General features: G+C 32.7%; 1 protein-coding gene across 1 annotated transcript; it reads right to left on the reverse strand.

Annotated features, from left to right (window-relative positions):
• Nucleotides 1-7,525: 7,525 nt before the first annotated feature.
• Nucleotides 7,526-59,940, reverse strand: LOC129229276 (nucleolar protein 56-like). Its single transcript, XM_054863548.1, has 14 exons — nucleotides 59,833-59,940; nucleotides 48,871-49,069; nucleotides 47,000-47,167; nucleotides 44,221-44,422; nucleotides 39,893-40,080; nucleotides 39,080-39,231; nucleotides 33,993-34,093; nucleotides 23,447-23,595; nucleotides 18,623-18,744; nucleotides 17,972-18,133; nucleotides 15,018-15,158; nucleotides 14,626-14,790; nucleotides 13,105-13,188; nucleotides 7,526-7,678 (listed from the first exon to the last, which is right to left on the reverse strand). The coding sequence occupies exons 1-14, from the start codon at nucleotides 59,833-59,835 to the stop codon at nucleotides 7,670-7,672; spliced, it is 1,845 nt and encodes a 614-aa protein (XP_054719523.1). The 5' UTR covers nucleotides 59,836-59,940; the 3' UTR covers nucleotides 7,526-7,669.
• Nucleotides 59,941-62,306: the final 2,366 nt, after the last annotated feature.

The raw sequence follows: 62,306 nt of genomic DNA on the forward strand, positions 1-62,306 counted from the left end.
GTATTTTCGGACATAAAAATACCGGAAATATGTCCGAAAATACCGGAAATTCGGTAAAATACCGGAACACAATCACCCCTGAATTTGGAAGCAATTTCTATAATTGCTTTTCCTGTTTCTTCGGTGTCTCGTACTCTTTTTGTCTCCTGGCTTCTGATTGGTTGTCTATCCCCCTGCTTTGAGCCCGGAGTGTACATGCTGTTCGCTGATTGGTTGTTTTGATGTCTTGTTCCTGTATTCTTATTGGTTGGCCCTCTTTGGTATAAATACCGGTGTCCACTTGGTTGTTGTCAGTTCTCTCGCAACTTCTGGTTGTGTTGGTGAGCATTTTGCACTGATGAAGAGGCTCCATTGTAGCCTTGAAATAGCTATATGCTGTATTTTCTTCAATATTTGTGCTTTATTTACGTTGTTTTTTCACCTTAATCAAACTGTATTGTGTATTAAACAATATATAGGAACGTTTTGATTACACAACATAAATCATCATCATCTTCAAATTTTTAAGTTATAAATATCATTACTGGCTCTATTGTACATTACAACTATAATGTATTTGTTTTTCTTACTACATACTATACGTACCATACTGATTTATTTTACGTCTTTCTACCCCACGAATAATTGATTTTGGGCATTGTAGCAGTATTTTCTGTGGAATAAGACTTTTTTTTTAAATACAAATAAAAAAATCAGTTTTTTATGTAAGAAACAGTAATATATAGTTAAGAAATGGTTTTTAACAGTTTGAGGTGGTATTTACAAGTGTCTAAAATAATTGGGTATGATTTCTTACATACCCTTTTTCACAACACGAAATTTCAACTTACGCCGAGGGATCTTGGAACACATCCCTCTCGTAAGTCGGGACTTGACTGTATGTCGATTCCGAGGAAGCGAAGGATCATCATTTTGTTAAGGTTTTCTTTTAAAGACAATTCCAAAAGTATTCAAAACTGTCACGCCTACCATTTTATATACAAATCAAAACCCTCATTCATATATTTTTTTCGGATCACCAACATTGAGATGAGCGCGCCACAGCGCTACTCACCTGCAACAGACTTGATCAGTAAGTTCGAGCACTGGGACATAAAATGAGATTTTAAATAGTCAACTCTCAATAAATCGAAGTCCCAAGGGATCAGCTAAAACTTTCGAGTAATCGGTAGTTTCAGTTATCGGATGTTCATTTTCCAGCCTTCTCAGTTTTTATTATTTTTCCAGGAATAATGCATAATGTGTAGACTATAAATATAGTTCTTGGATAAAACTAATTATTAGTACTATGAAGAGATATTCAGATATTCTTACATTTTATAAACGTATTTTTGTCCTTAAAGCAGATTGCTTGAGTCATTCAGAAAATGTAGCCTACTTTCAATTTTACATCTCTCAAAGATTACCCCGCAATAAAATTTTAGGTCGTCATTCATGACAAAAAAGTTGCCCAATTGGCTACTTCTCACATAATCTTGCAGCACTATGTACATAAAGGAGCACTAATGTAAATTAGTAATCCCCTTCACTCAAGCTGATAAGTAAACAGGGTTCATACCCTTTAGGCAGAAAAAAATTCAAGCACTTTTCAAGTACTTTTCAAGGTAAAAATTTTTGTTTTCAAGGCAATATCATAAATTTGTACTAAAAATATTGTATGCAGATTTCATTTACTACAAACACATAGAAATAAGGCAATAATACAAAAAAGTATAGAAAAACAAAATTGCTTTTCCTACTACGAGAGACGCTTTGATGAAAGATCTACTGCGTTGAAAGTTTTTCTGAAAATGTTTGAAAAGTTTGGTCATAAAGAGAAGCAGATACCAAAAGGTTTAATTTTGAGGTTTTTCAAAGGTTGCAGCAGTCAGAGGTTTGTATATGTTCTAGAATCAGCAAATTAATACTTAAAAAAAAAACCTTTCATAAGTGCTTTTAACTTTTAAGGGAAGAAACTAAAATACCCAAGTTCAATGGCATTGCCAGAGAGGAGTTTTTGAAGTCACTCCCCCCCCCTCCCCCCGGGTTTCAACATTTATTTCCAATATCTATACAGTGGTTTATTACAATATAAGGGCGGTTAGAACAAAAACACTACCCAGAAAGTTATTTCAGTTTTCACTATTAAGTTCTAAAAATATTAGGTTTGCAAATCATTTATAAGTATGCAAATCAATTATTCGTATGTATTTATTAGCTGTTCAGACAATAAGGCATTTCAACTGTCCTCGAGTAAATTTAAAAATTAGGAAGTAAGAAAAGTTTATGAAAGTCCACAGTCCAGTCTCTACACCTCAAAATATACATACAAAAGCAGCTTAAGCAGTGATAAATACTGTGAATGCAAACTTGAGCCTATTCAGCTTTCATTGATTAACTTGCAATAGACAATAAATGTGCAAGTTCAGATTTATAGAGCCATATTTCGAAATTGAAAAGATTCACAAGAAGTTGACATATATTATGACAAAAGTAGTTTTATTTTGGGAAAAAAATGGGTTATTGTTGAAATTAGAATTTAAATTTAGAAAGGCAATAATATTCAGGTGTAATTGTAATTTGTGAGTTCATAAAAAATTACCTGAAAGTTTCAAAGAGCAAAATGGGGCGAGGGGGGGGGGAATAATTTTTAAAACTAAGACCCCTATTACTTGAATATACATATGTACAACAACAACTTTTGCTATGCATACAATTCATAAAATAGTTTATTAAGGCAAAATATTTTGCAATGCATAGAAATACCATGCCCAGTGCCTGTTGATAACCAGCAACAGGCACTGGGCCTAGCTAGGCTTGTACTGGTCAATTTATTAGATCCAAATGAAGATGAATGACCCTCCTTAAGCTTTCTACCCCTTTGCTGATTAAAGCCTCTTTCGGTAAGCTCCAAGTACCCACAAGCTTAATAAAGTAGTAATTTTGAACATTTGAGGAAAAGGGGAAAATTGGAGATATAGGGAGGTAAAAGCATAAAAACGAACACGACTGGATTTCAAGTGAATAATCATAACACAACCACCCCTGTTATACACCTTATTTATTTTAGCAGACATAAAAAAATGATGTACTTATAAATAAAATTATATAAATCAACTTTATATTTAAAATACAAACTTTAAGGTAATTTGTTAGGTGCTCAACTGCTGAAATTTAAATTAAAAAAAAAAAATCTGCTATGACCAAAAATTAGGTAAAGATAATCATTCAAAATTGCAAAAATAAATTAGCAAATAATTAAACAAGACCAAGGTAATAAATTCTTTAACTCCTTAGTTATTAAAATAAAAAATAAATAAGCTAATCTGATGTAGCAGTGTCAAAATAACTACTAATTGCCAAAAATATAAAAATATTTACAAAATGCAAAAGGATTGAAATCTCAAACAAGGGAAGCAAATTTTCGCGAATTAAGTTTAATGTTGTCATGTTTCCCATAAAATAAACTTATATTTTACTGAAATTAAACATAAAATATGCTAATCTACGGTAGCAAATATGAAAATAACATCCAATTAGTGAATATATTTAAATATTTGCAAGATGCAAAAAGATTGAAATTTCAAACACGAGAAGCAATTTTTCGCAAAGTCTGAGTTCGTTCGACGTGGCATGTTTCCCATGAAATAAATTTATTTGTTTTTTTATTAAAATTAAACAAAAAATATACTAATCTAAGGTAGCATATGCGAAACTAACATTTGATTAGTCAAAATATTTAAATGTTTGCAGGATGCAAAAAGATTGAAATTTCAAACACAAGAGCAATTTTCCGCGAAACCCGAGTAAGGTCAATGTTGTCATGGTTTCCAAATTAATTTCTTTGTTAATTAATGAAATTAAACAAAAAATAAACTAATCTAAGGTACCATATGTCAAAATATCTTTCGGTTGTAAAAAACATCAAAATATTTACAAGATGCAAAAGGATTGAAATCCCAAACACGGAAGCAATTTTTCACGATGTTGCATACTGAATACATGTTCAGAAAATTGCATTGGTGAAATACTTTTTTAAAACTTCTAAGCACAATTTGTTGATTTTTGGGAGAATTTAAGCACTAAGAAACTTTTTCAAGGTTTTAAAACTTTTTCAAGGTTTTCAAGCACTTGAAAATGAACTTTTTTTTTTCAAGCACTTTTCAAGGTTTTTCAAGGGCGTACGAACCCTGCAAAGTGTAAAAAGAAAAATTAAAACTTTTTTTTCTTATCTGGCTGTATTTTCATGAATGGAAATAAAACTCTCGTAAAAACTTCATCTTAAAGTACATTCGAGATATAGTCAATTTTGTATTGAAAACACCAAATTATTTTGGGACTGAATGAAAACTTCCGAGGTAAATGAACATTCAAGTTAAGGGGATATTCAAAGGAATAAGGCTTTGAGTTATCGAGAATCTATTGTATTTGGCCTAGAAATCTTTGATTTTCAATGGAACGAAATACATTTCAGGGGATAAACAGAACAGCAATTGTGTAAGTAAGATAGTTAAATTCCAAATTTAGATCCTAATACCCAAAGAGACCTTTTGGGGTACAATAAATACATAGTTACCAGCTTTTGCAGTTGTTGAACTATAAATTTCTACTAGGCTTTCATATTTAATCTTGTAATTCATTAAAATTGCTGCTGATTTTTAAAGTCAATATTATGGTGGAAGTCACTTCACCTTACTTCCTGAGTGAGGGGATCCAATTACTTCTTTATGAAAAATTTATAAGGAGCATAAAAATTAAAGAAAACTAATTTGGAAACACTTCTCTGCAAAAATGTTGCTTAAACTCCTTAAAACAAAAAATTTTAGAAAATTTTTTGGACACAATTTTTTGTGACCAAAAAGAAAACTAAGTTCCAAAAAGCGTACAGTGATAGACATCGGTAAACGATATTTAACCGCGTTCTCATTCCTAATGTAATGTAATATAAAATCGAATTTATTCAAATTAGATTAACTTCTCAACTTTTTTGGGCACGTGTAAAGTTTCAGTTTTAGGTTGGCATCCTTTGATGCCCAATCATATGCATATGAGGCAAGTATAAATGGTGAACGATTCCAATCGTTCAATCTCTTTTGTGTTTGTCAGCCTCTTATGTGTTAGATCCGGCTGGTGTCGGGGAGTTGTGAACTCCACCTCCGCTTATGGCCAGAGTTTATTTTTACGAACTTATTTTGTTAGTTTTCTTTATTTTAGTTTCTACGGACCAATAAATTTTTGGTAAGATTTTAAACACGTTTCCAATGTTCATTTCTTCACATTAACGTTGATTCTGCATCTTCCACTGTGTGGTATTATCTCTGCTTGTATAAGCAAGTAATATTGTTGACTGACTTACGGAATTTAGCCTTTCGGCTTTTTGTTTAAGCATCGTAAGTTATCATACAAACCATGTTTTAGTGTTACATAACCTTTGAAGCATATTCTTAAATTTTTCAGGTTTATTAAACAAAATTTATTTCTTGAAACAAATGCACTGCACTTTCCCGATTTTGTAGAACCACCCAAATGCACTGCACAGACAAAAAGAAAAAAAAAACCCTATAATGTTCTGCACTATTTCTGCAGATTCTTAAGTAAAATGCCCCCCCCCCCCCCCCGAGTCCAAATATGACCATTGTTTAAAGATAACTCTCCATATTTATATAATTTTGGACAGTTTCATAGCAATTGGATTTTGATTTGGAGTGAAGCATTCTTTTGAAGGACTAGAGAAATGAAAAGTTAAAACATGAATATTTGTAGCAAAAAGGGAGACTTAGTGGTTATTCCCCTAAAACTATTTACAAAATCAAGAACTCTCTTTGTATCGATTCCCCCCCCCCCTTTTTTTTGGTGTAAATTCAGCCACACTCCTATGAGCTACATATTAGAAATTTTTTCTAACTGTACAAATATTTTTTTGCAAAATTTTGAAAGCCGTTGCAGACGAGTCGCATTGGACAACAGATCTTCAGTAAAGTAACTTCTTACATTATATATGGGAACTACTTTGATATCCCCCCCCCCCAAATCGGAAATTTGGCGACTTTTTTTTCTCGTCAAGCAAAATACTTATTTTATGTCTCAAAATTTCCTGAAACTTTTCAACAACACTACATACAGTAGGCATACTGAAAGCTAAAAGATAAAAATAAATAGAAAAAAATATATAATTGGAAAGTACAACCAGATTTGCAGCAAAATACAGTAAATCAGAAATCTGCTTGATCACTTCACAAAGAAATGGCGCTAAAACAAAAATTGTTGCCACAAAACTTTAAAAAAAAAAAAAAAACTCAAAAAATGGTACAAAATACAAGAAAATATTAAATTTGGAAACAACAAAAACCTAAAAGCTGAAAAAACCTAAATTGGCAACACCAAAATAAGAAACAGCAACCCTAAATGGTCCGTAGGGAGTGCCAGATTTGGCGCGTAATTTTTTTTTTTTTGGGGGGGGGGGTATATCAAAGTTACACCTTATATATGTTAGTTCAATTTATATTCAATAATATAATTAAGAATCAAGTTAAAATAAAGCATGCTTATTATGTAACATCAACGTTAATTCATATTTCACAGGATGCACTATTGTTTATCACTTTTTAATAATATAAAGAAATCATAAACTGGGGGCAGGGCATCTATACAGATACAAACATACATTAATGCTAATCATATAAGCATACATAATTTCATTTTAAAAGAATTCAGGAAAGGAAAGAAGGATGTCATCCAGCGCAAATGCCTCCTCCCTATCCTGTAGTGATATTACTGTGTTTCATGGAATAAAAATAATTTCAAGTAATGGGGTAAAAATTTCAGAATTAAAGTATCTATATTTTAAAAAGATGCTTGCATCCATTTCAATATCACCAGATGCAAATGCACCCCAACCCCTATTGATGCGACTGCATTTGAAAGATGAAATATAATTTTGAATATTGGCGAAAATTTGCAGGCAGTGAGATGAAGCAAAGTGATGTACGTCGACTGTTTAAAGTTTTGAGTAAAACACCTTTAAAGACGAGATCCTAGGTAAGCTTCCATTGAAATTTTTTTCTAAATCTTGCTGATAGCAGCACCTACCAGAGTTACTAGTACTTGCCCATAACAGAGAAGATCTCCTAATATTTGCACCAGATATCTCGAAATTTCTAGTTTTGGCACTTGCATCTCTTTGCTTCTCACTGCCTCAATTGATGTATTTTTATTTTCCACAAAACCAAACTCATTTTGGGTGTCACCTGGAGCAGACCCACCATAAGGAGGCTACTGATGTATTTATACTTAAAAAGAAAGAAGATGTAAAATTCCTGAGAGTAAATTTCATCGGCCAAGTTGTCGCTATCAGTCAACTGAGAAGCATCAAGGCACAGCAAAGTAAAATCAATCTCGATCGCTTACAAACGAGAAAATGTTTAGTTTGAGAAAAAAACCTGAATGAATTTTAGAAACTTGTCAATTTAATCTTGAACATATTAACTATATTTACAGAAAATATGCCACTTTCAGATTTAATAACATAAAAAGTCTTCACACAGGACAATTAATAAAAACTAGTTTATTATCTTTATGCCGCCATAGCTTTTCAGCCACCATACATGAGTTACTTCTCATGAGTTATCTCTTTAGTCCGTGTACCATATGTACCAGTACACCATGTACCAGGAGGTGCATGGTAACTTCATCAGCTCTCCTAGAAATAAAAGTTTATTAATACACGTCCATCAATATTCAATGAAATGTTAACTCTCCACAGACAAGAAAATATATTTTTATTCCTATGTACTTTTAACATTCACATAGCTGCCCACTCTCCCGATTCGATGGGGAGACTTCAGAGTTTTGATACCTTCTCCCAAACTCCCTAATGAAATAAATATCTCCCGGGTTTGAAGCAGTGATGTTCCCATCAAGTTTTCTGAGTGTATACTCCCAGTAATCCATTACGCACAATATGTGTATGCGATCATATACATAATGTCATATTATGAAAATTTTATAAACTTGAGGGTATACGCTATTCGTCTAAAAAATGTTTGAGAGTATACGCCGTATATGGTGTTATACCCTATAAGAATACCACTAGTTTAAAGTATAATTTTTGCAGAACCTTTGAATGATAAGATTTTTCGTGGAACACAATTTAAGAAACACTCATTACATTAGCAAAGCAATGTTTTTAGGTTAGTACAGTGTGGCAACTTCCAGTAAGTGATGCCAAAAGGATGAGAAAAGTACATTCAGGACAACAATATTTAGTAGTCAATAACAAAGCTGATAGTTAGCACCGTGATTACCTTAGGAATACTTTCACGTTGAGGGCAAGGATTTTGAGTTAGTTTTAAAATCTGTAACTTGTGAAAAACTCTGGTTTTAGCCATTTCGTGTAAGTCAAATCGTATTGTAGCGCAAATCCGATGAACTTACATTTGTTTCTTATGTGTGGCATTGGTATACTTCACAATAACCTTCAAAAGTGGCTCCTAACAAAAATCAAATTTAAATCCACATGTGACTAGACAAAAAATGTCGGGACAACTACTTGTATCCTAGGTAGAAGAAGGAAGAATTGGAGGGGGGGGGGGAGAGAAAATGGAGACTGCTTCTTCTTTGTTCATTTTACACAGCTTTAACAGGGTTGCCATCACAGGGGGGAAAATATCAAATAAAGATATAAAATAAGAGGAATTAAAGAATTCCTTAACTGAAATGACATGATGATAGTATATATATTTAACTTTTTATACAAGAAAAAAAAAAGCCTTTTCATAACCAAAGATAAAAGTGCAAAAGTCATACAGAACAATGAATATTGATGACTAATTTCATGCTCTCTAAATTAAATTAGCATAAAATGCATGTCAAATTATACAATAAATAATTCTTGCTTTATGATCGATATTTTAAAATTTACTAAAACAAAACCAAGAAAAAAAAATTAAAGAGAAAGTACTTTTTTATCAGTTTAAATTTTTTGCACTTCATTAATATTAACAAAAAAATTATTTTCCTGTATTTATTTTGTTAGTTTATATAATTGAGCACTGATTTTGCAGTTTTAATTAAAAAATTCCCTGCATTTTTCAGGTTTGAAAAAAAATTTCGAAGTTCCCTGGTTTTTTGTTAATTTTTCGATTTCCTGTATTTTTCCTGTTTCTTCAGGTTTCCCTGCGGCATGGCAACCCTGTTTAAATTAAATATAAGGAAAATTCAAGCTGCAGAAAATAAACAACCCTAAATGAACAGATGCAGTATTATAATTTATTATTTACTTAAAAAAAAAATTCTACTGTAAATTGATAATTTAACGTTGATGCTTTAATAGTTTTAACGTTGAGAGAGAAAAAGCAGATGATCAGCACAACACTCATAGTGCACTTTTATAACAGATAATACATGCATACAGTGACCTCTCACTTATACGCGACCAAAGGGGACAACAAAATTTTCGTGCACAAGTGAAATTCGTGCATAAGTGAAAAACCCAAAATTAAGCTTAAATGCAATAAGTTAACATTAGTTATAGTAATACTGATAACTAATAAGCTCATAATTTCCGTTTATGAACTGTAATTTAATAAAAATAAAATTTGAAGTTGTACGTTTTGTCATTTTTTACACACACTGTACAGTACGTAAGCAAATTACCCAAAATCTAAAAAATGTCACGTGATCAGTACTATAACCTACGTGGATGCAAAAGATCCTCGATAGTCTACGTCAATGCTTACCGCTTGATCACTAGAACCCCTATAGGGACCTTATTGACTACGACTTTATTAGTGACGTCAACCTTTTCATATGTAACCCGTTCTCCCCTCTCGATGTCAATTACAAGAATAATTCGACCCACAATTGCACACTTGTGCGAAAAAGAACGCGTTCTTGGAAGAATCCGAACAATGAAATAAAGGCGTGTGAATGTATTCCAAGAGAAAGAATAAGAATGGTACAAATCTTCCAAATAAGCAAAGCGTAGATAGGCGATTTCACTAAAACGTGAAAAAATTTTATGACACATAAGTGAAAGGTGCATTTTAGGTTTCGCGTATAAATGAACAAGAGATAATCGCCGGCCGGGCCCGTGAGAAAAATGCGCATAAACGAAAAACGCGTATAACAGAGGCTGCGTATAAGCGAGAGATCACTGTACTTGCCAACCTTTAAAGACAAACAGGAGATTCCACTAGAGGTATATAGGTGATTCACCAGCTACATATCTTCGCAACAGAATTATTAAATTATGCTTTTAAATAACATGAACACTAAATTTTAAATGAAATGGGGATTTTTCACAGATGTAAGCTGATTGGTAGCAGCAAGAAAAATATACCTGCAAAGGAAAAATAAAAAAACAAGGAGTGAATTTGCTTAAAGTTTCGTACATTCCCCAGTCTTTACCAAAAAAGTAGCTACAAAAATTTAATTACTAAAATCCGAAAAAAAAAAAATCAATATAGGATTAAAATAAAATAAAAATTAAGTAGGTATAGGGTAGCTCATGTTAAAATAACTTCAAACTTCCAAAATAATTGAAATATTTCCAAGATGCAAAAGGATTGAAATCTGCTGCAATTTTCGGCAAAGCACATGTTTAGTTGAACATGCAAATTAATTAGCATCTAAAAAATTAATTTTAACAAAATGAGTAATTAATTGGAAAAATTCTTATTCCCTGACATTGGTAGACAAGAAAAGTTCAACATCTATTGACAAGAAAGTGAATTTTGTAATGATTGACTGAAAAAAGTGCAAAAACGGGAGAAAATCGTAAAAAACAGGAGATGGAAGCAAAAAACGGGAGTCTTCCGTTAAAAACAGTAGAGTTGGCAAGTATGTACATGGATAATCCGCAGGAAATTACGGTACTCAAGAGCTGATGTGTGCATCACGACTTCTTTTCACACCACTTTAATGATGATAGTTCCTCGGAGTAAGCAAGGAAACACTTAAAATGTTTTCACCCCTAATTCATCATAAACCAACGCAAAAAACATTTTTCGGAGGTAAATTTTCCTACTATTGACAATTTTAACAGAATTCAATGTATAACTCCTAAATATTGCCAAACTGAAAGCAAACTTACAATTTCACAAATCCTCCTCCCTTTTAAAGAGTGAGATCGTATTAGACAACCCCTTAGCGATGTAACAAATATATGGCCCTTTAGCTGAATACTCATTACTCGATAACAGGGATCAAAACGACCAATTGACAAAGTAAAGGACATTTTTTGAAAAACATATAGGACATATTTTGAAAAAATATATGATTTATAGGACACACACACACAAAAGAAAAAAAAAGATTAAATTTTGCAAATACACATCATAAAAAACTAGTGCCACTGATAAAAATTGTTAGGCATACCTTATTTGATTCTTTACTGTCAGAACATAAAAATTTAAATTTCTCACACACACACACACACAAAAATAAATAAATAAATAAAAATAAAATAAAAATGATGACAGTATTATGAGAAATAACAATTTGTTTCAATTAAAGATCAAAATGGTTTAGAAACAAATTACATAGAACTGCTTGACTCTTTCTGAGCAGCTTTTAAATTTTTTCTTAACTGCACCTCTTACGGCTTGCCCCGCCTCAACGTCAATCATGCATTTACATTTGAGTCCTAATTTTTAATTTCAAATTCCACTCATCTATCATTCCCTGCACTTTTCTTAAATCCTTTCAGTTTATCTCAAGAAGATTTTTTCGTTACATCATTCGATTTAGGTCTTATTTCTTCCAGATTTTTTTTTCTTTCTTTCTGGTCCTTATATTTCAAGTGTGCTGCTTTGCAGCACACTTGAAGTTTTTTATTTACATCAACAGTTTCCACAGGGTGTTTTACCGAGTCTTTTATCACTCTGAGAGCGACAATTGTGTCTAAACTCATGTTTGGTTTGTCAGTCACAATTCTTTTGTTAAGCCTCTCTCCTCAGAAGTTTGGCCATGAGAGAAAGTCAGGACAGCTTTAACAAGTTTGGTTAAATTGGGATAGTGCAGCTTTTTATCCTTCAAGTTAAAGATAAAATTCCAATACTTATTGACGGGGTTATCTGCTACATTCTAAGGAATATCTCTGTCACTGATGTACATTAGGGTGTATCCAAAAATGAAAATCGTTTTTTTATTTTTTATTTTTTTTCAAGTCTCACACCCTCTTATATTTTTCCTTTTATGTAAAAACAACTGTAAAAATTTTCATATAATTTTAACAACGCCAACTTGTGCCGACTTGCGTCTGAAATTGTGAACCAGCACTTATGTACTAGGCTGAATCGAGAAAAGTTTTTTGGGAAATTCTAAATTTCATGTTGATAAAATGTTGCACTTATAGCCCCATGTGTACCACAAAACATTTATATTACATTTATATACAAGCATTATATACATTTCCAAACTAAAAAATATTATGGTATACAGGAGGCTTTTTTTTTTTTTCAAAAAAATTGATTTTTTCTATTTATTTTTTAAAAAATTATACATAAATTTATATTTAAAATCAATCTTAAAAATTATTAGCGAACACATATTTAAATCAACAATTGCAAATGTATAATAATAAAAAAAAGTATTTAAAATGGAAAATTTAACCGAAACATGAAAAAAACCCATATTTTTGAGTACTATGGGGGAGACTTAAATATTGCCTGAGGGCAAAATCTCTTACTTAATGCTAATTATCTTCCTTATTGTTTATATTTTTCAGCTTTATAATTTCTAAAAATCTTATGCTTTTTAAAAAATACATAGAAAAATATTAGTTTTTTGGATCTAACTCCTGTAAATTTTCACCAGTTTTTCCTTTAAGAGCTTCTTTTTTGATGAAGCAGAGCATAACTATGAATGAAAGGTCACATAACTCATTATGCATAAGATGTAAAATTCCTCTGGGGTAGCAAAAATATAGGATTTTTTTTTTTTGGAAATATAGGATTTATAGGAAATATAGGACGACTTTGACCCCTGTGATAATCAACATTAAGTACTTGGTAACTAAAAAGTTGTGAAAGGAAAATTCCATTTTCAGCTCTAAATTCCTAAAAATGTCAAAATACTAACTGTCAACTTAATCAAAGTTTAGGTATACTCATTAATAAAAATTACCATCATTAGTGCTGCCCTTTTCTTTGCTTTTTTCTTTTCTTTTTTTATTCTCTTGATTTCGGCTTCATCTAAGTCCTCATTATCCTGAGGAAAAAAATTAATTAAAATTTTCTTCTAAAATAAAAAGACAAATAAAGCAGAATTCAGTCATACAAAACTTATTTCAAGGACTCGTAATACTTACAAAATTTGTAGGTCTTTTAAAAAATAAAAACCGACAAAAACATTTTCTCGCGATTGTAGCTGACAAATATTTTTTTTATTCCCACCAAGTTAGGAAGGGCAGGGGGAGTCAATGATTAGAATAACTTGGGCAGGGGGAGTCAATGATTAGAATAACTTCTGACGACAATTTAAATAGGTTTTCAACATAGTTAGAGCCCCCTAGACATGAAACAGCACCCTTATCCAACATTACATTTGTATTACTTAATATATTGCAGAAAATATGAGAAAACGAGATATATTAGAAGGAATCGATATCATATTAATTATATTGGGAAATAGATGTAGAACACACACATGTAGTTCTTACACACTACTACTAAATTATGAAAATAGCTCAACTTCAACTTGTTCAATGATGAATTAATTTCCAGTTAGTGACCGTATGTTCCCCTCTTTCTTCCTCTATCATCATCAAAGGTATTACGCATACAGCATAAAAAGCTAGTAGTACGTTGTTGAACACCATTAGAGATGTATTTATCCCCTAGTAATAATACAGTGATATATACTTTGCAGTTAGCGTTTAAGGTTAAATTTAGATAAACTTTCTTCGGTGATTTTAAACCTCCACTCCCTCAACTAGTACAACTACAGCCCCTAAGAAGAGCTTACCTTACTTAAAAGGCATAATTTGTAATTCTCTTGTAAGAAAAAGTTTACACAAGAACATAAGAAAGGCTCATTGCTTTAATTGAAAAAAAGAAAAAATGCGATGTAGTGAAACCACGAAAGTCGAAGAGCAAAGTAGCGAGGGACGACTGTATTAACAATTTTGATACAGTCGTCCCTCGCTACGATGGTCACTTTGTTTATGTATTTTAGTGCAGATTGTTTGCGTTTGAAAATGGATTTATCTCATAATAAATTGTACTTATTAACCCTTAGCTAATTACAACGTAATTTTGATATCTAGCATTTCAGAGAGTGTAATATTTAACAATAGTTAGATAGGTGGTGTCAAAAGCAGAGTACATACTTTACCTTTTCACTTTGACCCGCTATTTTACTTTGCCCCATGTTACCCTATATTTTATTTAAAAGCTCTCCCATGTATTTTTGTATCTATATAGCAGACTATTTTAATTGGATGCATGAAATTTCAACTGGAACAAGTTGAATTTAACTTCCAATGCCGTTCTTTTCGTCTGTATACAGTGTTTTGCTCTCTCAAAAAATAATGAATTTAGTAAAAATACTGAAAAATCAGATGTCTGAATAGTGTATCTGAGAAATACAAGCAACCTTTCATGTTGGCACACAGATCGCATCTGCTGGAAGGTCAATGCAACTTACTTTTACAGACACGTGAGATGAGTCATGATTTGAAATCGCACTGGAATCTACATTGTTTGAAGCATCAGAATGCAGGGAATTTTCCATTTGCTGCAGTTTTAGTTTTTTAGCCCTTTTCTTTTCTTTTTTCAATCTTTTTCTTGTCTCTTCATCCATTTCTTCTTCCTAGAAAAAGAAATTTTCGGAATTAGAGTGAAATTAAATGCAGATTGAATACATTTTACTCATTAATTTTATTTTAGAGAACAGATTCAAGAAAATATTTAGAAGTAACCGTGAACAGTTACAATAAACTTGTTATTTTAAGCAAATGCTACTTCAGAAGAACTTGCTTCTCATTAGATTTTAAACTTACTTTAAAAAATAGTTAGTTTAAAAGCAACGCATTTTACCTCTATTGATTCATCATGGTTGTTTAAATGTCCACTTAAATCAGCAGAAGAATTGTCCATAGAGTTTTGTTCCATTTCCTCTAGTTTTCTCTTTTTTGCCTTTTTAGCTTTCTTTTTTTCTTTTGATGACAACTCATCATCCTGATAATTATAAAAAATATATATATATTCTTTTTTTCACAAAAATAATGAAAACAAACAATGAGGACAAAATAAATCAAATAAACAAATAAGAACATTTCTAAAGTGTATTATTTGCATGAGTGTGAAAATAAATTTTCAAAATTCTGATTTTAATAGGAACAAGTACATGAAAATTTAAGCTGTATCTTAAATAAATGTGTCAAGAAAAAACAAATTTTTTTTGAGACATCCTCTCACAATTTAACTCCTCAGATAATATTTAAAATGTAGTCTTATTTAAGATGTACATCTTTAAACGCATTTTCAAACTATTAAACTATGATTTTTTCATGAGTTGATAAATGCTGCAGTCTAACAAGTTACTAATTTTTAATATTTTACATGCATGGTCTATGAAAATTTAACTTTTTTGGCAGCCCATATCCTTTTTTCTTTCAAATGCAGTAGTATACTCATATACAGAGTATACTCTCGAAATCTCAAAAATCTTGATATGAGGAAAAATTATTTTCCCCCTTGATTTTGCGTATTTATCTGTTATCTTTCATTATTATGTTGAAGAGTTTTTAATCAAAACCTTGTTATGTCGAATATTTTTTGAAGTCAAGTATAATTTTGCAGAAAAAAAAAGTTTGTCTTGAAGCAACTTGAGAAATGTTACCAAAAAAATTTTTCACACTCTGCATTATTTCTCTCAGGAGTTAGGAATGATTCGGAGAAGCTTACCTGTCACTTTCATTCTAAAGCCCAGGGGGGGGGGGAATTAAAATATCAAGAAGCCCAAAAAATCTCTAAAACCTTTAGTCCCCTTCTCACGCCATTTCGTTGGACCTTTTGACCCTATTTCCACCTCCGTAGGGGAGATAAACGGAAAACCCCTTTAGAGATACAGGGAATGGTGTAATCCTTTGTCCAACTTCCTTTGTTCTGGGGAGCTCGAAACTCGTTTGAAACCGTTCTGCAACTTTGGTAACATAAATCTTTGATAAGTTTAGTTGCGGTAAATCACTACATACTGCTACTTCACTAGAGTGTTCTTTTTTCGCTATTATTTTTGGCTAACTTCAAAAATTAAAATTTTTGTCAATGTATTTAGACTTTATTTTTAGCTTTCATTACATGTTTCCACTTATTTTTAACTATCTTGACTAATTTCCAGCATGTTATTTTATAATGATCATAACCTTGTTATCTTGAAAACACGATTTTTTTTAACCGTCCCTTCGACTTTGTGATGGAGTAGACTGTAATTTTCTTTCAAATTTTAGCATGTAATAAAAAACTGATTCCAGAAAGTTACACATTTTTAATTTAGGTTCCATGTAAAAAATCTAGAATTCTCAGCACATATGAAAACTGAATTCTTCAAAGAAATGTTAATATCTGCATATACGAGTGATATTTGGGAAATTAGTATTCTATGACGCAGGGTGACAGTAGTAGTTTCCACAGGGTACCCTTATTTTCCTGCAGGATGACATTTAACAATGCAAGTAAGGAGTATTTTAAAAAACAAGCAAGAGTTTTTGTGCTTTTTAAAAAAAAAATTCAAAGTCTAAAAAAACATTTAGTTTTAAAGCTATGCATGCCCTGTACAAAAATATATTAATGACTGATTTTAGGGAGGCTCAAAGGGTATGATGTGCACTCTTTAAAAGACGTCTTCTCTTATCCAATAATAAATTTTTAAAACTTATTCTCTCAGTTGAGCAACTAAATACTTCAAAACTATTCTGTAAATAAACAGAACATTTGGTTAGCTATCATAGCCACCAAGCTGTGGAGTGTCATATTAACAGTATTGGAGTAAGTCTTTTACGGAAGCATACATTTAGTTCACTAAACTTCCCAATTTTTTTTTTTTTTTTTTAGAATTCAAGGGTACATAATGTTGGAATTTGCTACTGCTTGAGTGGATTTGTAGCAATTAATGCACAAAAAGATGTCTATGTGCATACCAAGGAAGCAAATTAAGAAAATTTTGGCTTTTCCATCACTTTATTAGAAAAGGAAATAAACACTACGAAACTTTTTCAAAGCAAAACCACAAAATATAATGACAACCATATAAACCAATTTAATTATGGCTTAATGAACAAAATAGTTCAAATTAAAGTTTGCGTCGGATTTCGATCAAATTTAGCAGGAAGGTACTTGGGCACCCGAGAAGGAACGTGGGGTGTTTTTTTGAAAGCCGAAAAAGAACCCAACTGTTTGAATTTTAATTTTATTACCCGAAAATAGTGTTTTTCTATAATATGGGGGCGTAAAAATTCTTGCAAAAATTAGAATAAAATATCCACAGAACCCCCTGATTTTTCTTCTGCATCAGATAAGTTTTTTACTAATGTTCCAAAGTAATTAGAACATGAATTATAACTTTTTAACCAATATCATGCTAAAATGTAGGTGAGCCTTCAATTAGAAATTCATTGTTGACCACAGTCATTCTTGAGGCTATGTTTTTATTAAATACCTGTAGTGTGAAGAAAATGATTGAGAAGAAAGACCTGTTGCCTTTTTTTTTTTTTTTTGAATATGAACAAAGTCTGGTTTTTGTTATGAGACTTTTCCTGCAATTTGGAGACATAATTTTTTTTTCTTTTTGGTTATTTTTCAGCAATATGTCAGGATATTTCACAATTTTTTTTTTTTGTTCAAGCCTGATTGCATTGATGCGAAACAGCGAGTAGAATAATGAAATGTAAATTATAAACCTGTTTCTTTAAAAAAGAAACTTTTTTAAGCTATAAAAAGACTTAAAAGTTATTTTTTAAGCAAAATGCTAAAGCAAAAACTTGATCACTTACATTCAGAGTGTCTTGCTCATCATTTGCACTTTCATTTGAAATTAAACTAAATTCAGTGGTTGAGTTTAAAACAGAATTTTCCATTTCAAGCATTTTTTTCTTCTTTTCTTTCTTTTTTGCTTTCTTGATTTTTTTCAGTTCTTCTTCTTGCACAACTTCAGCCTACAAAATTAAAATATGAAACCAAGAACTAGAATAATTTAACCATTTTTTGCATAGAGGTAGTTCGCAAAAATTCAAGAAAAAACACATATATACAGTTAAACTCTAAATCTCTTAGCGAGAAACATTGTATTCTTTATACAAAACACTACTTTTGTCTCCTGAGGGAACAACCACTTAATCATTTATCGGAAAAGATGAATTTTTTTTGCGATCATGAAATAGTTTTCATACTCCCATGAATGGTCCGTAACTAATGAATTTTGATAGCCTAGTTAAACTAATTTTATGGTCATTTTGATTAAATTCTTATTTCTAATACTGTAGATACATATTTTTCTTTAGAAATAAAAATAAAGAAAACTGAAAACAGTTTTACTGATGATTATAATGATTTTAGTGAAATCCAAATCCAAAGATTTCTTGTAAAATTATTTAGCTAAAGTGAGAATAATGAGTGAGCAAGTTTTCCTTCTGTCAAACTTTTACCTCTTCTAAAGCATCTTTCATAACATCACAATTTTTTGCAGGTATTTCTCCAGTATCATAAAATTTTAAGCGATCTTCAACTTGTTGGCGCAGTTTTTCTCCAAACTTTTCAGTGGGTACATCTGAAAAATACAATTACAAGTAAGAAACAATGATTTTAGGTAACAAGAGGCACTGAATGATAAGATCCCAAATCAACTTTATTTGTTTTAAATGAAAATTCTACATAAACTCCAAACATAAAAGCTAACTTTTTTTTTTTGAAACTTATGTATTATTTGCAGCCAGATTAGGGGAGTAACGACAAATTAGTGTCTTGAAAGCATTAAAAAAAAAGAGTATTTAGCTCAGTAAAAACCTTGAACAGCATGCTGTCAACAAGAATTAACCATTGGAACTGATTGCAATATTAAAAATTCCAGGTAAATTGACCAGGACATTTGATATATTGACAACGAATGTGATAAATAACATTATATACGTATATAAACACATGAACATTACATACAGTGGGTGTTTATAAATTACTCAGAGACGCAATGTCAGAAATTAAAACACACAAATGTGAAAAATCCTTATAAATATACCATAAATTCAATTTTTTAACACACACACGCACAAAAAACTTATGACTTTTATCTCAATCCTTATTTGAATTCAAACCTTTAAAATTCAAATGAATGCCAGAGGCTGAATGCTGAATACTGTTTTCGTATAAAAGAGATTGTCTTAAGCCAAGAATGTCGTTCATAAATAATTCCATTCCAAGCACATTGACGCCTGCATTATAAGCATAGAAAAATAAAATTGAACGATGGGTCAGGTAAAAAGAATAAACAATTGGTGATGGCATGAATTACAAAATATATATATATATATATATATATATATATATATATATATATATATATATATATATATATATATATATATATATATTCATATATATATATATATATTATATTCAGATTGTGTAAAATAATTTATGATATTTAAATGAAAAGGGATAGTTAAAAATTAACCAATATAGTACAATAGAAATATTAAGGGAAAAATGCCTAATATTATTATGAAGCCCCATTCATGCACATTAATAACATTATTGCTTACGTTTAAATGACAGTAATAACAAAATACGTAGCAGTTTTAAAAAGTAAGGTAACAAAAGCTCTGACAGGTGTAGATTCTCAGTACGATTAAAAATCATGCTGAAGATAGCAAAGACGAAGCTTTTTAACTGTACCAGCGGATTTTGCTGGGTGTCCATTAACGGGACATAATGTCAATTTGAAGATGGCTGCGTTGAGACAAACATGTCCCGCCAATGAAACAAGAACTGTGATAATGTTGCATTGGGAGGTATTTTACCACCCTCCTTACAGTCCCGACTTATTAGCTAGTGACTTCCATCACTCAAGGCCTTTAAAGAAACACTTAGAGGTCTGGCATGGAAGAAATCATCAAGAATTTGAATCAAGATGACTTGCTGAACCGCAGAATCGGTTCTGAACTGCTGACCTCCCAAGTGGTTCTTTTAGGCTCCAAAAGAAGACATGTTTCCGTCGATGCAGCCACCTTCCTGACATTTTGTTTTGTTAGTGGACAATCAGCTCCATCTACTGGTACTCTTTGAAACTCTAATCGTCTTTGTTCATTGTGACCTTTAATCATACAGAGAATCGGAACACCTGCCAGAGATAGTTATTTTAATTTTTGAAACACTCTTGTATTAACTAGCTTGGCCATTCCCCCATCATGTGTGGGACTTTCTAACTCGATAATTTCACCAACATTTTGCTATAACCTTAATATTTTTATTAAACAGGAGTATGCACATTTTTAATCTTTGTTTGATGAAAAGAAACTCTTGAAACAGTATTATTTTTATTAAATAGCTTTTTCATTTAAAATTAAATTTATTTGTATATGTCATGTGCGTGACATTCAAAGTCAACCTCGTGCAGTTTGCTTCTGCATTACTTAATTTTTTTGCTCTATTAATATAGCAATCACAAAACAAATTGTACGTTTTGAAAGCTAAGGTTCCAACGTAAAGGAAATATATCTCATTTGTGGAGAAATAATAATTTAAACAGTCCCGCATTTGATGGTTCCCATATTTCATAAAAAAGGAATAATATTAAAAGATAATGGCAAAAATTTTTCTTAAGAAATCACATATACCGTGTGATTTTTGAAGAAATTACATTTTGTTCATTACCCTTTTAAATTATTACTTTTAATGAAATGTATGAAGTATCACCTGCGGACAATATCTTAAATCTTGATAATTTAAGAAAATATAGATAGATTATTAAGATCAAGGGGCGGCAAAACTACTAGAGCCGGCCTTCCCAACAGGAACTCAATTTCAAAGTAGAAAGATTTTGATTCCTTCAGCTTCTAAACATCTATCTCTTAGCTCAGGTTAAACGAAACTAAATGGCAACTGATAGTGAGGTATTTCTCATTTAGTACATTTTGATTTAACAGGGTGGCGACAGAAACTGTGAAAAAAAGTTCCCTGACTTTTCCCTGACTTCCCTGATTAGATTCGTCAAATTTCCCTGATTTACGTTACCAATGATAATGGTTTCCTTTCTTTGCTCTGCTTAAAATCCATTGTATGTTTATATAAAATGCAGTATTTTAAACGTTTTAAGTTATGTAAAGTTGTTGAACTAAAGATATAATTTTAAAAAGATGCTGTTTTTTAATTAAATGTTAAAAAAAAAATCAAGTCAATTTTTTTGGAAAAAACCCCCTACAAAACAGTATACAGTAACAGCATTAAAAATAGTTATGTCTAATACACAAGTAAATTGGCATTCGTTCTTTTTGACATTAGTTTCTAATGGTTTCGATGTGGGTACTATCACACCTAATGAAATTTAAACAAGATTGAAATTTAAGTAAATTTTCACCGTCAGAAAGTTAAAATCATCAAAGGCGAATGAAGACGATCTTTCTGAGCTACCGCGAGATAAGAATGAGCATTCCAATACCCTCTTATTCCGAGTACAAAGGATGTGAAAAGTAAAAGAAACCAGATTGTTTCCAGGAAACTATTTCGCCCCGTCCAGATCATTATTCCCTTCTTTGATGCAAATCCTGGTTTGTGCAACCAAGTACAAATCTTTTCTGTACTAAAAGAAGGGCGTATGTTCTCTTCTACACGGGCTACTATGACGCTTGATGTCTCTCACTCCTTGTAAAGGCAATGTATCAATACAAAAGAAGATGTCAAGTAGTTTACAGACCATCTTAAACTGAAATATACTGTGCGGGTATGTACATTTGGATGACAGGAATTGCTGCTGCTTTTCCAGCGAATTCAGAAGAATTGCTTCCTTTTGTTCATTCATAAAATAGAGAAGAAAGAGACCTTCTCTGTGTAATACCATATGTCAGAAATGGTTTCAAACTTAAAGCGAAGTTTTTTTCTTATTTTAGGCTTTAATATTTCGGGAGACAGAAGAAAAGAGCGATATATCCGAATGAGCGATATAACGAGGGACTACTGTATTAATTTTTTCTATTTGGAAAGTTATATAGAATTAAAAAAAATACTTTACTTCCAGTAACCAATTAGCATAAGAATTTTAAGAAACTATTAAAATCACTCTTAAAAACATACGTGTATTTAAGATTGAACTAAAAAGTAATTGAAATTATTTGGAACTAAATTTTCAAACAGTATAATAATTGTTTCAAGAAAAACAATAGTGAAATAATAGAAATAATGTAGTTATTCTAATATAACTATTTGACATATTTATGCAAAACAGATGAAACCTTTTGATATCTATTCATAGGGAGCTTTTCTCTAATCAAGAACATAGGTTTTAATGAATGATTACAGCATTTTAACAATAAAAAGATAAAGATATTTACTTAAGTGCACAAGTTAACTCTATTTCAAATGATTTCAGTATGTATCGAAAAAAATCTTAGGTTGCTTTTGTAACAAACATAAAATACAAGAGGGAAAAAAAACAATTGTTTAATTTCAAAATATATAAAAGAATACAACTTGGTTTTAAAATAAAAGAATCATTTAAGCCTGAAAAAAAGAAAACCTTTCTAATCTGTTGTGACAGCAAATAGTATAACGGCAAAAAACAATGTTTTTTTTATTCAAAGTTCAATTTTAGCAATTGCATAAAAAATGCGAAGCAGTAATAACTTTTAAGCTTTTATCAGTATTAATTCAAAAAGCAAAAATTTCTTCTTGAAATCTTGATTACAATACGCTTATTACTTCGAGACAATGGAATAAAGGTAAAGGAGCTAAGGCATTAATGATGGTTTCCTCTTTGCCAGTAGGGTTGTTTGTTTTACGTAGTATTGAAAGGCGTGAAAGCAAACTTCAAGCTAGGTAAAATAAACAACTTTACAGACACAGAAGCAATTTTAGGAAGTTCAACCTGTGGTTAATAAGTAAAATGCAATACTTTGACGTTGAGGAAAAAAGATGCACAAATATGCGGCAGTGTATAATCGCATCTCATTAACTTTAATTTTTTTTTTTTTGAACAGACAACTGGCCGAAAATTCATAGAGAATTAGGGCACTTAATTTTGCAAAGCAAAAAAAAAAAATTTTTTTTTCTTCATCAATTCAATTTTCCCTGATTTTTTGTTATTTTTTCGAAATTCCCTGATATTTCCCTGATTAATAAAGTTCCCTGACTTTTCCCTGATCTCCCTGATTTCCCTGATCTGTCGCCACCCTGATTTAAGCCATTCAACATTTTATTTTTACATGAATAAAATTCTCCCTAAAATCACACAATAATAAATAAGTATGAAAGAAATTAATCACCTCGGAAGCAATCAATTCGTGAAGCAATTGAACATTTACTTGCTAAGTACCGAGATATTCTTCCTTTATTTGTTTTACCAGCCCTTCCTATGAAGGTTGAGTGATAAATCAAGCCATATTTAGGTGTGTTGCCTCTAGTCTTTAGGGCTCTAAAAGGAAAGAAAATGAAAATTGTGACACAATTTACTTCAGGGCTAGAAAAATCTTTGAAATTTTACATGTCGTCCCGGGCATGTTTGTTTAACAAATACATGCCCAAATAAAATTTTACATGCCCAGTTTTTTTTTATTTTGTTTCAATTTGTCACATAGCATTAATCAGACAAAAATTAATTTAACAGCTTGATATCTGAATCAAGAATTATTTCAATATAAAACATTAGTTTACAATAAGTCATTAAATTACCAATACCTAATTAAAAAATTACATGCCCAGCCGGGCAGATAAAAGATTCATGCTCCATCAGAATTTTTACATGCGTTGGACATGTCGGACAAGATAATTTTGGAGCCATGATTTACTTGCAATTTTATCTTTCAGTCTAATTCAACAGAAAAAGCTACTCAGTACTACTAAGTTGTCACCCAACAAGAACATTGATCTTGGTCAGAGGTAAGTTTTAGCAAAATGCTGAAATGTGTGTGTGTTACACATTCTCATATCTTCCTAAAGACCATAGTGTGCTTCTTCTCCAGGTAAATATTAAATTCAAATTTCTTTTATGATACCTTTAAATAAATGAAACCTTTAAATACAGTAGCTTTTTTTAAAATGAAAATAAACAATTGTGGACAATGTTTACCATCAAGAAAACACATGTTTGGTTTTTAAAACTTTGTAATTCCCCCTTTTTTTAAAGTAATGCATTTATTTGAGAGACATAACGCCCATTAAGACTGGCAAAAAAACCCCTCTTACCTTAAATTTTAAAATGGAGTTTCTTTTTTTACTTTCTTCTATATCTAATATATAGAAGAAAGTATTGGATTCGTGCAAATTTTCGAATTTCGACGGATTCGAACGTTTTGAGGTGTGCTGAGTCCATTTCGACCATTTTTGGAAAATGTCTATCTGTCTGTGTGTGTGTATGTGTGTGTGTGTGTGTATGTATGTATGTATGTGTGAGTGTGTGTATGTATGTGTGTCACGTCTGTGTGTGACCAGTTTTTTGTGGCTGCTCTACAACAAAAACTACCGCATGAAATCGAACGAAATTTAGTACACATATGTGCCCCTATGTGAACTTGTGCCCATTAGTTTTTGGCGCGAATTCCTCCAAGGGGGGTGGAGCAATGGGATGTTTTTCGAGTTACGCGTGCTTGCTATTCCTCAGGAAGTAACTGGCGGAATCAAACAAAATTTGGTCCATATGTTGGTATTAACAGGAACAGGTGCTGATTCAATTTTGGTGTCAATAACTCAAACGGGGGTTGAGCTATAGAACGTTTTTTGTCGTCAATTGTGACAGCTGTATCTCAAGAAATAATGAACGGAATGAAAGAAAAATTTATCGGCAAGTAACCCTTAATGGGTATAAGAACTGATTTTATTTTTGTGTCAACAGCTAAAAAGGGGGGTAGCGCAATCACCCGTTCTTTTTTTCCATTTTGAGTACCCTATCTCAAGAAGTAATGCTACGTTCTGGTTGAAATTTGGAATATATGTGAATCCATATGTAAACAGGCTTTGGTTCGATTTTGACGCCGATCGCTCCAAGACGTGTTGATTTTTTTTTTTTTTTTTTGCGAATAAAAATATTTTTATTAATGCAACAATAAGAAAGACAAATCGTAATAGATTGTCGTCTGCGTATTTCTCGTGATTTTAATTGTATGGAAATGATAGGAAATATTATCTCAATGATTTAAAATTTTTAACTGTTGCCATCTTATGTTTGTTAATAAATAAAATATTTGTAATTAATTCAAGTTAAGCTTTTAAAGTAACTTTCAATTTTCGCTCTTTGTTTTGTTTTTACAATAATTCAGACATTGGGATGGTCGTCAAGTTTTTGCATGTGTAATTTTGTTTTTGTTAGGAATATTGCTTCCTCGTCAAGCATGGGGAGGGATCAGAAAAAGGAAAAATATAGAAGAAAGTTTCGTGATGGCCACAACATACTAGTTATTATTTAAATTATTTATTTTTTATTTTAACAAGAGCGAAAAATGATTTGCTTTATTTTCGTAGAGATACCCTGGTTTAAAATGATATTTTCATTTTTATGTATTATTATTTTTTCATTTTTATGTCATTTCTGATCAAAACCAATCGTTACAAAATGCTCAAAAAGTATATGTAAGTAAAGAAATGTATGAAACAATCAAAAAATAGCATTTTTATAGGTAAAAGAAAAACATTTTTACATAATAAAATCCTAAAATTTAAACCCCTAAAAAATCCCCCCTAAATTTAGGGGGGAATCCCCTCAGTTGGCAACCCTGGTTTGTGTTTAAGATTTATTTTTCTATTGAAAGAGCAATCCCCCTCCTCACATCGCCAAAGACGTTTTAAGACTTCTATTTCAAAAATGTTTCGAGAAAGACCCCTGAATCCCCTAACTCTTAACTCACTCAAAAATAGTCAAAATAGCATTTCAATACTTCAGCATGGAGAAATTTTCGGGGGAGAGAGTCGCCACCCCCCCTCCCCTCCCTGCCCCTAGTGCGCTAAATTTGACTTAAATTTACTGTTCTGCCTTTTCATCACCGAAGTTTTCAGAATTTAAGTTCTAAAATTTATTGAGAGAAAGCCTTCGAATTCCCTCTTCTTAAGTCCTCCAAACATTACCTAAAGCTGAGTTCTGAATACTTCAGCTTTGAATTTTTTTGAGAAAGGGGGACCCGGAACCGCTAGGTGGTTAAGTTGCGCTTTTAAGACTCCAGTTTCGGAATTTGGCCTAAAGAGAGCACCCTCTTGACATTGCTAAAGACAGCCTAAAAGTTTTAAGACTTCAATTACAAACACTTTTCGGGAGAGGGTCCCAAATTTCTTAATTTGGCCCCCCCAGTTAATTTCCCCAAAGTCATTTAAGTATAGCCTCAAATAGAATACAACATCTACAAAATATTTTCATGTCAGAACACCAAAACCATCTCTCACAAATTCACCAAAGATTGCTTAAATTAGTGTTTTTAAGACTCCAGTTTTCGATTTTTTTTAAAAAAACCTCCCTCTCCCCATTTTTTCAGCCTAAACATTTGACTTTTTAAATTTTTAAGAGTTTGCAGAGGAGAAATCCTGAACCACTCCTAGCTTCAAAAATGGCTTTCAATTCAGTTCTTCCACATTTTATACTGGAGCCCTTGAGTAGCCCCCCCCCCTTCTTTTTGATTGTTCAAGATATTAATGTTTTAAGACTTCAGTGTTGTGGTTTAATTTGCAGACTTACCCTCTTTGCAAGAGCAGCTTTTTTTCGCCAACTTGTGCTGCAGTTATTTTTCTCCTTTCTCTCCATCTCTCCCCTTCCATATTTCCATTCTAGCAAGTGTGACATTCGAATTTAGTGATTCCATAAGTCTTTGTCAAAAATGCAGAAACAGTTGCCCATCAGTGTTTCAAACCAGCTCGAAATCCCTCCACCCATTCTTTTCAAAATTCCCATTTTCATTAAAATCTTCAAAATCCCAGATAGTTCCCGTTTTACATGGTATGTGGACACCCTTTGCTGTGGCGTAAACATTTCATCTCGTCAGCAATTACCCTCAAACGGGGATTCAGATTCAACTCTAAGACATTTTAAGAGCGCACATAATTTTCATTTATGCGTGTAAAATTTGCAAAAAAAAAGGAAGGATGATCAATAATAGCAAGAGAAAAGGCTAAATTTTCAATTAGAGACGATTATTTCCAAAAAAATCAGGTAGAATAGTGAGCAACTCCGCATTCTGCAATGAAGTGAGTTGAAAATAACAGAGCTGTATCTAAAAAAATTCAAAGGGCACAAGTCTAAAAGCCACTCCTCCAAAAGCACGCTGTAAATAAAACAAACCCAAGGCGGAAAATTGAGAGAATGTCGATGTAAATTCGTGGTTATGGAACGGTCCTGTAATAATAAAGCATATTTTTCAAACACTGAATTTTTCATTTTTAAGTAAAAACTGAAAGAAAGTCATGCAATTTCTTTTTGTCTCGAGCTCCGTCTCGGAAATTTTGTTCAAGACGGAAATCCGTCCTGAGATGGAAGATCTTGCACCCATGGCGTGCTAATAACATGCATAATTGTATACTATTAGTGGTCAACTGAAACACCTGTTCAGTATTAACCGTTTACCCGCCAATGTTCCAAAAATGGAACATCATATTTAAGTGAAAATTTTCCCAAGAAATATCGTTAAAATAAACAAGTTTTTTTTAATACAGTTTAGTCTTATTTCAAAGTATTTTTTGATTTCCTGCTTAATTGTTTATATGTTTTCAATTATTTATTGCGATTTTTCAAAGATGAGTGTTTTTTTTAGCTTTTTGCAACTTTTTCTTATAAAATTTACCAAAAATTGGCTTTTTCAGAAAAATGTGATGATATTTATTATAGTTGTGAAAAATACTTCAATGTATGATTTTAAAATGCTTGTAGAAATGTACAATGATATTTCTGAAAGGTGTACCCCTTCAAAATAGCATGTTCCAATTTTGGAACATTGTCGCTTTTAGGGAGTCAAATTTCCAAGAAGTAAATCGTTCGACTTCCAAGGGGAAATTTCATTTTTCGTAATATATGTTTCTTTTTTTTCTCATTTTGAATGTACTCTGATGTAGATGTTGGCAAAACCAAGTAAGTTTATATTTTGAAAGGATATGACGTTTCGTTAGCAAAGAAAATAATAACAGTCTTCTGTTTGACGGACTATATGGCTCCGAATCCACACCTGCTCGGACAGCTACATTGTCACGTGATAATAAAAAATAATATTAGTGAGCGCTTTATTCTTCATATTTTAAATGCAGTTCAATAATTCGCTAGCTTTGTTTTCGAGCGAAACGAAATTCTGTTTGACGTATACCAACTGTTCATAAATGTTAAAAAATGTCTACAAGATTTCTTACTGTGGAACAAGCTGTGGCTTATTTAGAGACATTGTCAGATTCGGATTTGTCAGATGTAGATATATGCCAATTACCCCCTTATGAACTAGGCAATATCACTGAGGAAGAATAGATGTTGACAGAGATGAAATCCTACAATTTTTTGGTTTGTTGCTATTGAGTGGGTACCATTCTGTTCCTTCTGAAGATATGTATTGGAGCAGTGCAGAAGATACATCTGTGCCAATTGTACCAACAGTTATGCCTCAAAATCGTTTTCGAAAAATAAAAAACAACTTTCATTGGATGGACAACCATGAATTAAAACAAAATGACAAACTAAGAAACGTTTTCCCTATTTACGAAGAATTGTGTAAAAACCCTCAACAATTTGGTGTATTTCATGAAAAATTGAGCATAGATGAATCTATGGTTCCCTACTACGGTCGGCATTCATGTAAAATGTTTGTTAGATGAAAACCAATAAGATTCGGCTTCAAAATTTGGATGCTGTGCTCTTCAAGTGGATATCCATATTCCATGGAGATTTATTCAAGCAAAAAAGTAGGATCCCCTGATATGCAATTAGGATCCAGAGTTGTAAATGATCTATTATCAGTTTTGACTGACACGTCTAAGCATGAAGTATACTTTGATAACTTTTTTACATCATATGGCTTAATTTCTCAGCTATCATAAAAAAAAACTGTACGAGCAACAGGAACAATTCGTGAAAACCGAACTGGCCATTGTCCACTGAAATCCAAAAAAGCCCTTTCTAAAGAAGATCGAGGAAATTTTGACTATCGATCTGATGGATCAGTGTACATGTGCAGCTGGAATAATAATGCAGTGGTTACAGTAGCATCTAATTGTTATACACATGAGCCACTTTATCTGTAAAATGTTACTCAAATGCGCAGAAATGCAAGATAGATGTGCCACAACCTCATCTTATCAAGAGATACAATGAAGGGGGGGGGGGGGGGTGGACGTCTTGGATAAACTTTTTGGGAGCTACAGACCTCATTTGAGGAGTAAAAAATGGTGGTGGAATCTTTTTAGTAATGCTCTGAATACTTCAGTTGTAGCCAGTTGGTTACTTCATTGTGAGTTACACGAAGTCTCAAGATGAAGCATTTAGAGTTCTGAAGAGAAATAACAACTGTCCTCCTAAGAAGAAAAGTACGAGTAGAAAGTCATCCAGGGCCTCGTTGTCCTTTACATAAACGATCAAGAATGTCTGACGGACATTATATTGTATCTGCATCCCAAGGACGTTGCGCGGCGTGCAAAAAAATACGACTAAGAAATGTTTCCATTGCGAGAAACGACTTCACCAGCAATGCTTCCTTTCATATCATGGGCATTAGATATTTCTGTATTGGATTTTCTGATTCTGATATGTACATAAATGCAATTTAAAATATTACTTTTTCCGCAATAAAGTATGCTAAGATAAAAACCGCATTCAAAACCTCTTAGTTTAAAAAAATTCTCTTAAAAAAAAAAAACTTCATGCAAAGCGCCAATGTTCCAAAAATGGAACACACTGAAAAACATAGTAAAAATTTTTTTTTCTGGAAATTTTATTTTATTTCTGTATTTACTAGACATAAATAGACATAATTTCAAAAAATTACTCAAATTTGATCATTTGTCAATAGTTCGGCGGTTAAACGGTTAAGCAGTTAGTTACTGCTTCTAAGTCAAGGCAGAACTACAAATGAAGTTTCAACCGTCATTAACTAGTATGTTGTGGCCATCACGAAACTTTCTCTTATATCTTTCTTATGAATTCTGATCCCTCCTCATGTTTGACGAGGAAATAATATTCCCTGCAAAAATAAAATTTTGCACACAAAAACCTGACTACCGTACGAATTTCCGAATTATCGCAAAAGGAAAGAGCGAAAATTGAAAGTTAAAAGCCTTGCTTAAATCCGGGTTCATGCTCAATTTGGATAAAAAAAAATCCATGACTTTTCCAAGACTTTTTCAGAACTTCATAAAATTTTCCATGACCTTGTTATACAAAGGGAATAGTACTATTTAATGTAAAACTTGACAATTTCCGGAAATGGGCATTAGAAAAATTGTTACGTGAGTGCCACTATCTCATTGGAGCACTTACTTGTGACTGAAAAAATATCAGTGCACACTGCACAAACTAATAAATTCTTATTTTCTTTATCATACAAAGTCAAGCAAAATAAAAATATAGTGAATGCAATACACTGATGTTTAAATGTCTAACAAATATTTAATAACTTGGGCCAAATAAAAATTCATGGGACAAAAATTGAATGAATCATTACTAATTTTCCAATAATAAATTTAATTCATAAAAACATTGTCCTTTGGTGTCAATAGTGCATCTAATCATCCATGTAACTTGACAGTATATGCGTTCATTAAAATAAAGCCACGTTTTTTAGTAAATTCCTTTTTCTAAACCAGATATTTCAGTTGGCCATGAGGATCAGTTTTGCGAGCTGTATGTAGGGTATTACTGTTTTAGAGTATTAGAATTCCCCTATTTCTATGTTCTACTGCCTGACTAAAGTCTTCATTTTTTAAAGCCTTCAACGTAATAAGATAAACTCGGGTAAATTTAATAATGAATTTTTTACAAGTAGTTGACAAACTTGGATGCAATTGAATTACTTTTTGAGGGGGCGTGGTAAAATCAAGAATGTGCAAGTTCACTACTACAAAATACAAAATATAAGAAGTGCTGAAAATAATGGTGAATTCAAAATTAGTGACGCTCCAGTAGTAAATCACATTACAAAAAAAGGCGAGCGGCTGTTACAGAAGCAGATGAAATTGGATTCCAAAGCTCAGATTTGTTTTTGAGATCGTTCAATATATATGCAATATTACTAAATCACTCAATATTTCTAGCGCTCTTTTAGCTATTGTTACTTTTTTACTACCCAAGACATTGCTCCACCCTCCTTGGAGGAATTCGCGCCAAAAACCAATGGCACAAGTTCACATAGGGGCACAAATTTTGTTCGATTTCATGCCGTTGTTTTTGCTGTAGAGTGGCCACAAAAAAACTGGTCACACACAGACATTTTCCAAAAATGGTCGAAATGGACTCAGCACACCTCAAAACGTTCCAAAACGTCAAAATTCGAAAATTTGCACAAAACCAAGACTTTTTGTAATGCGCTGCAATTAATTCATATTACTAAATAACTTTATTTACAAAAGTTCAACTCTTAATGTTTATAGAAAATGAATCGCGAGAGTAATCTGGCTTTTCAAACAAAATATAAGTACATGGAATACACCACCAGCTCAGTCATTTCCAGCCGAGGACTGCAATTTCGTGCTTATTAGCACTCATCAGCCCGGCATAGGAAAGTGACTGAGCTGGAGATGGAAAACCTCTGAAGGAAGCCAAGAGTGCGAAACAAACTGGTAGCTAATACAGGATTAGCAGACCAGACGAGTGACCGAAGCAATGGTTCGGTTCAACTCGAAGATTGAACGCGAGGCAAGGTATATTCAGTAAATTACCGCCCATTAGCTAGGGCTAAAGCTGAAATACATGGAATACACCACCAGCTCAGTCATTTCCAGCCGAGGACTGCAATTTCGTGCTTATTAGCACTCATCAGCCCGGCATAGGAAAGTGACTGAGCTGGAGATGGAAAACCTCTGAAGGAAGCCAAGAGTGCGAAACAAACTGGAAGCTAATACAGGATTAGCAGACCAGACGAGTGACCGAAGCAATGGTTCGGTTCAACTCGAAGATTGAACGCGAGGCAAGGTATATTCAGTAAATTACCGCCCATTAGCTAGGGCTAAAGCTGAAATACATGGAATACACCACCAGCTCAGTCATTTCCAGCCGAGGACTGCAGTTTCGTGCTTATTAGCACTCATCAGCCCGGCATAGGAAAGTGACTGAGCTGGAGATGGAAAACCTCTGAAGGAAGCCAAGAGTGCGAAACAAACTGGTAGCTAATACAGGATTAGCAGACCAGACGAGTGACCGAAGCAATGGTTCGGTTCAACTCGAAGATTGAACGCGAGGCAAGGTATATTCAGTAAATTACCGCCCATCCAGCTCAGTCACTTTCCTATGCCGGGCTGATGAGTGCTAATAAGCACGAAACTGCAGTCCTCGGCTGGAAATGACTGAGCTGGTGGTGTATTCCATGTATTTCAGCTTTAGCCCTAGCTAATGGGCGGTAATTTACTGAATATACCTTGCCTCGCGTTCAATCTTCGAGTTGAACCGAACCATTGCTTCGGTCACTCGTCTGGTCTGCTAATCCTGTATTAGCTACCAGTTTGTTTCGCACTCTTGGCTTCCTTCAGAGGTTTTCCATCTCCAGCTCAGTCACTTTCCTATGCCGGGCTGATGAGTGCTAATAAGCACGAAACTGCAGTCCTCGGCTGGAAATGACTGAGCTGGTGGTGTATTCCATGTATTTCAGCTTTAGCCCTAGCTAATGGGCGGTAATTTACTGAATATACCTTGCCTCGCGTTCAATCTTCGAGTTGAACCGAACCATTGCTTCGGTCACTCGTCTGGTCTGCTAATCCTGTATTAGCTACCAGTTTGTTTCGCACTCTTGGCTTCCTTCAGAGGTTTTCCATCTCCAGCTCAGTCACTTTCCTATGCCGGGCTGATGAGTGCTAATAAGCACGAAACTGCAGTCCTCGGCTGGAAATGACTGAGCTGGTGGTGTATTCCATGTATTTCAGCTTTAGCCCTAGCTAATGGGCGGTAATTTACTGAATATACCTTGCCTCGCGTTCAATCTTCGAGTTGAACCGAACCATTGCTTCGGTCACTCGTCTGGTCTGCTAATCCTGTATTAGCTACCAGTTTGTTTCGCACTCTTGGCTTCCTTCAGAGGTTTTCCATCTCCAGCTCAGTCACTTTCCTATGCCGGGCTGATGAGTGCTAATAAGCACGAAACTGCAGTCCTCGGCTGGAAATGACTGAGCTGGTGGTGTATTCCATGTATTTCAGCTTTAGCCCTAGCTAATGGGCGGTAATTTACTGAAAATATAAGTAACTTAAAGTTGAATAATTTAGCTACTCTGACTTTTTGTGGTACACCCGTTACGACAGGTGCTTATTTTTTTTCTAAATTCATCTAAATCTCATAAAATCATATGTTGTTTACACTCTGTTTGTTTGAAATAAACTGCAATTAAATTTCTTGCTGTACATTTTCAGGAATTTTGGCAGTTTTCCTGAAGGCCAAAATACAATTCTCGTCTGTGAGATATGTATAATCAAAAAAAAAAAAAAAAAATGCATTGCCCGAAAATATAGTTTTTCATGCCATTGGAACAAGGATTTAGGGTATTTGGAGGGTTGTTAATGCACCAAGTGGTATATCTGTTTCGGGGGAATTGCACTTTCTTTATTACTGGGCGATATGTGATAAGAGGAGGGGGTAAGGTGAAAGGTGAATGTGTGACATTCATGGATAGTCCTTAACTCAATTTTTATTTACAAGTATGACAGTTAAAAATTCAACATACCTGAATAATGCTTTTTCTGCACCAAGAATTTGAACAGTTGATGCTGGAAATTTTGCCAAATTTATCAAACTACCAGCTTGAGCAATGAGTCTTGCTCCAACCTAAAATTTTTCATTAAAAATTAAAAATCTGTTAGCTAGAAAGACATTTTATTTGCATACCTGAAGCACATAGAAATAGCATAGCAGACAACAATGATTAGTATTTGATATTACAATTTACTTAAATGACCATTCAGTAAAAAAAACAAACGAAGAATGTTTATGATATTAGGTATTTTCTTTGTAGAAATTTTATAAAGTTTACTCCAGATTAATAGCAATCCAATTAATTTTGATTAATAGGTCCTGGGATGCATTTTAGCGCATAAATTTTAGTTTTATATCAATTGTATTCTTATTAATTCAAAAGACTAAACAAGTGACACTTTAAGAAAATATTTCATCTATACATATAGTAAAATAAGATGTTTGTGTGCGTGTGTGGTGCACATCCCGGGAAAACGGTAAGGCCTAGAAAGATGGAATTTGGTATACAGGTACAGTTTCTGCCGAAGATGTGCACCTCGGGCTTCGATTTTTGATATTTTAATTTGAAAAAAGTTACTTAATGTTTTATGTGTTTTTTTGCACTTTTTACCTCACAGACCCCGAACCAATCGCACCACACAAATATGTTTTGTACTATAGTGTTCGAAATTTAACTTTAAATATGATAAATGAAAAAATTTTGAAGATAGAGCAATTTTTGTATTGTTTATGAATTTTTGAAAAAACCTTCAATTTGCATTTTTTCCTGGGTTTTATATTTTTCCAATATCATCCTGCGAGAGTAGTATCAAAGCCTCATTTCTAAAATTTGAGTTGGTAATAGTAAAAACATTTTGCCCTCTTCAAAAGAAAAAAGTTCTTAAAAATATGCAATAGTATTTTTAAAAAACTTTTTTTTTAATGCTGAACACATCATGTCTTTCTACACATTGGTCGAAAAAGCGTTCTTTAATCTTTTATGCCCCTGACGTCACTACTTGGATTTCGATTCAATATTTACGATGGAATCTTAACCACAAACAATGCTAACTTTTTTTTAACACTTTTACATTTTATGATGTGATGACTACGCGGTTTTCCGGCAGCGCTTGCTCTTTCCATTCCCTCCCCACCCAAACTGGACGTTTTGCTGTATCTATATTACATTACGTTTCATATTTGTGTGCATTTAATTCAATAAAAACAGCAATTTTTTTTCTTTGTCACTTACGTTATTTTGTTATTTATTGCATACCACAGGGAATTTTGGAGATAACTTTTTTTTTTGCTCTACTTAAATAAAAAAAACTTGAAGTAAAAAGGTAAATGACAAATTAGCCGAACAGCCGCCATAGGTGGCTGCTTGCATAGAAAGGTGAATGCCATAAGAAGGCGAACCAGCTGGTCGCCGCAGGCGGCTAGTTCATTATAAAATTGGTTCCCAAAAACACAATGCCAAAGCACAGATTTTTTTTTTTTTAAATGCTGTTAAGTGGAATGAAAGACTGCAAACAGAAGAAAGTTTTCATAATGCGAAAGAAGATTCATAAAATGCTCGATTGGAATTGATGAGAATATTATCGTGACTGTTGGAGAACATGCAACATGAGATTGCATGCTTTCGAAAATTTAGTTATAACCTCACCCGTAATCCTTTCCCCACTGGAGAGTTGGATACCATGAAAGTATTTTTTACTTACATAAATTTCTCTCATTTTCCCGAACTCAATACATTTTCCTGTGAAACCCTCGCAGATTCTTATCAAGCAAGCTCTGTGCTTCAACAGCTCACAAATGTTTTTTGTGTAAGCTATCTCCCATACTACTTTAAGTTTTTACTTTATATGCCAAGCTGCAGCAGTGAAAACAAAAAAGGAACTTTGTATTACATTATTTAAAATTGATGTTGCATTAAATAGAGAATAAAAAATCTAATAAAAAAAAATCAAGCATGGTAAAAATAAAGAAAGAGCATCTGAAACTGATTTATCATAATTTGTTTCATATAGTAATTTGTAAAACACTTTTATCCTTCTATTTGGCAGCACTAGCATGTTCTCTTCATTATGGCATAATAAAGTACATTCATGTTGTCTAGTACTCGTGTATCCTTTCCTAAAGTATTATTCAAAGAATAAAGCACGTTTATTGCACTTATATTTTGTCAATAAGATATTATAGCTACCTTTAAACTAGAGACGTAACGAGTAGCACTTTGGCCGAGTAGCCGAATACCGAGTACTCGGCCGAGTTACCAAGTACCAATTATGTTTTAAGAAGAACCACGGACACACATGTGACGAATTTTGAACTTATTGGAATAGTAGTATAGACCTCCTTGTCCATATAATAGTTTTTAAAACTAAATTCCTGCTGAAATTTAATTACGCATTGAATAAAAAATTTTGTTTGTGTCAAAAGTTTTACAAAAAAATTATTTTTAAAATTAAAAATAAATAAATAAAAGCTATGCTTTAATCAAGTTGGAATTAAAACAAATTAATACCAATCAATTATAGTTCTAGTCCGCCAAACATAAATAATTTTTAAAAGTGGATAAAAAAAATGTGCAGGAACGCTGCAGACACGTGTTTCTGCACCCCCCCTCCCCTGTTACAAGGAACGTCTTTTTCAGTGCATAACATGTGAGCTACAGAATGTAAAGACATTCAACAGAAAAATCCGACTTTTGTCGGATGCCTTTAAATCCACAAGCTCCCATTTTGTGCATTGAAAAAGGAATTCCTTGTAACGCCAAAACACGTGTCTGCAGTGTTCCTGCACTGTGCTTTTAACGTTGGTTTATTTCCTTTTATTTTTTAAGCAAAGGTATTTTTATATTTTTTATGACTAATTTTTGTTTGTAGCAAAGATCCATTTTTAATATAAAAATTCCATGTTTTCTATACTTACCTTTTTTGCATAATTTTTAATAAATAAGTTTTATTAATTTTATGGACATTAAAATAAAGATTTATTCCATTGAAGCATTACAAACTTCATTATTTTCAAAATTTAACTTTGACTTATAAATTTTAATTGTAAACAATTGTAGAATATAATGTTTGCTCTTTTTTTATAAATTTGTATATCTGTCTTGGACAATATTCAATTTTTTGCAACTACTTGGTATTGGCCGAGTATCTGATCAGAATTTGGCCGAGTACCGAGTAGTTACCGAGTACTCGGTACGTCTCTACTTTAAACTGTTCAGTTTTTGAACAAATTCGCGTCAAAATATATTTAAATTCCATACTTGAAATTTTCATGATTTTGCAGTTTGATTCTGTAACGTTTTTATAAAACAGCTTTTTTTTTTTTAAATTTATTTATTGGTTTTACGTCATAATGACAAACATTATTAACATTCTATTTAAGGCATAATCAAGCAACACAAAAGTCTGCCATTTAGTTACCATTATTTATGTATTTTTAACAAAAACTTACTGTTAAAATTATAAGTACAGTCAAACCTCTTTATTGCCAAAACTTGCAGGCCCACAAAAACTTTCGTGTTAATCGGATTTCATTCTATTCGATAAATTATGAAGTTACTGTGAACTGATAGGACCAAACAAGTATTTTATGTAACATTATACTGCAGGTTAAGCAATTTCATGGTTAACTGTACCAACAAGGTTAACTGTACTACTTTTGATGCACACTATAAATTATGGTATAACGTATGCTTTTTGCATGATAAATCTCAAAACAAGGCTCAAGAGAAATTCCTACTTAGCATTCAGTGAAGAAAATTTCAGTTTTTACAAATTGTTTTTCCTAGTTATTTTTTAAGCAACAAATAATAGTGTGTAAAGCTCTTTTTTGATTGAATAAGAAGTATGTGGTCTTCAAAATGATGAATGGTCTATCTCCAAAATCTCAGAAAATGCATCACTGACATATAAACAATGAAATAATGGGATGAGGCATTATATATAGTCAACAAATTCAAGTACATGGAAATCACGGTCGGAGTGAAAGTTGCAAAAACTCCTTTGACAGAAATTTTTAAAATAAAAAGCGATGTGTCACAAATTCAATTTTCAAACAAACAAAAGGATTGAATACAGAGCTGCATACTTAAAAATTAAACATTACATTCAATGCAAAGTGTTCTAAAACAGAAAATATAGATACACTGACAAACTATGACGATTGCATAAGAAATAAAATTATAAACTAACTACAGTAGACTCCCGTTTATCCGTGGAATAGGGTGGCACTGTAACCGCGGATAATGCAAAAACTAGGTAAAAACGATGTGTATGTAATAGCTTTAAGATATCAATGACACTCACATACACACATTTACTCTATAGCTTTTTTTTTTAAATGTGTGTAAAAAATTCATGTAAAAGTTTTAAAAAGATTGCTCATTATTGAAAACAGATAACACATGCACGAGAACAAAACATACCAGATGAAACTAGGTTACATCAAAAGTGCACAGGTTTGGTGTGGAGAATTTTTTTTAAGATTGGTCCAGTCACTTGCTTATGTAAGTAGTGTAGAGCTATAATTCAGTAAGTGGGGTAGATCTAAAAATCAGAAAGTAGTGCAGATATACAAAGCAGATTTCAACTAGTCGGTGATCTTGGAAGGTTTGATGGTCATTGGGAGGGAGGGGGAAGAATGAATCAGGAATGTCTAAGTATAAATTTTGCACTAGTTAAGTTAAAATGTCTGCATTTATTTACATTCAGTTAATACTCGCCGATATTTTTTTTTGGAAAACGTGAAAGGCCACAGATAATGGGGAGTTCACTGCATAAATAATTGTCTTACTTTAAGTCAAGAATTATGTATGTTTTGTCATTAGGTAATGAATAATGGTTCTTTATTATAATCGTACAAATCAAATAAAACAACTCATGTCTGAAAATTTTCCATATTTAACTCATTTCAACTTATTAATTTTTAACTTATATCTTGTTCTGTCTCATATCAGTGCAAACTTCAAAAAGGCAGAAATCAGTCAAAAGGCTGAAAACTTTCACCCCTGATCGCAGTTAAAAAGGTAAAGTGCTAAATAGGAATAAATATAAGATTCCTTACCATGTCACCGATTAAAGTTGCAAGATTAGGTGCAACGCTATGCATTTTTGATTTTAAATATTCTACCAACTGCTTCCTTTTTTCCATGAGAGAACTGATTCTTTCAGCAAAAACTGTAACATTTTCCATATCTAATGGAGATATTTCCATGCCTGAAAATGAAGAAGTATTTATAATTTTTAGCATTGAGCAATATTAAGAATGTGAGTATTAAGAATTATAATGTATTAAGAATTATAATGTATTAAGAATTATAATGTATTAAGAATTTTAATGTGAAATTCTATCTATAAATGCAAACATTAATTTAATAAAAAAGGTTCACAAACAGTTGCAAAAATTATATCTAGAAGTAAGAAAATTCTATTTTAAAATGATTAATTTTACTACACTCAAAGGTAAGTGAATAATCGATTTTTCTGAAAAATAATGTTTTAAGCTTAAAAACAAAAATTGTTAAAAATCTTAAAAGTTGCTTTTTTTTTCTTCTTTAGATTAACAATGATAATAACAATAACAAATATTGGTTACAGTGACATTTTACTTGTGACAATTTTTGCGAAAATTTGAAATAACGTGGTTTGATTGTATACTGAATTCTCTGTTGACGTGGCTCCTTAAGTCACCAGTGATCTACTGACTAAGCAGACCATGACTTACAAGCTGTTAAGTCTTAAAATTAAATATAAGAAAGTTAGAAATAAAAATCTCATTATTATTATCATTATTATTATTATTTTGAAAATATCAGCAAAATATATTTGTGGTGATGAATAAAGCTTCAAAAAATACATAAATTTTTACAAGACCTACCCATAGAGCTACGAGCAAGCTCCATAATGTCATGTACTTTTGCAGAATCCATTAGTATTTTTTCTAATTCTTCCTCAACATTTTCAGACATGTTTTTCCGATCATTTATAACTCTGACACATTTTACATACAGATGATTCTCAGGAACTACTCTAATCAGCTCTGGGAAATGATGTGAATACCATTCTCTGTCAAGAAAAAAAAACATGATTAAATTAGCAATAATAAATAAACAGCAATAGATGCAAAATGATAACTTTTTTAGAGATTACAAAATCTTGCCCACCTAGATTTAAAGTCATCACGAAATATTTTTCATTTTAATACTTTACATGATTATTTTATTTATATTTAGCATCATTTTTGAATGTACAATATTTTATGTTTACAATAAACTCTTAAATGATTTCAACGGGCATGATGGTGGCTTCCTCTCAAAAACGGGGGGGGGGGGGGGGGGGTATTTACATTACAGTAGTTATTATTTGGTTTCAGTTTCCACGCCTTTATCATCAATAAATAACTGAATAAATCCAAGCCAATTCAATCCAATATCACTCACAAAAGTTATTATAAAGTTTCACCAGTGTTCATCTTAAATTTAAAGTTTTAGAAAATAAAATTGGTCTAATAAGTTAAGTATGGATGTTAAGAATGGCAATAAAATATGAAAATCATAGATTTTTCATTTTTCTCTATATTATTAATTTATTTATTTACTTTTTTAAGTCAAGAAATGTTGTGAATCACACAGATTTTGGATATTTTCATTCTTTGTATGTAGTCTTCTTTCCTAAAATTTTGGCGCCCATATTATGTAAGCTATTCACTAATTTTAAAGGCAACTTTTTCAAATGACTGTGTTTGAGATTTACAAATTTGAAGATTCCTTTACTCTGGGAATCCATATTAGAGTATATACTTTTATTATATTTTAGTGATTGGAACAATATTATTGCACATCATATCACATTTTTCCTGAGAAAAAAAAAACACTATACATTTAAATTTTTTAAAACTTATATCTATTTAAATTTTTACCTAATATAGCTTTTTTCTAAGAAAAAAGAGAAATTTAGGACAATATATTTTTCACAAAATTAGGACTAAAAAAATAAATCCTGGCCTTAGATTGTGCAGAACAGTCATAAGTAATTTGTTTTTATAAAGCATTGTTTTTCGTCCAATAGAGACATACCGAGTACTCAATAACTACTTGGTACTCGGCCAATTTGCCGAGTACTCAGTACTTGGCCAATGTTGTTGGGACAGATTTCACAATTAATAAAGATTTGCAACCATATAATATACTGCAATCATTTTCAATTCAAATTAACAAGTGAAATTTACATTTTGAGATTAATGGAAGTTTGTTAAGCTTCAATGGAGTCAATCTTTATTTTAATGCCCCCAAAGTTAATAAAACTTATCTTTTAAAAATAGGGCAATGCAAAAAATATGAAATTTTTATATTACAGTAGAGTCTTGAAAATCTGAGTCTCAAAAGTCCGAGGTTTCGCTTAATTTGAGGTGCTTGGTTGATAATTTTAGGGTATACTTTTTATGGACAAAAAATACTTTAATCTGAAAATTGAAATATTTCGCTATGTAGAACTTTCCTATTAACATACAATAAGGCAATAACATGATATTGAAAGGTTTATTTCAATAACAGTCGCCAAGAAATACTCATTGACTCGTGTGTTAAAGATGTTTTAAGAGATGCCTTGGAGAAAGTAAGAAGTTGGTTGATACTAAAAAATAACCTGAAATTAAAGCATTGTTTTGCTTTAAAGAATGAAAAAACATCTTTTAGAGTATCCGATTGCAATGGAAAAAGGAAGTGCAAAACTTGATGCTGTACGATTCGTATATACGAAATTTTCTCCTTCTATGACTAACATTTTTGTATTATGTGAGATACATACACACGCTCACAAGTAGACACAAATGTCATGACAAAGCTCATCAAAATTTATTCAAGGACAATCATGGGACATTTTTTGGTTGCCTGCAAATTTACACACAAGCAAGTGCAGACATCAAGAAAAAAAAAACAATCAAAACTCATTTAGGATCAATTAAAACATAAATTTATCTTGAAATTTGATTAATAAATTTTTTGAGGAGACAATATTTCCTTTTCATAGTGTAAGAAGTAAACACTTCATGTCCTTATGTAGTCCAAAGATTTTTTCGGATAGTTCGAGTTTTGAGCAATCTGAGGTGGCGGGAGCCCCAATTGCCTCGGATTTTCGAGACTCTACTGTATTATGTTCGGCGGACTAGAACTATAATAGCTTGATATAATTTGTTTTAATTCCAATGTGATTAATCATACCTTTGACTTATTTTTTTACTTTTAATTTTAAAAATAACTTTTTTATAAAATTTTTGACACAAACAAGATTTTTTAAATAATAATGCGTTGTTAAATTTCAGCTGGAATTTTGTTTTAAAAACTATTATATGCACATTTAGGTCTATACTACTATTTCAATGAGTTTGAATTTATCACAAGTGTGTTTGTAGTTCTTCTTAAAACATAATTGGTACTAAATAACTCGGTACTCAACCGAGTAGGGAAAGGTCAAGTACTCGGCCAAAGTGCTTTCTTGGTACGTCTACAAATCAACACTAAGATAATTATTCAGGGATTTGTTTTGTTCATTCCCTATACTACCCGGTTTATCCAGATTTTTGTTTACTCAGATTGCTTTTGGTTCTAGTTAGTTTTGAAAAACATGATTCTACTGTATTTGCCATCTTTGGTCTGGAGGAAGTGCAATACAGTGTTCGCGCTCAACTATCCGTAACCTGGGTCCCAGGGACCCATTAATGAAATAGATTTGGGTCCTTTGGTGGAAAAAATGAGTCCCTTAAATTTTAAACAGAAAATCTTAGTGTGTAAATGAATAATATAAAAATATTTATACTTGGGGGGGAGGCATGAAATAAAATAAATTGTTTATTTTTGCCCTAAGTTTTTGTGATTTTATCATTGTAAAATTATTTTCAAATAATACACTTGCAAGACTTAGTTATGTGAGAAACTATTTGGTCAGTTACAATGAGATTAACTCAAAATTTACTTTAAAAATGGGTTTTACCATAAAATATAAAACAAGTGCCTCTGATTGATCAAGCAAAAAACACTCCCTTAACCTTTGTTTTCCTGGAAATTTTTCTTAGCGAAAAAGGCAAACAGACCCCCCCCCCCTTCCCAATTATCATTGACAATTAGATAATAATAATAATAAATCGCAAGCGAATGAACCTAACGCAAAAATCGCGATCGCAAAAACGAAACATTTTCTCATATGAGTGTGAAAATTGCTCATTTGCAATCTTAAATCAGTATATTTGACTTTATTTTGACTCGTTCAAAATATCTGTTTTGGTTTTTGTTCTATTTTTTAAATCGCGCCATTTTGAAAATGGTGCGATCGATTGATACCCGACTTTTGCAAGTCCAAATAAAAATAACCCATCAAAAAGAGATCAATTATTAGAAAAAGAACAAGGTTAAAGTGCTTTTGTATAAAATTCAAGTATTCATAAGCAATTTAACAAGAAAAATGTAAAGTTCCGAACTCTGTGTTTAGCGCGATCTGGAAAATGTTCGCCATTTTTTTTCTCCCCTCTTTTTATTGGGGATGCGAAGTGATGATTTTCAAAAGTAATTCTGGTTACATGAATGCCAAATTGCAATATTTTTACTGTACAATTGTCTTGTATTAATCCTGAAGATTGCATTGAAAACCTCTCTTACTTTTAGTCTTCATTCTTTTTTTTAGGAATTTCCTCAAGATAAAAGTTGAGGGAAAGCTTATTCTTAGAATGCAGTACAATGGGCTACTTGTGAACCCCTGAGGTCTGCCCAGGAGGTCACTGTAAGCTCAAGTCTTATCACTAAAATTCCATTGACTGGTCCACAATTGGGGTGTGTTTGAATAGCTGATAAACAGATAGGGTCATTTTAGTCCTTTTCTGTTGATTCTTCTGGTCATTTTGAAGCTTAAAAGCATTTACTAAATAGATCTTTAGCATTTTCTCCCTTTTTTTTCTGGTTCTTATCTTTTGGGTTTTCTGGGTCCCTGGGACCCGATTTTTCGCGGAAGTTGCGTCCCTTTCCCGCGAATTTGCGTAAAAAACCCGCTATAGCGCGTAAACGCGAACCCTGGCAATAAAAATAATTCTGGCTATTCCAGACTGATGATCGCAAATAAGCATGAAAATGCAGCGCCTGGATACTACACGCAAGCTGTTTGATATTTTTTTGTTATAGTTCAATTTTTTAATTAAAAAGTGTAATCAACAAAACTTACCTAACTCTCATAGCAAACGTATTTATATCTTTATCTAATTGATCCACAATATTAATAGTCTGAATAATCATGTTATCGATTCTATTTACATTGAACTTCACTCGTGCTCTTGAATAATGATGTCCCAAGCCTAACTGTGTCTTGTTTGCAGCATGCAAATCCTTAAAACCTTTTACAAGCTTGTGAAAATGAAAACGGATACCTGAAACCAAGAAAAGTTATACGATGAGAAACATAAAATACAACAAATCTATTGAAAGGGACTAAATAATTGTTCATAGGTTCATCCATTTTCAAATACATAACTTTTGGCTTATCTTAATCCAGCACAAAATCTAAAAATAGTATTGTAACACACTAACAAGAAAATAAAATTGCACAAATGTTTTGAGGTTACATCAACAAAAAATAGCAGCTTTTCGGGTAAAATGCCTCATTCAGATGACCTGACATTTCTGATTGTATTGAAGCATAAAAGGAACATTTCTGTACTTGCATTTTTTGGAAGATGTACACACAAAATAAATTACACAAAATTGTAATTCTACAGCTTTTACATTTAAATATTTAACTAAGTTACATTTTTCTTTGATGCCATATTTTGTTTGCAAATGCTGGTTCAATTTTAATGACATACTAGTGCACATGTTATGATGCAGAAGTGATTTTCATTATAACATAAGCAAGCTGACAAATTCAACTGAAGAGTTTCATCAAAAGGAGAATTTACTCGGATACCCAGTACCAGAAACTTTCTAGCCAGTTTGCGACACTATTTCAGGCAGTTGAAAACAATCTGCAGCAAGTTTTATTTTATGTTTTCATAAAATACTCGAGTCCCTGGTAAAGGTCAAGACTCAGAAATTTTCCACTGGCCAGTGGCTACTAGACCCAAAAAACTTAGTGGCCACCACTGTCGCTGAGCTTTAAAGTATAAAAAAGGGGAGTGGGCAATTTTAATTCCTTTAATAAAAAATAAATAGAGAACTCTCTGCACTATAAAAAACAAATATACAATACATAAAAAAAAAAAATTATTGTGCATTTTATGTTATCATCAATAGTTTGTATTGAGGGAAACATCCAATTCTGTTTTTGGAAACTTAGGCAAATAAGTCTCATCTATTGCCATCTTGTGAATGACCAAACATGGCGTCTATGCAAAAAATTCATGATTATAAATAGATTTTTGAATTTGTTACATAAAAGTAGTAATAAATTCAAAATCCTTAAAAAACTACAATTTAGATGCAATAGTCAGTTTTTAGCACATTAGCCTCTAAAGCAATGAAGATAAAATAATATTCTGAAGATAAAATTTTGCATCTTTCAAGACCATAATTAAGAATTAACTGAAAAAAATGGCACATTTTGCTTAATTTTCAACAGTTTGCATTGCAAAAAATCAATTCCGTTTATGAAAACGTAGGCAATTTTAAAGAGCCTTGCGTACCAACATCTAAGGATTTACCAAACATGGCAACTGTGCCAAAAATTAAGATAAAAATTTCTGAATTTGTTGCAAAAAAATAATTCAAAAATAAAAACCTCATGAGACTACACTTTTGTAGAAAAGTTTTTAGCGCTTTTGCAAAAATAGCAATGAAGATTTTAAATATAAAACTTTTCATTTCTCAAGAAAATTCCAAAAAAAAAAAAAAAAATTGCAGCACATTTTAAGTGATTTTCATTACTTTGCAGTTAAATAAAACATCCAGTTCTGCTTTGTTTTTGACAACTTAGGCACTTAAGCATCTTATCTACTTCGATCATATGAATGACCAAATATGGCGACTATGTGTCTGGCAGAAATGCTGAAGTATCCATCCCCGGTCAAAAAAAAAAAAAAAAAAAAACGACCTCCAAACGATCTTTGCCAAGTTGTATTTCTTTTTTTTCTTCTTTTTGTTATTTTTGTAAAATTATCTGCAGGTCCCTGAAAAATCTGCGATGCACGTCTCACAGGTTCTCCTACCAGGCTTGGAAACATAAAGTAAGTTATAACAGACTTAAATTATTTTTGAAGTATAAACCATTTTTGAGAAAATTTCAGCTTTACAATGAAAACTTTTGATAAGGAGCTACTTTAAACCCCTTCCTGATTGTTCCTGTCATAATGAACGGCTGAAATATGTCTCCCACTTCTCATTCTTGTGATCTTCTCAGGATAGTGTGCAAACAGTGTGATTAACATAATTTTCTTGAATTAATAAAAAGGGCATTTTCATAACTGTCATCTTAAAAATAAAAAGATTGTTAAGGGGTTAAAATACAAAATGTTGCGCAGGGGCTACTTTTATCATACGGAATTAAGTGAGGAAGGTCGTAAATTGAGCCCAGCGTGCGCCTGGAATTTAATTTCTCGACAGAAAAACTCACAACATCTGCTTGTCTGTTGGACAAAATAAATCTCTCTTTTACATTTAAAATTTCCTATGAATGAATGGAATTTCTTTACAACATAAAAAATTTTCAACTTGGCTAAATTCTGAAGGAAAAAAAATCCATTTATACAGGTGCTATATGCTCTGAAATTATCATAATCTTTACTCTCTTAACAAACATTCAAAGATTTGAGAAGATATCTACTCAAAAAAATATATAAAAAATAAAAAATATTTAATTTGATCAAAAATGAAAGAGCCTTGAGAATTCTCATATAAAAATTGAACATGAAAAGGAACTGAGCAAAAAATTGTAAAAAAAAAAAAAGTATGTTATTTAAAAAATTAATACACAAAAATCACAATGATCAGAGATTGCTAACAAACTTGATTACCTCTTAATATTTCTGGAACAACACCTGAAATTAAGCAACTGAATCCCAGACTTTCGGTTACAGCAGCAGCAATTTTAGAATCCGCAACACCTAGAGTGACAGGGTGTTTCTTTTTGGATTTTGGAACATTACTCTCTAAAAACACTTGCAGCTGAGGATGCAAAATCCCTAAAAAAGATAATTGATCAATTAATGAAAAACAGACATAAATTATCTAGACAATCTATTTTGAGTTTGATGACAGTTAAATGAATTCTGGAATTGAACAGCAACACATAAAAGAATATTAATTAAATAAGCAATAAAATATTTGACTAGCTTTAAATATTAATATTTGATAGACTAAAGATGGAAAATTATATTTAGAACAAAAGTTGATGTCCAGACTTTATCAGTCTCAGACTCATAATTATTTATTAAGATCACTTAAAAGAAAGTTAAAAAATATTTTTACAGTCGAGTCCCGACTTACGCGAGGGATGCGTCCCAGAGCCCTTGTGCAAGTCCAAATTTTGCGCTGTGAATAAGGGTATGTATACGACTTTTTGATAAAAATAAACAAACATTTTAACACCCTTCAGACTGCTGTAAGCCATCTCTTAAGTATATGACAACGTTTTCCATGTAAGGGACTGAATTTATACTGCATTAAAAAAATATAAAAAAACTATATAAAAAAATCTCAAAACTGAAGATGATGATGATGGTTGGTACCGTGAAGCTTCTCCATTAATATCAACGTTCTCCTGCATATCAAGGATCTTGACGTTTTCTTTAATTTTAACAAACTTTCTCTTGACTAGCTTAAGCTGAAACAGCCCGCTTAGATACTATGTTAAATTAACTATCACATTTAGAGTGGAAAATGCCGAGTGGTTATTTGTTTCTATTGGCGAAGCGATGAATAGACCAGTACGTTGTTTGAACTTTTGCACTTCACAATGCTAAAGGAATGAAGTCCCTTCACGAAATCAATATTTAGTAGCAAGTACTGAAGACGATACTTAAGCTCCAGCTTGTTAGACGAACATTTTCATGTTGCGGGCAAGGAACTCACATTAGCACTGAAATTCACTACTTGCGAAAAACTCACGTTAAAGCCGTTTCGCGTAAGTCGAATCACATTGTAGCGCAAGTCGACTGTAGTAGAATTGTGCTTAAAAAACTTTTAAAAAATTCTATTTTGTTGTAGGTTTGCTTCTCATTTTTTCTATGACTATTTAATGTAGTTTTCTCTTACTATTTTACTGGTAATCAGTTCAGGTGGAAAAAAAGCCACTGCAGCGTTTGAAGGTTACTTTTTTCAGAATTGGTCATTGAAAGAGTAGCCAGGGATTAAACTGACGACCCATGAAACCAGGTCTCAAGGACTCGTGTTTTTTAAAAAAATGGGGCTATTTTTGAAATCATGGATCCTTATCATTTTTCCTTATTTACTTATTTTGATTATTTAATAAACTATTAGTTTTTTGGCATTTAACGTAATCTGTATTAAGAGTGAATCTGAATATATTGTCTCAACTCAAACAAGCAAAATTTCTTAACCTGAGAGAATTCGCACTGGATCCTGAGTAACTCCAGCCACTCAAAACCTTTTATTTTTGAGTGGTGTAATTATACTTTTCCTTTTTGCCCCTCTAACTGATGGGCCTGGTTGTAATCGATTCAGGAGGAAAATTTATTACATTCTGTTCCGGTTAAATTTTCAAGAATTTTGGAGGAAAAAAAATTAGAGGGGGTGGCGGGGGAGAAAACGTGTTTGAAACATGGGGCCCTTTTCAGACAACTAGCGCCTTTAATGCGCTATAGCGCATCAGTGGATCCCCTGCTAACTGCTAACATAACATATTCCACACATAAATAAGGCTTACCTTCTGAAATGCTATTCATATTTTCCAAAGCATCTCTCCCAGTTTTAAATGGTTGAAAAGAAACTAGGTCAACAATACTACGGAATTTACTGATATCAGCAATACTTTTTTGGATCTGGGGCAACTGTTTTTCATCAAATTCATTGACGAGAAACAACGCATAACCGGCTGCATGTTCAAATAGAACATACAATCTAGCCTATAAAAAGAAAAGAACAATGGCTTCAAAAAGAATTATATGATAATAAATATACAGAAAGTTAAAACACATTAAGATAAAAGGAATTAAAACAATGCAAACAAAACTTTTTTTTAAAAAAAAAAGACATTGGCTAAAATTAAAAGTTTTAGCTTTTGATTAGGAGACCCTATCTAAATTTCTGAGATTGTGTCCATGAAAATAGTCCTGCCAGGACCATTTTTAAGGACTCAATCTGAAATTTCAGGAGGAATCTTGCTCTCCCATGCAGAATTTATGGAATTACATAATGTGACATAGGTATGGGATTTTCCCCGGAATTATTTCCAGGATCAAGATAGGTTCTGTTATAAACTTTAATAAAAAAAAAAAAGCAGAGAAATTTTGCAAATACATATTAAAAGATTATTTTGGGCAAATTTTACGTGTTGACTGAACTTAACCAGCTTATAAATTCAACTTACATTCTATACTGTAAGAACCAAGGTATATTTAAGGAAGGGCTCATACCCTTCCCAAACTTATTTAAAATTACTCTTTGTGAACAAGGATTTTAATACTCTCAAACTTAAATCTGAAAATTCTCATAATATTTGACTTAAGCTCCTCCCAAATTAAATTCTGAAACTCACTCCTGCTGCTACCTACTTACCCTTATTTTTGATAGTACCTTACTGTATACTTGGTTACATATTTCGGCCTACTAGGCTATTACTCGGTACTCAGTTGATATACCAAGTAGTTATAAAAAGTAAATAATTAATTTCCTATTAATGAAGAAGACAATGCATTTTTTATTCATGAAAAAAAAAAGTTTAAATATATATTTACATCGCATTCATTTACTACTACTCAACTTATAAACAGCATTGTTTTTCAAAGTTAGGAAAAATTTCACAAAACCTCACTTATGCATCATGGGTGCGTCCTATGGAGCAGTTTGAAACATTCCTGGCAAGAATCGCTTTAAACTTGCATATGTATGCTGCGTTAAGCCAGTATCTCAGCACATTCTTGTGCAAACTTGGATACACTTGACACTTTCTTCTTGAAGCACATGATAATTTCAATCACAAGCAACTTAGATGAAGCTTATTTGCGAGCAAATTACAAACAGTAATGCCAGTTCTATTCTGTATATCATTCCTCTAGCCTAAGAACCCATATGATTTTCGTCCTTTGTTAAATTAATCCAAATATTACGAGCATCAGTAATTGAAAAGTTCCCTTTCTGAACTAAATCAAGGGCACTAGCATAACATTTTATTTTTTACAATGATGAAATGAAGTTTAAATTTTTAGTTTAAACAAACATCATTTAGTAATTACTTTAGTTTTTTAAAATGATTTGAAGTTTTTGCCAGTTTCTGCCGGTTTTAACCAGTTTCTGCCACTGGCACGGCAAAAACTAGTTTCTGCCAGCAGAAAGCCAACCCTGATTTTGTTACATTTTTCCATGAATCAAACTTTGTTTGAGAAGCTTATTTTGGTTCTAGAGAACTAAAACTTTGCACTTCTTTCCAATGTAAGTAGAGCTAGGGCCAATTTTAAGATATCGGGGACCCTAGGACGGACACTTTTTCGGAGCGTCCTTGTAGTCAAACATCATAATTTTTGCTGTTTGTTAAAACAGTTTTAGCCATTTGGAGGCCCCCAAATAGCAGGGGCGCTAAGCTACGGTCTAGTTGACTTACTCGGTAATAAGACCCTGAGTAGAGAGGCCCCCAACCTCCATGCTCGAAAACCAAACCTTGGCCAAGGGAAAAGTTATTTTACACCCACCAAGTCACCTGCCGGAGAGAAGGAAAAATTTGAGTTCTAACGTTATGCCCAGCCTCCCGCACGACACATTTTAAGAAAATTCTCAGAAACAGAGATTTATGCTTGCGGAGTTTGTCAAGGTTAAAATAGGGCCCGCTTAACGAGTGAAAGGGGCCCAAACCAGACAGGGGCTCATCTGCGCAATCAAGGCAGTTGGGGAATTTAGATAATAAGCAATCACACATTTTTGCTCGTATTTCCATGTTTCCCCCCCAATATTAATTTAATATTTGGGGCATTAAATTCATAACCTCCCCCCCCCCTTGGAATGACGGGCCCTGCCCAATCTTGGTAAATTTCAACAATTTATAGTTAGTGCTAAAATTTCATTTAAAAAATTAACACAGCTATAAGTTGCATTAGGGCAGTTCTCAAAAGGTGGGAACAAAAAAGTTAACTTTGAGCAATTTCAAAAATTTTCGAATTTGATATCAATTTTGCTTTTATTCTATAGTATGCATACCTAGAACACAATATATGAACATGAAAAGACAGCAGGTATTTGTAAAAATTGTTAATTAGCAAATTAAATCAGCAGTCTGTAGGTAACAGATTTTGGACATTGTTGTCCTGTAGGTAACGGATTTTGGACATCATCATAATGTAAGTTTCACCATTTTTGACAACTGTTAATCTGATTTTTAACTTTTCCAATGAAAATTTTATTTACTACTTTTTGAACTTTGCAATTTAATGATAAAGAGGATATTAATGAAGTACTTAAATGGCTATACATACTGCTCTTTACATATAATAAAGTTTTGGAATGATTGTGAAGAAGTTGATGAAAGGTAGAAAAAAGCTTCATGGAAATAATGGTACAGATGTGATATACCCCCCCCCCCCCCCCATTTGGCGACATCCGATTTTTTGCACAAAATTGAAATATTTTTCTCGCCAATGAGGCGATAAATTTTTAAGCATGGCATCCCTGGTGAAACTAACCTGTGGTTGGCAACGCGAAGGCAAACTTGTCCGAACTTGTTTACTTGGGTTCTTGGTTTTACGCAGGAGAGATACGTGTTGTTTTGTGCAATATACCTTACAGGAATGCTTATTTTGTGTTAGTTTAGATTCAGTAGTTGTGTTTTGAAGTAAAAACATTAGAAAATGCCAGTTTCTTCAAACTTGAAGGTTAATTAAAAGTTAACTCCAACGTGGTGTGTATCTATAACGCGCCATTGTCAGATGATGTTTTGTTTTGGACTGAGTGTGAGGATTTATACCATAAAAAGGTAAGTTCTTTATTTTAGAATTCACATAAAAATTCTCACTTCGGAAATTCTTTGTTTTTTACAAATCCTTGAGGGGTTCTTGTAGCTTTTAACTTTATTTTTACTGTATGTTAATTAATTTTACAAAAATAGTTTGGTTATTTTGTTCTAAAAGTTAATGCTTATCGATGCCACGAATTATTTAGACATTAACGTGCCTCCTTTAGGTACTGAATTTTAAGTTAACAATTGAAAGTTCTTTCGGTTGTACTCTTAAAAATGCTGAATTTTATTAATAAATCTGCACAATAATGGTGCATATTTCACACTTAAAACTCATTATTGTACACTGAACGGAAGGAGCCACCCTTGGGTGTACATACACATGAATATGCATAATATACATAAATATACATAATTGTGACCATACTCCGACTGTAATGTATATTAACAGTCGGAGGGATAACGGACCGAGCGAAGCGAGGTCCTGGCGAGCCCGAGGTCTCATAGTACTTTCGTAATGAGACCGAGGCAGGGCCGGCGAGCCGAGGTCTCATTACGAAAGTACTATGAGACCGAGGGCTCGTATCCCGGAGAAATGATGAAAAAAAATTAATGCATTAATTTCGACTTGTAATTAATACAATAATTTATTTCATTGTATTTTAATATGTTTACAAAAAACCCCGGCCCTATACATTTTTGAAGCATATATTCGTGATATTTTTTGTTGTGCTTTTATGTTGTTTTTATATATATTGTGTTCTGAAGTGCTTTGATCATGTTTTTTTATCTGATTTTTTCCTGTTGGCGCTAAAAAAGCATCGCTAAGAACGATGTATGACGTATGTCGTCATACATCGTTTTCTTGGCGACGCTTTCTTGGCGCCAACAGGAAAAAGTCGCCAAGGGTGGGGTATATCACATCAGTTCCGAAATAATTATACAAACTTGTAGTTTGATTTATTGGAACAAATAAAGAATAAAAATAGAGACATATATATTTTTAGAGGAAAAATAAACAAAATATGCTTTAAGAAAGAATGTAAAAAGTGACATCTTTTTTAATAATGAATATTTTTTCTAATGTCATAAGAATTAAAACGATGTCTAAAAAAAATTATTGAAAAAAGAAATTTGTATTTCTATTTGGAGATCGTTAAATTATGTTTCCAAAAGAAAGAAGAGAAAAAAAAATTCTAAAATAATAAAAGCGGCGGGAAAAACGGACAGAATTATCGGCGTCAAGATCGTAACGCCATTTGGACATCTCACATGTATGTTTAAGAAAAATTACTTTTCTTCTAAGATACTGCATAAAAGCTTATGAAAACACTTTTAAACAATTAAAAACTGATTCTGAGGATCGATAAATACCTTTAAAACGAAAACATCATATACTTAGTTCTCAAATAATAGCATTGTAAAGATCGTAACTTTTGGACATGCATCAAATTTCAAACTTACTTTTTTCTAAAATCGTTTACAAAGTAAATAATCTGTCTTTACTTTTGTTATTTGTGTAAAATATTAACAAAAAAATATTCAGCGTAAGATTCATGCCTTTAATTTTTTTTTGAAAAGTATGGAAATAATTAAAAAAAATTTTTTTTTTTGATGGTACATTTGCTCAGTTAACGTTTTGGTATGTCCAAAATTGTGCCATTTAGCAAAGAAAATATTTTTTAAGGGCATTTGAAGAGCTTTTTTTCCATAATTTATGTCAATTCTTGTCTCTATACAGCATTATAATTTACCTCAAAAATTTTAGAGTTAATTAAAATGAAAGTTATTTGGTGTTGAAGCTTCAAAGTTGAAGTCTGTGTTTGCTCCCACCTTTTGAGAACTGCCCATTAATGTCATTTCGCTACAGTGTGGAGCCGATGAGGAGGGCTGGGCTATCCCAAGTTTTTAAGCAAGGAGCTGAAAACTAGATTTTGAAGCAAAAACAAAATTATGGGAACCTTCAAGGTCCTCACTTTCCTTGATTCTTGGCGGCCATGATAGAAGAGTTGATCGTCGATAAAAGTTGATCGTGAAAAACAGAGCATGAAAATGATAATATCTTGAGTGCTTTTCTTTTAATGTACGTTTAGACATTACAAAATGATTTATTCTTTCTCTCTGTTTTTTCATACTAAATTTACTATCTCAAAAATTACTCCAACGCATTAATTGTACCTTTTTCTATGAAAACTTAAAAATAGTAATAAGATATCTGGTTTTCTATTGATTGCAATTAATCCCATGAAAGTATTCAAAATTTATCAAAGCTTGTTTTTAAAAATATCCAGACTCGATTTCACAAGTTTTCCTCCCCCCCCCCTTTTTCTTGAAGAAATATAGCAGTAGTAAAGCTTGCTTTTAAATTCCTTTCTTATTTCAATTATTTTGTGGCAAAAAACATCAGGAAAGGATAGTTTGCGAAAGCCGCTCCAAAGAACTGAGTTGAATGGGACCCCTCAGAGCGCTTTTAGTTGCATTCATGTAAATGATCTTTAGGGAAATAGGGGATTAGCGGGAAGTTTTGATCTTTTGTAATCACTTATCTTTCAAATATTTCACCTGCATGAGCAACTGATATCCATGAACTCAGAATGGGCACTAAATTAACAGAAGATAAAGGGATCGACGAGCGAAGATAATTTTCTGAGTTAATCTTTCAAATACTTCACCTGCATAAGCAACTTATATCCATGGACTCAGAATAGGCACTAAATTAACAGAAGATAAAGGGATCGACGAGCGATCATAATTTTCTGTGTTAATGGTTATTTTGAGGTGTCATAATACACTGAACATCACAGCAGAATACTTTTTGTTTTTTTTTTTCTTCTCCTTTTCTTGTTCTGAAGAACGTCGGACATCCGAACCTCAACAGACTGTAAGTTTCTTCTGAAAAGTGCTCCTCTGGGATGCGGCACCTCCTCTTTCATCTTTTCCCTTTCTTGCTACTGCTCCTTTGGGATGCACATTAGGGATTAGCAGGGGGAAGGGAACAGGAGCACAGAAGATAGATCTATCTTCTAGGGTCCTGGGAGGGGGATTTCAGTTGCTCTAACTCGAATGACAGATCTGTAACTGCCGAAATGATATTCAGTTTTTAACCTTTTTGATCCCGTACCTTTTAAAAAAATTTCCATGGTTTAGCAATTGATTTCGGCTCCCACCACAAGAGAAATTATATTTACTGCAATTTAGACGAATGAGCAACAAACAAGAATTCTTTTCTTTGACAGTAACCTTGAATACATCAAAAGTGACCGGTAGGTATCTCTTCTCATTTAGAATATCATTCAAGACATTCTAAATTCTATATCATGTCGTGTAAACAAAAGAACTGATAACTTTAAAAGAATTTGAAACAATGCTTGTACAATGTGCAGTGACTGTGATGAAGGTTTGTAATGTATTTTTCAAAGCTTCGTCCCAGACCAACTCTCTGTAAAATCGTAAGTAGTTTTTAAAACTATTTTGTCCATCAATTTGTGGAAAATTTTTCTAACATGAAACGTGATATCAACTGTACCTGTATGCACATAGTAACTTATGAAGATTTAGAGACTATGTTTCATTATATTTTGTAAAAGCAATGAATACTACCAAGTTACATTTAAAAAAAAAAAAAAAAATTAGTAGAAAAGTAAATTTAAATTAAAAAAAAAACAGCAAATGAATAAGTACAAAAACAAATATAAAGTAATTGATAAAATGATAATATAAAACATAAGGAACTGATGTGATATACCCCACCCTTGGCGACTTTTTCCTGTTGGCGCCAAGAAAGCGTCGCCAAGAAAACGATGTATGACGACATATGTCATACATCGTTCTTAGCGATGCTTTTTTAGCGCCAACAGGAAAAAATCAGATAAAAAAACATGATCAAAGCACTTCAGAACACAATATATATAAAAACAACATAAAAGCACAACAAAAAACATCACGAATATATGCTTCAAAAATGTACAGGGCCGGGGTTTTTTGTAAACATATTAAAATACAATGAAATAAATTATTGTATTAATTACAAGTCGAAATTAATGCATTAATTTTTTTTCATCATTTCTCCGGGATACGAGCCCTCGGTCTCATAGTACTTTCGTAATGAGACCTCGGCTCGCCGGCCCTGCCTCGGTCTCATTACGAAAGTACTATGAGACCTCTGGCTCGCCAGGACCTCGCTCCGCTCGGTCCGTTATCCCTCCGACTGTTAATATACATTACAGTCGGAGTATGGTCACAGTTATGTATATTTTCATGGAGACACCCAAGGGTGGCTCCTTCCGTTCAGTGTACAATAATGACACAGTTTTAAGTGTGAAATATGCACCATTATTGTGCAGATTTATTAATAAAATTCAGCATTTTTAAGAGTACAACCGAAAGAACTTTCAATTGTTAACATAAAATTCAGTACCTAAAGGAGGCACGTTAATAGAATGTCTAAATAATTCGTGGCATCGATAAGAATTAACTTTTAGAACAAAATAACCGTACTATTTCTGTAAAATTAATTTACATACAGTAAAAATAAAGTTAAAAACTACAAGAACCCCTCAAGGATTTGTAAAAACAAAGAATTTTGGAAGTGAGAGGTTTTTTTTGAATTCTAAAATAAAGAACTTACCTTTTTATATGGTATAAATATTCACACTCAGTCTAAAACAATACATCATATGACAATGGCACGTTACAGATACACACCACGTTGGAGTTAACTTTCAATTAACCTTCAAGTTTGAAGAAACTGGCATTTTCTAATGTTTTTACTTCAAAACACAACTACTGAATTTAAACTAACACAAAATAAGCATTCCTGTAAGGTATATTGCACGAAACAACACCACGTATCTCTCCTGCGTGAAACCCCAACAACCCAAGTAAACAAGTTTGAACAGATCTGTAAGATTGCCTTCGGGTTGCTAAACACAGGTTAGTTTGGCCAGGGATGCCATGCATACAAAATTATTGCCTCATTGGCGAGAAAAATATTTTAATTTTGTGCAAAAAAATCGAATGTTGCCAAATGGGGGGGTATATCACATCTGTACCAAACATAATATAAATGTAAGCTTTGAAAACTTTTTTTTCCCATCTTTTATTGATATTTTCTTCTTTTTTTTAATTAGTAAATTCAATTGCTATTGACCAAACAAAGTGGAAAAAATACCCCACGTACCAGTTCAGTCAACATTAAGAGTATTTTTACAGTTGTCACAGACGCGTGTATTTGAAACACATTAAAATATTAGGGTCGAAGTATCTATATCGAAAATTTCATCACAAAAAACCAATTATTTTCTTTTTTTAAAATAAATATCACGAAAGAAGGCTTAAAATCGCTATTTTGGAAACTCAAAACAACTCCAGGGCAGAGTTCCAAACCTCATCCATTCATCTAGCTTCACCAAAAGTGGCCTATTACATTTTTGGAAGTTCAATTTCGAAAATTTCCAGAGATCCCCCCCTCCCACTCTGTTGTTTTAATGTCATCGAAGATGTTTTGAAATTGCGTTTTTCGAACTTCAATACGAAAAAACTGCAGGAAGAGAGTCACTGACCCCTTCCCATTGCGTCACAAAAAAATGGCTTACAAACACTAGAGACGTACCGAGTACTCGGTAACTACTCGGTACTCGGCCTACTCGGCCAATTTGCCGAGCACTCGGTACTCGGCCAAATTCTGATCAGATACTCGGCCAATACCGAGTAGTTTCAAAAAATTGAATATTGTCCAAGACAGATACTAAAATTTATATAAAAAAAAAGAGCAAGCAATATATTCTGCAATCATTTACAATTAAAATTTATAAGTCAAATTTAAATTTTGAGAATAATGAAGTTTGAAATGCTTCAATGGAATAAATCTTTATTTTAATGTCCCCAAAGTTAATAAAACTTATTTATTAAAAATTATGCAAAAAAGGTAAGTATAGAAAATATGGAATTTTATATTAAAAACGGATTTTTGCTACAAACAAAAATTAGTTATAAAAAATATAAAAATACCTTTGCTTAAAAAATAAAAGGAAATAAAACGACGTTAAAAGCACAGTGCAGGAACACTGCAGACACGTGTTTTCGCGTTACAAGGGATTCCTTTGTCAATGCACAAAATAGGAGCTTGTGGATTTAAAGACGTCCGACAAAAGTCAGATTTTTTGTCCAATGTCTTTACATTCTTTACCTCACATGCTATGCACTGAAAAAGACGTTCCTTCTAATGGGGGGGGGGGGGGCGGAAACACGTGTCTGCAATGTTCCTGCACATTTAATTTATCTGCTTTTAAAAACCATTGATGTTTGGCGGACTGGAACTATTATTGATTGGTATACAGTGAAACCCCTCCTAACGGACACCCCTCTTATGTGGACAATTTTTAATTCCCCAGTTCCAATGCAAATAACATTATTAAACCCTTGTCCTGCGGACACATCTCTATTGCGAACAAAAAAAAATTGTCCTGTTAGTGTCGGTATTAGAGGGATTTTACTGTAATTTGTTTTAATTCCAACTTGATTAATCATACCTTTTATTTATTTATTTTTAATTTTAAAAATAATTTTTTTGTAAAATTTTTGACAAACAAAATTGTTTATATAATGCGTAATTAAATTTTAGCAGGAATTTAGTTTTAAAAACTATTATATGGACAAGGAGGTCTATACTACTATTCTAATAAGTTCAAAATTCATCACATGTGTGTCGGTGGTTCTTCTTAAAACATAATTGGTACTTGGGTAACTCGGCCGAGTAGTGAAAGGCCGAGTACTCAGTAACTCGGTACTCGGCCGAGTAGTGAAAGGCTGAGTACTCGGTACTCGGCCAAAGTGCTACTCGGTACGTCTCTAACAAACACATATTGTTTAAAAAAATTGTGGGGCCGAAAAACTCAAAAATGTTAATAAAAATGTAGCTTATTACGATTTTTAGTAAGGAGACCCAAAGTCAGATTTTGCGTTGGGATTTATTTTTTATATTAACAAACACAAAATATAATGAGAATTTCTTTAAAACATGTAAATTGTTACAAAAAAGTTGGATGCACCACTTAGTAATGGTCAAGGGAAGCCCACTTAACGTACCAGTAAACGGTCAAGGGAAGCCTCTTCCCCCTTCCCTTTAAGCAAGGGCGTCCCCCCTCCATTCCAAAAAAAAAAAAAACCCTTTCTCCCTAAAAACTTTAATGGCGCAGTCTGCGCCATTGAAATCCTCCTAGTTGGGTACCCCTGAGGAAGTATACATTGAAAAAAAAGTTGAACATACGTCGAATGATTACTTTCATTAAAATTGTCCGGATTGTAAGTTCACTCTCATTGCATTCATTAGTAATTGAACTACTAAACCTTATTCTAAGTAAATGCCATAAAACAATTATTATAAAAGAGACATTAAGAAACAGAAAACTTTTTCAGGTAATGTTTCTTCAGAAATGGTCGTCAATTTAGACTTCGTTCCTTGTGAACAACAAATGATTCTGTCATTAGAGGTAAACATAAAAGAATAATGAATCGGATACTGACGCATTAGGTTGCTAAAACATTACTTACTAAAATTAAAAATGTTTTAAAAAGCTATAATAAGCCAACCAATACAGTCAATGAATCAAAATAATAAAACGCGTTTAATACCTCGGAAAGTTTAGTTACACTATAAATTAAAGACACTAGATTAAAAACAGTCCTTTAAGGAAGACGGTAGGCAAAACCCCCGAATGGACTTACCATGATAAAACAACTGTATATGAATAATTATAACAACAAAACAAATGCAAATTTTTCAACACTTCGACATTTTTCTCAACGTAAAATAAACACACATGGTTTATTGTCAAGTAAAGTTGAGTTGGTTATCTCCTTCTCCAGATGCTCAAATGGATTTACATTGAAAAAAGGCTCCATTTACAAGCTTTACAAAGGTAAGCTAGAAAAAACAACGTCACCAGTATCTCATCACACTAATGACCCTTCTTTGATGAGTTTTAAAGGATTCTTGATCAAAAGGCTAGACGCTATTGTAGGATTTTAATGATGCGAGGGAAACCCGCCCTAGGAGCAAGGGTGCCCCCCTAAATATCGCTCGAACCCCTCAAAAGCAAGAGCCTCCCCCTCTCCAAAGAACCTTTCACACCCCCCCTAAAAATTTCAATGGCGCAGTTTGCGCCATGAACCCCTGCCCCCTTAGGTGGGTATTCCTGTATGCTGAAAAAAACGTTCTGTAATGCCATTCCATATTATCCAATAGAAACGATTGTCTCCCAAAAGAAAGAGTCCCTATGAAAAACACGTATTCATATATTCTATTTTATACTAGCAAACCTTCAGAACATTTGTCTCCTTCCTTCTATTCCGTGTTGCTGTAAAAGGAAATTTAAAAAAGAAAAATAATTTGAATTCTAAAATTTTTAATTCAAATTATGTTTTTGCAATCAAGAGATGCGACAGGAACCTACTCTTTGGAGTTATTGTTTCTAGAAACGGCTGCTGTCCCCACAAGCCTGCAGAGCCGGCCTTAGCGTATGCGGGGCCCGATTTGAGAATTTTAGTGGCCCCTTACAAAATGATTTCACCTAATTTGAGACACGAAAGCAGAATTAGAGTTAATTCAAAAACTGTAAGACAAACACAGAAATTCCTCGTAAACAATGCAGTGCTTTGATGGAGAAGTTATACAAAAAATGCTACAAGACCTGAAGACAAAATATTTGACTCTATGGTGACGCCCGCCAGCTGTAGCACAGAAGTGGGAGGTCAGGCAACGTAAAGCCCTGAAACAAGGCTTTAGAGCAACGTACCCTCACCCCTGTAAAATTTTAGAAATTGAAGTATTATAAACCTAGTTTTAGTCGGAAGAAGTTTTGGCAAAGGGGCTTGGGGTTGAAGACTTGGGGCACCATTGTGAAGCTTACGCAGAAACCTACCCAACCTCATTATAATTGGACAAAAATTAACTCCACGCTTCCAAATAAAACAAGAGTTAAACATTAATTTTGAACTTTTTATTCTCATACATTTTTTATCTTTGAAGGAAAAAAGATTTTTTTTTTCTTTTGGCGCGGGGCCCCTGCAAGCGCGGGGCCCAATTGGACACTTTTGCTCTAATCGGCTTAAGGCCAGCTCTGCAAGCCTGCCCCTCCTCTTGGGCGGTTACGTGTGTATAGTTGTGTATGTGTGTAGACGTATGTGTATAAAGGTGCGCGTGTGACTGTTAGAGATGAGTTCGGGCTCATTTTTGAGAGCCCAGGTCCGAGTGATATTGTCTCGGACCAAAATCCGAGCCCAAAGGAAACTTTCTTGTTCCAAAAACTGAGCCTTCTACAATCTGACATGATTTCTCTGTTAATGAAAAATGTTACGTCAAATGTTTTTCATTAACAGAAGTTTCTAAATTTTCTTAAAATGCTCCACCTCAAATGCATTATTGTATGACATATTGCAATAGAAATCGCAAAAAACACTATAAATAAGAGTCAATTATTTTTTTTGGAGGGTAGGGGGGGGGGGTTGAGTTTGACATTGATTGAACTGATTTAAATGTTTCTTTCATTTTCTCACAGTAGGAAAGTGTTTATTTGCTTTGAATTTGTATGGAGATTGGCGATTGAATATCTGTGCTTGAGCCTGAGCCCGAAACCTAGAAGCGGATACCAGGGGATAGGTTCGAGACCAGAGAAGCAGAGGTCGATGGGCGGTGGTGCTACAGAGGCCCTTGGTCCAAGCTGAAAAATCAGCATTAACATCAAGGACAGTCAAATAAGAACAATAAACAATCGCGATTGCTCAAAAAAAAAAAAAAAAATCACTTTTTTCTTCAGTATCTTTCAGATCTTTTTTTGCTCCGAGAAGGGGGGGGGGGGGGAGCATTTTAATAAGTAGCAGTGGCCAAGGTTTACTTGAAAGTCCTCCTCCAAAATAAATTCAAAACTTCCCACTCAGGATAAAAATTTAAATACTTTGAAACTTAAATTTGTGAATTCACGTTGTCTGGTTTGTCCTTTTCCAAAACAATTCTCATATGCTCCCCTTGGAAAGCACAATATGTCTTAAAAAGTTGTAGTTCACAAAAAATTATTCCATTGTGTTGTTCCCATAAAAAAAAAGCAACAGATAACAGAATACTGTAAAATACAAAACTTACATAACTAAACGAGCCTTCCTGATGCAAACTATGCATCTTCATAGGTGTAACTTCTCTCTTT

This window comes from Uloborus diversus, chromosome 9, assembly GCF_026930045.1.
Source record: "Uloborus diversus isolate 005 chromosome 9, Udiv.v.3.1, whole genome shotgun sequence".
Lineage (NCBI taxonomy): Eukaryota > Metazoa > Arthropoda > Arachnida > Araneae > Uloboridae > Uloborus > Uloborus diversus.

Coding starts and splice junctions, on each gene's coding strand:
- LOC129229276 (XM_054863548.1), bottom strand. Junction 40,081..44,220: donor ACGTTTGCTATGAGAGTTAG/GTAAGTTTTGTT, acceptor TTTTCTTGACAG/AGAATGGTATTCACATCATT. Junction 13,189..14,625: donor CATCTCACGTGTCTGTAAAA/GTAAGTTGCATT, acceptor TTTTTTCCTCAG/GATAATGAGGACTTAGATGA.